At 33.7% G+C, this 72,089-nt stretch overlaps 1 pseudogene; it reads left to right on the top strand.

Annotated features, from left to right (window-relative positions):
* The first annotated feature begins 52,981 nt into the window (after nucleotides 1-52,981).
* On the top strand, nucleotides 52,982-53,281 carry LOC109679378 (transmembrane protein 14A pseudogene; annotated as a pseudogene).
* Nucleotides 53,282-72,089: the final 18,808 nt, after the last annotated feature.

Here is a 72,089-nt window from a genome sequence, read left to right as displayed (position 1 = left end):
AACTACTTTGTTGGATTATGAAAGAACTGAAGGCTAAGAATCAAGAAATTTGAGTTCTATTCCCAAATCCACCTGTGACATTTTAAAATGTCTTTTATATTACAGTCTCTTGATTTCTAGATGAGAAGACTGGTTCAAAGAGAGAAAGGGACATAAATTCCTCAGGGAAGTCTTGCCTAGGCCTTGAATTCTAAGTCAGATTCCTTCCAAATAATTATCCTACCTTTGTTTATAAATAATATAAATCCAGTAATTACACTAATGAAAGTCTGAGTCCCTCTTGTCCAATCAAAGAGAATTTTGTTCACCTTATATTATGGATACTTGAATGTATAAATCATATGATATTGTAAGTACCTGTTAGGTCTATAGCAGTACAGTAAGTACTTTATGTAAATTAACTGAACACACAAAAATGAAGATATTAACTTAATCTCTACAAGAGGCTAGTAATATCTGGAAATAATGATGACTTTGAAAAATGAGAAACTCAAACTGAGTAATTTGAAATAGGTCATTAACAACCAGCCAATTTGTAGAACTATACAAATATTAGTCATCTGATTTCAAAACCAAGTCTTTCCACAGTACCAAAACAATAACTAGCATATTTTGCAGCATGCCAAATAACATTATTGGCAACTTTACATAATATGCATCATTAGTTTTACAAAATGACTCTGAAGTGAAGTGCTATTTTATTTCCATCAGGAAACCCAAACTTGAGATTTCTAAGTATATTTGTCAAGGTCATACAAACTAGAAATAGCTAAGAATGATCTATATGATAAGGTTTTAAATTCTTTCCTATGTTTTCTATCCTATAGATGCACCTTGCCAAAACAATTTTTAGATCACTTTATTGTTTTTACAACTACAATCTTCTCATGTTTTGTTCAACTTACAGATTTCTTCATAAAAAAAAGAAAGGTATTTTTCTTAATCATACACCAATGTTACTAGATATGAAAACATAACAGTATCATAAGTGATTCAAAAGATTTTGGAATAAATAAGGTCAAAAAATAAATGACAGTTGTTGAACAAATTGTAATGAAGTTCAGTTTGGCTGTGACAGAACTGTGGGAGATACTGAAAGTCAATTGTTTCCCAAGAGTATAGCAAACCTTAGCTTTCTGAAAACCTAAGGTGGCTCTCATCCCCTTTTCTTTATCAAGTAAATTCCAAACTCCCCAGAATGCATTTAAATTCTAAGTCTAAGTACTTTCCCATGCTTATCTTTTTTTCAGCTTTCCTTACACAATATTTTCAAGTTCTTAACTGATAAAGATTCCAGAAACATGACAATTCTAGTGTCTCTGTTTCTGATCATGTCTTTTCTACCCAGACTGTCTTGCCTTTCTCTCACTGCACCAGGCAGCCAGCTCCTCCTGTTCATCCTTGAAGCACTGATTCAAATATAAATCATATCCTTTAAGAATAAGGTGGCCAAATATATGCAATATGTGAGACATACTTATACTAAAAAAATTATCTGCAATTTATCTGAAATTCAATGTTAACAGAATATCCTGATTTTTATTTGTTTTTGTTCTTTTGGATTATTTTTTGCTTAGTCTGGCAACCTTATCCATTAGGAGTTCTTTGCCTCACAAACATTTTTACGGTCCCAAAGTTCTGAGTATATGTAAATTGAACAGGTAGAATTTCAGTATTTAGCTAACAGGTATAGCCTTCCATCATGCTCTGTGAGTTAGCAAGGAAAGGATTTGGGTTCAATTTGTGTTCCGCTTTTAGACAGTGTTGTTAATTTACCTATGAAACATATGAGTGGGATGGGAGGTAAAACACTGATGATTCCTAATTTTAAAAGTGCCATGTATTTCATTTTGTTACACACCATTTTTCATGTGTCATAGTTTAACAGTCATATAACCATATTCCTGCTGTGATTTGGCAGAAAAATGCCATCAAATATTTCCAGGTCTTAAGTTTGATGAGTCAGTTTTACTATAATATGTGTGCACTTGTGTGTAACTACCTAATGATTGTGTATGCATGATTAAAGTATGTATAATTACATACTTTGGGCACCAGAAAATTAATAAAAAAGAAAAATGGAACAGGAAGGGAAGAGAAATACTGCTTATTGAGAAATAACCACATGCCAGAGACAGGACTAATATTTTTATATGTTGTTTGTTCTCATATTAAAGCTGTCAGGGCCATATGATAATCTCTGTTTTGTAGATCAAGAAAACAAACTTGCGAGAGTATGAGTAATTTGTTCAAGCTCACACATACAGGAATCATTCAAGTAGAGTTTAAATCTAAATCTTCCTCCACCTGGCTCTAAAGATGCTTATTAATTTAGTTGGGTGAAGGGCTCATTGTAAACTTAAAGTCGTTAAGCTGCTTTATACCAGCTCTTCTAAAATTAAATGAGAAAACCATTAGATATCAGCAGCTATATTCCCAGCACCCAGAGTAAGCAATTGTAAACATATATTTGCATGTTGCTGTTTTCTGTGTTTTTGTTGCTATAACTGTAGACTTTAAGGAGAAAAGATATATCTACTTTTTAAAATGAAAGATACATGTCAGAGAAAATTCAAGTAATATAGAAAATTCCTACTATTAAACATTAGATATTGTTAACTCTCAGCATCTTTCTTTGCATATATGAAAGTGGGGAGGAGGAAGGAAAAAAGAAAAAAATGGAAGGAATTATGGAGAAGAAAAACAGGAAAGATATAAATACTTATACAAAAATGAAATTGCATCAAAATATATTTTTATTAAAATTATTAAATTGAATATTACTTGACTTTATATATTTAAAACAAATGGAAGAAAATCTAATAAGATGAACAAAATTAAATTATTTCTTCAACATAGGTGATATTATTTGCTAAAAGATTGTAAGCTAAAATAAAAAATATGGATAAACGGTGAACATTACACTTATTTTTGGTGATATATCTTAATTTCAACCCACGTGGTAATTATTTTGAAATATCAAGTTGGAAGGACTCTATGACCTACTTTTCAACTTGTGTGGAGTGTGTGTGTGTGCGGGCATGTACATGTGTGATGGTGTGTACATGCATGTTTGCAATCCTGGAAAATATAAAAATGTAGTATGCATTTTACTTTTTTTTAATGGTAATGGGTTCAGAACCCAGGGCCACCCACTCACTAGACAGGTGCTCTACCACTTGAGACACATCCCCAGCCCTTTTTGCTTTGATTTATTTTTTGGGTAAGGTTATGCATTTTTTCCCTGGGCTGACATGGAGAGCCGTCCTTCTGTCTATGTCTCTCACCTAGCTGGGATGACAGGCATGAACAACCACACCTGACTGAGTTAGGCAGGGTTTAATGTTTCTGAATGTTACTTTCTTTATTTCAAAACTCTAGATATTTTCTGTTGCTGTGCAACTCTTTGTATTCTAGAAGTGACATAGCTGAGCCAAAGGTTGAAACTAGTCTGATTTCTCTTCCATGTTTTGTGTGTGCCTAAATGCTTAAAGAAAACCTTTACTTTCAATGTGACAATTTATCCAGGTTATATATTAGTTGTATAATTTTGGTAGCCTAAAACATTACATATTCCTTTGATCTGTGCACTCAATTTATGTCTCTTTTCAGTAATGTCTCTTATACTTCATGATTAATTTTATTTTTCTGTTTGAGATGCAGGGTATTTTCCTTCAGGGACAACAATTAACTTATGCTGAGTCACCAATCTCCAAAATCTTTTAACTTTTCACTAAATGTTTCACTTTGTTGTTTTCATCTGTACTCACTACGATTATCCCAGTGTCAGTAATTTAGACTTAGAATATTCTTGTTTTTTCAAATTTTTCTATATTAGTTGCATAATGAAAACATTTGGTTCCAAAAATATTTTCTTCAATCTGTAGTTTTCTTTTTTGTCTTCTTGGATTGTTATAATACCTTCTGTTCAAAACTTATTGAATTTAATTTCTTTTAAGTTATTTGAGGAGAAGAGATTTTAAGGAATTGTGAGTGAGGTTTGATTCTATATTATATTTTTGACTCTTGTTTTTATTGTATTTTTCAATTTATTCATGTTTTATTTTAAGGTGTTCCATATGTTTTCTTTTTACTATAATTGTTTGGGGATGACTCTCTTTAGACATTTTATTATTTGATAGATCAGAAAGAGAGACATATGAATCATTGTATTTCGAAATCTTTTATTTTTTTTTTTGGAATGGGGATGTGTCTCAAGGAGTAGATCTCCTGTTTATCAATCGGGAGGCCCGAAGTTTGAATCCTAGTACTGACAGAAACAAAAACAAAAATCAAAACTTTTTTTTTTGAGAAGTCTACAGAGTCTGCATTTTGTGTTCTGTCAATTTTCAGATACGTAAGTTAATGAATGGAATGACAGGAGCAGGTGTTTTGGGAAGGCACAGAGGGGGGGAAATGCAGATTCTGTTAAAATGGTGTTTTCTTTCCTGTTTGGAAGAGTTTCCATGATGGGAAGGTATTCCTTACACTCTTTGTCCATGTCACTATTTGAGGGTGAAATCTTACCAACTCCCAAATTTCAATGATTTCCCTCTTCAACGCGTTTACTTTCCTAATTTTATGCTTTTGGCCTTAGGATTTGTGTGACTTTTGAGCTGAAACAGGTAAAGTAAGGAGAGAAGCGTGTCTATTAATTAGTGAGAATTCCCAGGATACTGGTAACTGACCACTTTGCCTTGTGGGGATATCTGCACTGTCCACATCTTCCAAATTCTTTCCTTTCTTTCCGCAGGCACCAGGTGTTGAGGATTATTGTATGAGGTTATGTCTGTTTCTTTCTTTCTTTTTTTTTTTTCCCCTTGTTTTCTGTTGGTAAATTTTCCTCCAAGCATTTGTTATCATTTTTAATTGTTTTCTTTTCTGGCACTAGAGATTGAATTATTGAACTCAAAGGCCTGTTACTTGTTAGGTAAGCACTAGAATCATGCCTCATGCCCCAGTTCTTTTATGCTAGTTTGTTTTTCAGATAGGGTCTTGCTTTTGCCTGGCACCAGCCTCAGACAGTAATTCTCCACCTCCATCGCTACAGTAACTGGGATTTACAGATATGCACCATCACATCTTGTCTTGTTTTTTTTTTAGAGAACATCCTCCTTGCTAGTTTTTGTTCGGGTTAGACTTGAATGGTGATCCTTCTATCTTACCCTTCCCAAGTAGCTGAGATTACAGGCATGTACCAATAGGTCCTACCCAATCAATCATTTTTAGTTGTATAAAATATTGGTTATTTAAATATTAGAATTTAAAATATACTGTTATATCTCCACATTTTAGATGGCAATTCACGTGAACCAACTTTTCACCCCACATTCAGTTGTAAAGTCCATGTCATCAGCTTCTTAATTGCATTCTGTAACTAATGTATATGATTCTGTTGTCCTCAGGAAGTCATGAGATCCTTGGAGGTGGAATGTATGCTTCTCTTCCTTTTTTTTTTTTAACTCCTCCCATCTAGTCCAGTGCTCAATATGCATAAAATAAAGGAATAGATGAATGAATTTACATGGAAACTGATCTGTGTTCAACATAAAGACACACTTCCTAATACTTGACTCTATGAAAATAATGCAAAGATTTTTCAAAGATTTACACACTGGTGACAATACTCAAACTAGAAACTGGAGAATTTTTGAAAGGCTGGGTGGGAAGAAGTGTATTCTATGTAGTCAAAAATGGTCATAAAAGGGTGCCAAAAAAGTTGCCAGAGACATTTTCAGCTATAACTCTTTAGGGAAAGAAAGAAAATTCTTTCAAATATTCTGGAAACTTCTATTTCTAAAGTGGAAGATATATTTGTAAGAACTATTCACTGGTAAGATTCTCACACACACTCTTTTTTTCCTGGGCTTTTTTTCAGTGACTTTTAATTCACAAATAAGAAGGACAATAACATACTACTAATTCAGCAGTAACAACAGCAATAAGAAAATAAATATTCCAGCCTTAAATAAACCTTTTTCCATTTCTGTTTTGAATGTGAAATGCTGGCATTGTCTGTTAACTGTTTTGAAGGCAAAGTGAGAGTTCATTCAGATGCATTTTTAAGCATATGATTATTAACTTTGCAAACTTGGAAGAATCCCTGGTGGTTGCTTCAGTGGTTGTGTCCTCTACCTGACTTTCAGTCTTTGCCTGCAATCATGGGAGTGCAGACCATTTTAAAGTAAAATCAGTTTGGCAGAAAGGTTTGTTTCCCCTTCTTTTGTTGCCTTGATATACTACTAGTTTCAAATGCCTAATTTAAACTTGAAAGAATATTCCTCATGTCCTTGCTTTCCATTTCTCCCTATCCAATAGTGCAGCAGGTTCTGAGGTAATAATCTATTCATAGGTTTAGAGGAACAGTGAATAACTTCAGTGAGATAAACTTAGACTAGTTCAGGAGATTTAAAAATAATCCTGAAAATTCTGACAACATGGATATATTCCTCAAGACTTTTTTTTGTGTGTGTGACTAAACAACAAAAATAAAAATGTTTAAAAATAATAGTTATTATTTTTGAGTGTTCCATTTCTAAAAATGAGTATAGTACATACCCAAAGAACAATTTGATACCATATGGCCATTGCTATCTATTTTTCTGTGCAGGAATAGTAAGGCTCAGGGTTGGCACTTAATCACATCTGTAAAAAGTAGAGCTACAATTTGAACTGAGTTTAATTCATCATTATGAAACAACATCCTTGTACTTAAGTTGAGCTTAATATAAAATTTAGAATTTGAGAAAATGTCTGCCATTAAAGTACAGGCAAGAACAAGGTAAAAGTCCAGAAGAATATTTTACATCAGGAGTATAATATTTTCATAAAGCAGGCTTAATAAATGTTCAAAGAAAGGAAAATAAATAAAAATAGTGCAGGGGGGGCAGAGCTGGAGATCAGTGAGTTTTAATATAAAATAAAATGATCACGTAGTACTTTTTGGGAAGATAACGACTGAGTAGAGGAGTGAAGGTGGTGAGATCTTGCAGGTGTATGGAGGAAGAACTTTGGAGACAGAAATAGCAGTCCCTGCAGACTCTAAGAGAGAAGCACGCTTGGAAAACTTATGAAGCAATAAAGAGTGAGCACAAATGCAGTTGTGTGGTTAACTGGGCATATCAGGAAGGAGCAGGAGAGCAGTCAGAGATAAGATTAAGTAACAATTTAAACTGAAAAACAGACTCAGTCTTGGGTGCTAAGTATTGATGGAACCTATCTAAATTTAGGTGCAACCTCAGCTAAGGACCTATGTATTAAATCTTGTAGTGAAACACAAATCTGATTAAAAAAAAAGAGGGGGGAGGAATTAAAGTATGATACATTTGATGCATTGTAAGAACCTATGTAAATGCTACAATGTACCCTCACCCAGGACAACAATTATAATACCATAAATAAATAAATACTTCAAATCTGAAAAAAAAGTAAAAAAAAAAAACCATTAAGGGGAAGGATTTGACCTGAGAGACACTCATTTTCAATCCTAATTTAATTCACACTTTCAGTTTGTACAAAAGGATGCTAGACACATAGAAGTTTAAAGCTGCAGTTAGCAGATAGCCAAGTTTTCTAAAATGTCATTTTCTGTTCTCATACAAAATACAATGTGACTTCTCAAAGTTTTAGGCAAAGACTTTGAGTGTAAGCTAAGGGAAACTCAATTTCCAAGGAGAGTTTGGGGTTACTTAGAAGCCTTGAGATATCATTGCATAATCTCAAAGAGTAAGTTGCTTTGAAAACTCAGTTTGATAAATCCAGAGACGCATCCCTAAATCCCCACGATAGAGGACGGATTGCACCACCAGTTGAACTTCCATCAATGTTACTTGGTGAAATGACTTTTGGATCAAGTTAATCCCTTCCTTTTTCTGTCCAGTTCTGTCAGGGCTATCATTTTAGATTATAAGGACCCTTCTGCCCCAGAATGCATTTATCTCTCCCATCTTATAGACCATTAAGCCTTAGGAATACACCAAGGGTCTCTGTTGGTGCTTATGTCATACAGTGCTTAAATTACTCTGTGAACTGAATAGTATACCATACAATTCAATACCCTATTGTTCTAAGGACTAGTATGTTTTTATGTGTTTTTTATCCTTTCAATCCCAAAGAATAAGATATAACATAAACTATGAAAAACTTCTATACAGCCCTGCTACACAGTAAAACTCATTTCTAATAAACCTTTATTATTGACTTATCGTCTTCTATAATCGTAGTAAGGGTGTTGGTGCACTGTAGATCTTGCTAAGTCCCACTTTCTATTGTGTTTCCTGTGCCACATAGTGTGTGTAACACAATGTCTTACAAATAAGTTGAGGTCTAGCTAAACAGATGGATGGGTAGGTGAATGGATAGGTTAGCAGGCACATAAATGAATTAATGAATAAACAAGCTGAATTGCTTTTCAGAGTTGGGCACTTTTTCCAATATTTATGGAAGTCTAATATTTTATCCTGTTAATGATAATACCTAAAAATACCTCCAACTCTGAAATTTATCATGCTTAGCTCATAAATCACAATGGCCACATAAGACATCAAAGAATTATTTCTTCTTTATATTTAATAATTAGATATATTTGTGATTAAAAACTAGAAATTATATGAACATGGGTTCTTCCGAGTCAATAGAAGTTGAATGGGATTAATTTCCTGTTTTTTGCAGGTGCTGAGGTTTGAACTCAAGACCTTGTATTCACTAAGCATGTGCTCTACCACTTGAGTCACACCCTCTACCCATTTTGGCTTGTAGTAATTTTTGGGTAGGGCTTGTGTTTTTGCCAGGCATCAGGCTTCAGACCATGATCCTCCTACCTACAGCTTCCCACGTAGCTGGAACCATAGAATGCAGCACCACTCTTGGCTCATTTTTGAGATGGGATCTCTAACTTTTTGCCTAGGCTAGTCTCAAATGGCAATCTTACTGATCTTCACTTCCACAGTATCTGACAGACATTAGTCACTGCATCTAGTCTAAATTCCTTTTGCGGACACAATAATATTCAAGACACTGCTATGCTTTTACTAGTGTTTATAGCCAAATTTCATTTAGCAAAAGTTTTTTTAGACATATCTATTTTTGGTAAGTAAAGCATCAGGGAGTTTTAAAGTCAATGAGACAGTAAAATAGTAAATTTGAATGAATGAAAACATAAAATGGTGAAGTTTGCTGAAGTGATTTGTCCTTTGTAAGGACCATACACCCTTCTAAAGAGCTTTGACTAAAAAACTTAAAAGTTTTGGTGTTTTCTTTATCTTATTTGTTAAAGTTAAATATTTATCCAATGATGCCCAAATCTATTTCTTGTTTTACAAAGTAGTGTATTGATTAGCCAAAGTCTAAACAAAACTTCTACATGATTCATTGATCAAAAATAAGATATGAGAACTTATTAACTCTATTGTCAGAAACATTCATTCATCCATAATCTCCTTCTTTTAAATTTATCTTCCATCATTATGAAAACAAAAGAGCTTGTCCATTTTTACATCCCAGCAAGCATTAGTCTTTCACCATTGTATTTTCCAAAAAGCATTTTGGAGAAAATATGTATTTTAAAATATGTTATTTGTTGAGTGAAATATATTAAATATAGATTATCATAGTTTTAAATATTGGACAACATGTAGCCACTTAATGGCTACGTGATTTTCTAAATTCTTAGCACAATATAATCATAACACAAAATACTAAGTTAAGTAGAGAATTGTTAGGAAGATGCTCTTTGGATATTTCTCATGGTGAAGGAACACATTTCAAATTTTATCACTAAAAATTTGAACAGATTGATGATTCAACTTGTCTCATATTTATTCACAGCTTCCATGTATAGAATCTGAGTACAACTTGGGTAAACAGTTCAATATTTACATGCATGGGTTCCAATCTATATTTATAAGATATGATCTTTGCTAGGGTTATTAAGAAAGTTACTATCCAAACAAGAATACTTATGAGAGTGAATGATGGTACTATTAATAACTATATTGGAACAAACAAATCCTGTACACAGGGACTTAGTATCACCCTAAATTTAGTAGACTACATGACAGGTGTAACTGTAACTACTCTCTCTTGTACGTAAGCCCTATTTCTCAAGGAAAATTATTTTTAGCTTTATTATACCAGGATGTCTTCAACATAATTTCTTTCTCTCCACTTCTAATTCCATGCATTTCAGTTTCTACTTCTATGATGAAGTTTCCTGGACCCCTAGCTCTAACTTTTTAATCTTTCTGAGAAAGATATACTTTTCCCATCATCACTGACTAAAGTTGTTTACTTTTGTTTCATTCATATGCATGTGCATTTTGTCTTCCCAAACATGTCACAAGTTTTCTGAAAACAGAGAGGAGTTTCTTACAGTATTTTATCTCCACAAATATCATGAATTTCTGAATGCAAGGAGAAATCTCTTTCAGTATTTTATCTCCTACATAACAACACCATAGGGATCACCCATGACTACGGTAACTCTGTGGTCTCCGTGACACTGTTTGATGAGTCAACAGAACCTTATACACTTTTCTCTCTAACATCTTCCCCATCTTTCTCATTGTCTTAGGCCACATTGACCCACTTTCTGTTTTTTATTCAACATGCCATGCTCATTGAATATGCAATACCCACTCAACTGGATTCTTGGACAAATTTGCAGGGTGAGTTCTCTCCTTTATTTCCTGCTGCAAAGTTGCTTCTTGAGTACAGAATCTCCTGGCTCTGTATATTATGGCTATGTCCTACTCCATGAACCTTACTCCATCGTTTCCCTTGCTCTGTTGTTCAACTTTGTATCTCTAATTTCTTTTCTAATGACAAATAATCACAAAGGTGTCAACCCTCCCAATAAGTATTTATCTATGATTGATACCTATAAATGTGCTAAGTGTGTTAGAATAATAATTTATCGTGAACAAATTTACATATCCTATGAAAGAATATGTCAGAGGAGGGTAAACATGTTCACATAAAAAAGGTAGTGAGGGTGAAGGAATTATACATGGAACAGTTTGGGAAGAATACAAATCATATTTTTATAGTGGAAGCTCTACTCTGTATTAGGGCTCGATCTATCTTTTGACTTCATTCCCTGTGATATTTCTACTTGCTACAACATGTTTAATGATTACCAAGGTTCACATAAATTCTGAGAAATTTTCCATTTCCAGAAATCCTTCAACATCTCTTTCCCATGGGGAGTTGAATTGCAGAAATATTTGCTCTGAAATTCTTCCTCAGATGAAAAACCCAAAATGAGCAAGTATTGACATTGAACACTGAGTTTTAAAAATTGGATATTAGTCTGGGAATGAATGAGTATAGAAGCAACCTATTCCAGCTGTCTTAGACATAGTGCATCTCATGCCTTCTGAGAAAATTTAGCTTCTGTTGCTTTAAAATAACCATTTATAGTCCAATGAAAATGACATTTTTTAAACAAAGTATTTTAATGGAATTTCATTTCTGTGCTGTCAGTAGAGAAAAAATTTAACTGCATCCTTTAAGATCCTTTTTTAGAGACATAATGGTGCATATAAAATTTCTTTGGCCACCATAACACCTATTTTTTTGGAAGCAGCATTCCTGGCATTTTGAAAGTTGTTCTTTCTCATCTTTGGCTATAAGATTATAATATAAACTGTGGCCCTTTCATATTATCCAGGGAGTGGGATGGGACCCAAATTCAGAACATCATTATAGCTCAACCCCAGACCAATAAGAGTGTTTTCTGTGGATTTGTCATATTAAACTCTAAGAAGCAACCATTTCTTCTTTGGCCACAGAAGCCTGGAATCTAAACTTAATTTAACCATTAGGTGTAGAAGAACAGTAAAAAGCAAAGAACAGCAAACAATGAAAAAAAAAAGTAAAATAATAACAATCAAAGTGCAAAAATTTTAACTGGATTTGAATGCTGAATTCCAATTGCCCAACATAAATTGTGAATCTAACTCCCTTTTCTTTACTTTAATAAAGCAAGTAAAGTTTGCTTTACTGATCATTGTGTTTGATTTTTTTTCCTATTGCTAATTTTTTAGATACTAAACAAACTCTAATTTTTGCTTCAAACTTTTACATGGGCCTCTTCTCCTTTGATACCTCCACTGAAATTCCAGCCAAATTACCCACTGCCTCTTCTTTACCATGTGTTTTATTTCTTTCTCAGGTTTCTATACTTATATATTTTATTGGCAGCACATTATTTTCCATGTGAGTGTCTATTATATTGAATATCCTCAGAAGCCTAAGACTCTTTTTGTAACCTCTATCTCTAGAACTTAGCAATTTAATATAAAATAATGGGTTTGTAGGACTGGGTTCATGGCTCAAGTTGTAGACAGCTTGCTTAGCATGTGTGAGACCCTGAGTTCAATTCTCAGTACAGCACTACTCACCTCCAGATTGGCTTTGCAGAAAGTATTTAAAATAGTAACCTTGAGAAAGGTTTGTCTTACTAAGAAATGAGGATACTCCACCAGATGTCACTCCTGATGTTTGACAGAAGTAATAATTACAAGGTTAATGAATAAACTTCAATGAAATAATGGAATGGACACTGGAAATCAAAGCTTTTTGTTTTATTTAAACAAGATTTTGGTAAATTCCAATCTTTTTCTTTAGAATCACAGTTAAATTCTCTTTGCATAGAAATCTTCCCTCAGTAATATTCTTATTTTTCTTTGCTTGTTTTGGTTATTTTATTACAATTTTATTTTATTATAATCTCTTCATTAAGTGATACCTAAGATTATTTTGAATTTGGAAAAAAATATGCACATAGCGTTATATAAAATTAAAAAATGCTTCATATTTGATTATTCTTAATTTTACTTTGCTAAATGCTATATTGTTTAATATTTCTAACTTAATGTTTAATAAAGTTATATTTGCTTATACCTTATATTGCTTTTTTAGTTTTGGTAAATATAGACATAAGAACATTAAGAAAACCTTCCATGGAAGAGGCCATTCTATCAGATGATTTAATTTCAGATTTAGTACCATAAATGCTCATGTAAAAGTCCACATATACTACACATTGACTTAAATTTCCATAATTTCATCATCCTTATGGGTTTCAGAGAGGCATTTAAAATGTATTAATGTGAAAATTAAATTTAAGTTGAAAATTATGCAGGTAAAATAGAAAATATATATTTCTGTTGTTAAACTTATATCAGTAGTAGAATTTTAAATAGATTATATTTTGAAAAACATCTTATACAGTGTGTTTATCTCAGTGCTTATAGTATATACCTAAAGTATATAATATAAGAATCAATGTTAGTAAATCTGAGCTAAATTTTAAGCAAAAAAGATCTCTAGATTCACACATATTCATCCCTAATGAAATTACTTTTGCTTGAACTTATGTATTTTTCTTTACCAAGAGTTCAGCCTTGTGTCTATTTTAATTATTGAGGAAAATACAATGAAATGTCCAAATATTTGATCTACATACTAAGGAATGTTTATTACATATGAGAACTCAAAAATTTTCCCTTGTTTTATATTCCCATATTACATAATCTAGGTCATTATGAGAGTTGAGCATCGAAAGACTTAGTTAACATAAGTGCTGTGATGTTGGCACCAAAATGGATGCTAAATACACTTTGTTTGCTCTCCATCATGAAGACAAGCTTCATAGTCTGTGACTGAGCATTCCTAAGCTGTCTATTTTCTCATCCTACATTCTCACTTCTCACCACTCATTTACAACTTCACACTATATAGTCTAAACATATTGAACCCATTTCAGTTCCCTAAATATGTCTCTTTAAATTGCATGCATGTGTGCATATGCTTCATCTACCTAACATATTTTTCTTACCTTCCAGAACTGTTACACATCATTTTTTCAAGATGAGCAAGTTTCCGTTAGGAGGACAAGAGCATGACTTATTAGGTCTTGGATCAATCACCCTACATTTACCCCTCTATCTCTCACTGATCAGCTGCCTGCCATGGGCAAATTGTACAATCTTTCTCTGAAACTCGATTTCTTCATGTGTAAAATGGTGATACTATCTGAGAGAGTAGTTGTGTAAATGAAAAGTTGTTTTGACACAGTTTCAGGTACTTAAGGGATGTTAGTTAAAGACTGCCAAAACTTAAATAAATAAAGTCGAGTTTGTATAATTCTTCTGTACTTATCATAAGTCCTCCTATGGCTTGAGTTTTGATTTTTTGACTTTTCAATGAGAAAAAAGTTACACACATGCAGTACAGACTGTACTTCAACTTTTGAATCTTGACTTTTTCCTGTGCTAACAATATGTGGTACAATTGTCTCTTAACGTTTCTGGGCAGTTGTAGGGAGATGCAGTTCCCATTCAGCATGAGGGAAAATGGCAGACACTCTGCAGTGAGCTGTGTTGCTATGGTAGGGATTTCAGTTGAGCTAGGTTCATTAAATGTATTTTTAACTTCTATATATTCAATTTGTGGGGTTTTAGGACACAGCCCATTGTAAATTGAGGAGAATTTATACTATTATTCCTTTAGTTATATGATACCAAGATGGGAAAAAGATGATCATTTCAGTGAAAAGCAGCATTCTTTTGTTTGTTTGTTAGTATTATCTTCAACAGAGAAAGCACTGGAATTCTGCTCTTATTTCTAATAGTCACCAGAATTACTTCAAACATGATTACATCATAGAGTAAGGGTAACACATCATCAGTTCCATGACAACTATAAAATACAATGTTCATGTCCTCCACTCTTCTCGACCCTACAAATGGATAATTCTTAAAGTCTGGGGTAAAGCTGCAACACAACAATTATAATTTATAGTCAGATTAGGAACTATTCTTAGTTGTTATGGGACTACCATGATGATCTCCTCCTCCTCCTTTCTTTCTTCCTCTTACCTTTCTAGTTTCTCATTTTACATTCCATTGTGTACTGCTATATGAAAATCTAACTAAACTCACCCCAACCTTGCCCCACTGCTTTGTACTCACTCATGTATTCCTTCCACAAATTGTCACTGAGCACCTTTTGTATATCAGGCACTGGGCTACCTTCTGCATGTTCATTGCTCAGTGTTTAGCCTAAAGTCAGCTCTGGAGGTAACAGGCCTTCAAACTGCCTGGTTTTGACCTCAGATGAAGCTCTGCTAGCTGTTATGCAGCATTTTGGTAGTCTCTAACCTCACCCCCTCCTGCTTCAACATCTCCACTAGGAGAATAGCATTATCCCTATCTCTCTGGAGTCTTCCTGACCATTAGCAAAATCTTACTGCCTCCTGATAAGCAATATTAATAATCAAGGAGACAATGTTTAAAATACTAAACAAGTAAAAAATTAAGTGATGGGAGATTACAAAATATGATAAGTTCTAAAAAGGGCAAAAAACTGAGTGCTTTAGGGAAAGCCAAGAAACAAGATTCAGTAAAGTGATCCAAAAGAAAGCTAATCATGAAGGTGACAGTTAAGCTGGTGTGTGGAAGAGAAGAAAGCAAATGGTTTAAGAAGAGCAGGGGCAAAGGATTTCTGGGAGGAAGATAAGCATACTGGAAGGCTTGCAATAGGGAATTATGTGGCATGTGCTAGAAAGGGCAGTGCACAACTGCTACCCACATTGAGAACCCAGTGGGCTGCTTCAAGGGGGTCATGATCTAAGGCTGGAAAGGTTCTAAAGCACACATATCACCCAAGGGCATTCTCTGTCCCCAGGTACAATAGTGGTCTCCAGTAGTGCTGGCAGTGTTCATGCGAAGCACATCAGATTGCCTATGTAAAATAAGACGAGAATGACCAATATCCATCCATCTCCATGATAATCTGTGGAGCAGTTACTCATCAAGAGCTGCTCTTTCATATCACTCTCAATGTAATTTTACCTGATAGTTCACAGCATGCCAGGAACACAAAGCTCATTGCATTTGAAATGCCTCTTTACATTTGAAAGGTGTTAGCATTTAATTTTACTAAATGAGTTCTTTTAGACTCGCTTTTTAGGTACATGTTGCCGATGGATGAGGCAGACTCCAGAGTCATGTTGTGATTTGTAGTCCTTCTCTGCAACTTAATTTATCTGGTATGTTTTATATACTTAAAATAATTTTTCTTTTTAAAAAAATGTTTAAATTTCTTCTTCTCTTTTTTTTTTTGAGACAAGGTCTTATTATGTAAGGCTTGCCTGAAACCTCCTTGTACTCAATCTTCCTAGTGCTCAGATTACAGGTATGTATTACCATGCCTGATTCTAAATGCAAATGTTGAAATAAAATACTAAATAAAAACTTTATCTCATGTTGGTATCCGCTTATTAGCTCACAGTGGTGTTTGTCAGCAGATTGGGTCAGTGTAATTAGAGTCTCAGCTTAGGGTTATACAAAGCCTGAAACAAAGTCTTACCTAGGCTCTCTCATCTTGGGGTCAAGATAGTCTCCCAGTCTCACATGATGGTAGCTGATTTTGTGGCTGATGTAGGACTGAGGTCTCTTGCTTCCTAGTCAGGTGTTCTTTCCGATCCTAGACACCACTCACATCTTTTTTATGCAGCCTCCTCCATCTTCAAAGCCAGCAAAAGAGTCTTCCTCATGTTGAACCACTCTCACTCTTCAAATGTTTTCTAATATGAGTTTAGTTTATTATTTAAGGATTCACTATGTAAAGTCATGCCCACCTGGATTATCTCTCACTCTAAAATTCTATACATTTTATAGCATAACCTGATCACTGCTCCATCATATTCAAAGTGCTTGCCTTCATTGGAGGGCAGTGGCAGAGATCTTTGAAGTGTACCTACCACATCCATGTCAAGACTTTAAGCCATACATTCCTCCACTATAACTCAGGGATCCTCATGCTGTTTTGTTGTTTGGATTGTTGTAATGAATACATGTCATAACCAATGTGAAGTGTGTGCTGTGGTCACTGGCATAGGAATGGTGTTAAGAGATTTCAAAGTTGTTACTTATATTACTATTACTGCTATAACCATCAACAGCACCTAACACCTCTTCTACTGTACACCTTAAATATAAATCTTGTGTGATCTGTGGTAGCTGGCATAGCATCTACATTCATATTTCCCCTTTTTTCAAACATGAAAATAATTATTTGCTCAAGAAACCAAGGATCCCAGAGTTCCAAGCAGACTCCTGGAAGATCTTCTTCCTTATTCCTCCTTAACAAGATGACTCCTTGCTTCAGCACAGTAGGACTTTTATCTTTACCCATGTCACTGATATACACACACACATAAACACACATAATCTGCATTCTTCAAAGAAAGGGACATAATCACTTCATATGTGTTTTATAATTGCACAAGACTGCTTATATCCTGGTTCAACCAGGATTTTAAGCTTCCAGAAGTCTCCATTACTTTACGCAATGACATAGGCATATGAATGATGACTATCATTAGTTTGTTAGAATTAAACTTCCATGTAGTAACTTCCAGATTAATCACAGTAAGTGTTAATAGTTCAAATTTAGCAACATTTATTATGCCACTTATGGAAATTGTTGTTAAAAATTTCTAACCTAGTAGCACTGATGAGGTGGGCACAAAGAGTATAAAAACCAAAAAATTCTAACCTGATACTCCACAAATAGTAAATGTGTTATTTAAAAAATTTAGAATAAAAGATTACTATTCTTGATTGCTCAACCCTTCCTTCCTTCCTTCCTTTTTTCTTTCTCTTTATTTTGTGAGGTGCTAGGGATCAAACTCAGGGTCTCTTAAATGCTCTACCACTGTGTTACATCCCCAAACCAAGTCTTCTTTTTTTCTAGATGCCTACAGTATGATACTGTTATTGTTTTTTAAATAGCTATTCAATCTTTTGTATCATTTAATTTTGGCTTCTATTCTCTTCAAGTTATTCCAGAGTAGTTTCTGGTTGAAATTCAAATCATTTTTATTGCCTGCCTTGAAGAATGCTGTATAGTGGTGGATTTTGATGGATGTGATGTTTAGAAGTATCTCAGTTAGTTTTCCCTTCCCTGACCATTCATGCTGACTAAGGAAGGAATAGCATTGAGCTGATTACCTTGACTCCTGACATCTACTGTATTTTTTCCACCAAAGTCACCTTACCCCAGATGTGCCCATACAGAGAAAAAACAAAGTGATACAGTTGGAATCACCAGCATCCATAAATGATTTTCTCAAAATGAAAAGCTGAATAAGGGGGAATTCTATCTGCTATCTTAACACCCTAAAGAGCTCAAAATAGATTTTGGTGACATTTCATGTTTTACTCACTGGTGTGCCTCTCTAAGGTTGAGCTATTTTTATTATGTTTAAAGATATTGCTTCTTTTACTTTTTATTTTTTTGCATGACATATGTTAGTTTCCAGGATTTTAAGTGCATTCCACTTAAAACTATGCTAATTTAAAAGGTGATTTTTTTATTGCTTGATACTAATATTTGATTTATACTAATATTTATTATTTGATACTAACATTTGTTATGATGCTAACATGTTGCATATGTGCCTAAACAGAAATAGAGTTTGTTTTTTCACTGAAGGAGTACTCATTGGACACTTAGATTTTTTTCCAAGTACAAAATTAGGCATTCAGAATACAAATGTTTAGCAAGGAGTTTTGTTAAAAGAACAGAGCTAGGAGACAGACTTTGCAGGATTATCAGCCACTTCTCTTTTTGCCTCATTTTGTTTATTTGTATAATGTGAATAATAATAGTACCTATCTCATAATACTATGATGAAGAATAAATAAATTAATATTTATAAAATGCTTAAAAACACTGCCCAGAAAATAATTTCCATGTAAGTTTAAAAAGGATTAAAAAATTAAGACATTTACCTTCATGATGTTCATCATTAGGGGAGAAAGGATCACTAATGATTATAACCTCATGATGTATATTAATAAGAATTAAACTTTCATAGAAACTTATGTAATGCAACACCTAAAGCAGTTGGTTCTAGGAGGACAATAAGGAAATCCTAAAGGAAAGATGATGCGTGATTTGCATCTCGAGTATAGATTATAGGATAATGAAGAAAGGAAGCCAGAGAATTTCAGGCTCTCTGCAGAAAAGCTAGAGCAATGCAATTGTGTAGGAGAGTCATGGGCAATGGAGCCTTACCAGATGTTAGAAGTGATGTGCTTTGGTTGGTTTTGTTTTCTTCCTCCAAGAGAAGCAAAGAGTCACTAAACATTTACACCAGAAGTAATTGAAATGACCAAGATCACACATACTGTATTAGAAATCTTATACTAGTAGTTATGAAGGAAAAAGGGAAGAAGAATTGTTGGGATCCTGAAGCCGCAGGCTTGGATCTGATAAGTCAACAATAATGGAGCAAAGATGAGAAAACAGACAAAATATTTGACTGATGAGATTCAAGGAGAAGAGTAAAGGAAGGACCTTTGAGTCACTGCATGAGGGAAGGCAAGGGAATTGACTCACTAACCACTAGTCATTCTGGGGTGGTCCAGCCATTCACATTACATGAAAGAAAGAAAACACGCATTATTTTTTGCCAATATTAATGTCAAATATTGCATGGGCAGAACTTCATGAAGGAGAGGATTATAACATTATACACCAAAGGCAATTGCCTTTATAATTAGAGAATTAGAAGAGCAGATTTAGAAAGCTTTTTCACTTCTCCCAGATTTGGTGGATCAGAGAAATCTCAAATCAATGAGATTTTGGCACCAAGTAAAATACGGACTCTGCAAATAGATAGACCTGGACTTAAAAGAGTCACTAGAACTACCAACATGGGAAAGGCATGGGTTTTTTTTGTTTTTTTTTTCTGTTTTCTCACCTATTAAAAAATGACTAAATGATATCTGCTTTGTATAATTATGGTGGAAGTAAAGCTTCTGTACTACCATTTATATTAATTACCTGGATCCTACCACATGTTAAGACATCAAGGATCCTACAAAGGTAGCAGCTACTTTCGTTTATCAGTCTTTTCAATATTGATTGAAAAGGATTTGAGTTAGCTCTGAATGAGAATACCATTCATGCCATGTGCCAGTGGCTCACATCTGTAATCCTAGCTTCTCAGGAGACAGAGATCAGGAAGATAGTGGGTTGAAGCCAGCCAGGGATAATAGTTCTCTAGATCTTATCTCCAAAACACCCAACATAAGAAAGGGCTGGTGAGTGACTCAAGTGGTAGAGTGCCTGCCTAGCAAGCAAAAGACCCTGAGTTCAAACTTTAGTACCACCAAAAAAAAAAAAAAAAAAGAGAAAGAGAGAAGTATACCATTTATTAAATAATGGAATATTTAGCTATATATTAGAAGTCAAGACTACAGAATATGAAAATAAGATTTTTATCACAGGAAATAGACCAAAATTTAAACATAGATGTGGCATTAGATTCCCAAGCTGAGATAATATTTGAATGATGGTTCTCAACAAGCAGCTGGATTAATGTGACAGAACCAGGATAATGCTAGATCTCTTGCTTGCTATGGCAGTGCGCTTTCTATTATACCCAGAAATGTAAGGAATAAAATACTACATGAAGGGATGCTCAGCGGCTAATTCAGAGCTTCATACTCTTTTGGAGGAATGTTGATGTGAGTGTTTCTCAATCCATATGTTACACTTTGATTCTGGCGTGTGAAGATGGGGAATCACCTTTGCTGTTCTATTTTCCTCTAAGTAGCCTTGCATTTTGTAGTTTGCCATTATGCTGCATCTTATTAATGAAGAATTATTATGGCAAAGAAACCTTTTGAGGCAGTTTAAGCTGGAAAACTGCTTAAAGGGGAGGAAAGGATGTTTTCAAGCTGTAATCAGGGACTCCTAAACATTAGGACACATATCATCTTGCTCCCAGTCTCCCACTTGAGCCACAATCATAATACATTTCTTTTTGGAGTGTCTGAGGGTGTGTGTGTGTGGGGAGGGGAAGAAATACACAGTACTCAGCAGAAAATAACTATGTTGAATTTTCAGTGAAGCAGACATTTACACAGATATGAAACTTGGAAATGAAAAAAAAGGTGAATCTCTAGAGACAAGAAGCTATGTAGGATCTGAAGGTAAATCATGGAATATGGGGTATTCTTGTAGGAAAAAAATTGTTAAGTAATTAACAAAGAGAAAAAAATGATCACCAAACTTGCCTGTGATGAAGTAGAAAAAACAAAATTGACCCATGCCTTCTTACAGCAGAGCAAATAAGACAGATGTTTTCTTTTTTAGACATATTATTTATGAAATGTCAGCTTTTACTTTCCATCATAATGTACATATTTTTTTTCTCTTCACTTGAAGTCTCAATAAGAATTAGGAAAATAAAATGTGAATTAAGGAAGGAAGAAAGGACTCTGATATAATTCAAGGCAGAGATTTTTAGTGACCTTTCAATGCTGGTTAATCTAAAAGTCACAATTTAGTGAATTAAGCTTTATTCAGTCTAGAAATGTTGGGGTTAAAACAAACAAAATCACACACACAAAATTATATATTAAGAAATACCTTAGAAAAAAGTAATTTATATCAGTTCCCTGTTCTGTGGATTCTGAATTTAAAGACCATGATTGATAATTGTGCTATTATTTATCTGTTACTGTGGAGTAAATTACCTCAACACTTACCAGTATAAAACAACAGACATTTATTATTTCACAGTTTCTGTAGTGCAGTATTTCAGGAGTGTCTAGAGGATGACTCTCAGGAGATTGACGTCATGACCTCAGCAAGTTTTTGTCATCTGAAAGCTTGATTGGGATAGGAAGATCTGTTTCCAAGATGGCTTACTCTAATAGATTTTGATCAGAGAACCTGATCCCATGCCATACAGACTTCTCTACATGATTCCTGTGAGTGCCCTAAGATAAAATGGAGGATCTGTAGTTAATTTTATTTTGAAGTTTTAGCAAGGATTTATTTTAGTATAACAGGGTAAATTGTAGACAAGGTGGGATAAGGGGAAAAGAGGAAAAAGAGAGAGAAGCATTTCCTGTTCCCCATGCAAAACCTGGAGCAAAGACTGTACTTAAATTTTAATATCAATTTAATCACACATAAACTTTTAGTATAATTATATCCCCGATTCTTCAATGAATAAACTAAAAAATAAAAGTTTGCATTGCTTAGCTAAAATTCAAACATAATATTTCCTATATTTTCATTTGATAAATATAGCAACTCTGTCTCATGGCATGACAGCTGGCTTCTCTCACCCCAAGTGGTCCAAAAGGAAGAAAAAGTTGGTACCTGTTATGGTTTTTATAACATTTTTTTGGAAGATACACACCATCATTTACACCACACTTAATTTATTAAAAACATGACAGAAAGTCTGGAATATCCTCAAGGAACGGACAATTAATCTGTACTTTTTTGTGAAGAATCTTCTCAAATAATTTGTTCAGATTTGAGAATACAAATATAAGAACACTGAATGCATGTGTATGTTCTAAAGAAATTTTTTACCGTTTAACATTGACCTTAATTCTCTAGATTCATAAACACACAAACACATACACATCTACACGCACACATGCACACATATGAATTGAATTTCACTGTATGGACTTGTATTGGTCATACCAGTGGCCTCCCTATCTGCAGATTCCACATGGGAACCAAATGAGTGTTGAAAATATTTGGAAAAAAATTGCACTTGTAGTGATTTTTTTCTTGCCATTATTTCTTAAACAATATACTTGAATAACTATTTACATAGCATTGACATTGTAAATATTACAAATCATCTAGACATGAGTTAAATTACATGGGATGGTGTGTACAGGTCATATGAAAATAGCATATCATTTTGAATATGGGAATTAGGCATCCCTGGGTTTTGTATTCAGAGGGTCAGGGTCGGGGGTTCTGAGGCCAATTACCCACAGAAACCGAACGGTGGCTATAATCTGTGATAACCCCTGGTGATTACATCATAAATGTAGGTATTTTCTCACTTATGTTTTAATTAATTAGCTATTCAAACTCATATAATGAATATCATGAATTCACCACCTAAACTAAACATAGTTTTACCATATAATCCAGCAACTGCACTCCTTAAAACCAAATCTCTGACTTTGACATTCAGCTTTCATCTAACCCAATCATTCTTCCATCTCATCCATCTGCCTCTCCCTAGGGATTGTTATCATCCTCAGTCCCAATCACCATATGCTTTATTCTTTTCTTTTTGCATAGTTTTATTCATAAGAATGATACGTATGTTTTCATTACTTATTTATATGTAATTTATGGCTATTTGGTCAAATGCATATGCTATATCCTTTCAGTTGTTTTAATTTCCTAAAAATATATCAATATGACATTTATATTTTCACATACTTTCAAATGACTGCTGTATTACCTTTTTTAATGTCACTACAGTAGTTTATTTATGCCCTTATTCTCCCACTGATGGCCATTAAGATTGCTCCCAAAGGTGTGCATGAATAATGATGTTGTGATCCATAAGAGCAAGAATTAATAACATGGATTTCATTAAAATTAAAATTCTGCCAAGTAAATGAAAACATAAGCCACAAACTGAGTGAAAAATATTTGAAAAAGACATTCTGGATGAATTGAATATCTTTCAAAATATCTAAAAAATATTAAAACAATAAAAACAAATAATCAAATTAAAAATTAGGGCAAAGACCTTCACAAACAACTCACCAAAGAAGATGAACAGGCAGCAAACTGGCATATGAAGAGTTGCTTCACGCCATATATCATCAGGGATGTGCCAACTGAAATAGCAAAGATATCTCTACATACTCATTAGAATGGCCAGAACCCAAAACCCCGAAGGCACCAACTGCTAATGAAGATGTGGACCAATATGAATTCTCATTCTTCACTGGTGGGAATGCAAAATGGTACATCATTTTGGAAAACATGCCGGCAGTTTAAAATAAAAGTAAGCGTATTTTGTCCACATAATCCAATAATTGTACTCTTTAGTATTTGTCCAAAGGAGTTTAAAACATATACCCCCATAAAACCTGCACAGAGATGTTTATGATAGTTTTATTTATAGTGGCCCAAACTTAGAAGAAACCAAGTGTTCGTTCAGAAGGTGAATGAATAAATAAACTGTGATGTATTTAGACAATGAAATATTATTCAACACCATACAGAAAGTAGCTCTCAAGCCATGAAAAGACACAGAGGAAATTTAAATGCGTATTGCTAAGTGAAAGAAACTGATTTGAAAAGACTACATGATTCCAACTATATTCCATTCTGGAAAAGCCAACACAGAGGAGATAATTTTTAAGTTTAGATCAGCTGCTACCAGAAGTTAGAACAAATGGACATTGAATAGGCAGAGCACAGATGTGTAGGGTAGCTAAGCTACTCTGTATAGTAGGTAATAGTGAATATATTCTACTCTTCACTTACCCAAACCCATGTACATTATCAAGACTAAACCTTAATGTAAAGTATGGACCTTGATTAATAATAATGGATCAATGTATGTTCATCAATTATAGCAAAAAATAACACATTGGAGTAGGAAGTAGATAATGAGGAAAGTTGTGCATGCATGCTGGGAGAGGTTGTATTGAAACAATGGTATTTTATATTTAACTTTTCTGGGAACCTAAAACTGCAATAAAAGAATAAAGAGTAGCAATAATTTTTTTTTTGAAAAATGTGCCTTACTATGTCTTTTAACAGGTGAGCTTGGTAAAACTGCATTCATTATACTTTTCATCAGACTAGGACCACTTTTGTCATTTTAATGATTTCACTTTGTGCAACTTTTTGTATTTTTTGGTTTATAGTCTTTTAAATTTAACTGACTTTTAGAAATTTGCATCATATATTTATATCCCTCGGTCAAAACGTTTTTCTAAATCTAATCATATTAGTATTATACAGGATCTTAAGAATTCTGTGTAGTTTTTGAGATGACTTATCTTTCTTGTCAATCTCAAGTATTTTACTAAATTAGAATTTTTATTAAGACATTTGATCACTTTTAATTTATATAATTACTGTAACATTGCTTGGATTTTTGATCTCTCAACTTATGTATTTTCTGCAAAATTTTGTTCAATATGGATCTTCATGTAGTAAAGCATTTGAGAATGGGCATGTCCAAGAATTACTTTGAACAATTGATAGAAAATTAATTCTAAGTTATTTATTTTAATTATTTAAAAATAACACTTTTAAGAATGTATATTGGGGACTGTCTAAGGGGATTTAGTAGGAGGGGAGAGGAGAAAGGAAGGGAGAGGAGAAAGGAAGGGATACTGAGGGATGAAGAGTATGGAAGCACAGTGCATTTATACATAAGAATACAACATAATGAATACCATCAAGCACCATTTTGAAAAGGTAGGGGAGGAGAGAGTGGGGAATAGAAATGTAATGGCCGGTGTGAAGTTGTTCACAGTACACTGTTTCCATGTATGGGATATCACAATGAAACCTCACTGTATTATTAATGGATGGTAATTAAAAAATAAAGTTAATAATTTTTTTAAAAAAGAAAATAACACTGCTTTGTTTCATGAAAAATAAATAGTCTGATGAGAGAAATAGTCTGATGCCAGTCTTGTTCCTTGTATATTATCTGCTTTTTCTCCCTGTGAACTCTTCAAATGCTCCTGGTTGTGTTTTTTGTTATTCTTTGTGGAGTAAACATTGAGAATTTACTCCATAGTGGTTAAATGGTCTCCCCTCCAAATCTTTCTCTTTTATAAATAGCTGGGACTTCTGGTAAGAAGTATTTTATTTATTTATTTATTTTTAAATTCTGAATACTATATCTCCATTACTACTTTCAACATTTAATATTCTCTAACTCACCTCCTGTTCTTTGTTATACATCACTAGATACATATACATATGACTCTCTTTAAATGCATGCTATACATCTATCTTTGAATATGTAATATAACGTATAAACACATGAAAATATTATTTTCTTTTCTAGGCAGTGTTCATAGTCTGAACTTCTAATGTTCTACTTGTTGCATTTATTTGCATATTAGCCTAATTGTTCCTTTTCAATTTTGGCTGATACTATTTGTTCATATGTATGGGGTGCCGTGTAATAATTTGATACAGGTATACAAAATACAATGATCAAATCTTGATAAGTAGCATTTCCATCTCCTCAGACAGTTCTTTTTTTGTATGTTGGAAACATTCAAATTCCTGTCTTCTTGTTCTTTATAAAATATATAGAGAATTGTGGAAGCCACAGTCACCCTACTGTGTATAAGATAGGGTGTTTACCCTACCTAACTATATTTTGATTCTTTTTATCAAACCTCCAACAATTCCCTTTTGTTCTCTAATTAGTGACTTCTATTCTACTCTCTACCTGTATGAGATCCACTTTTTAGCTTCTAAATATTAATGAGAAGACAGTATATTTGTCTTTCCATACCTGTCTACCTGGCTTATTTGACTTAACATAACCTCCAGTGCCATTTTTGTTGCTGCAAATAACATTTCATTCCTTTTTATGAAGAAATACTCTTCCATTTTGTTGGTGGACATAATGCTGGTACTAGTCTGCATTCTGTCCACCAAGGTATGAGTCCCCTTTCTCCACATCCCTACCAGCATTTACGGCTTATTGATACCACCATTCTGACAGGGTGATGTGATATTTGACACATTTGGTGAAAATCAGTTTATTATAGATGGATTGATTTATTTCTGGGTTGTCTCTTCTGTTTCTTTAGTGTTGGTTTTTATGCCAGTACCATGCTACTTTGATTATTGTAGCTTTATTAAATGTATTCAGATTAGCTGTTTTGATTACTCCTACTTGGTTCTTTTAGTTGAAGATTGCTTTGGCAATTTGGGACCTTTTGTGGTTTTTATGAATTTCAAAAGTTTTTTTCATATTTCTGTGAATATGACCCTTCATATTCTGATGCAGATTGTATTGATTATGTAAATCCCTTTGGGTAGTATGGATATTATAATAATATTGTTTCTTTTAATCTCTGAACATGGAATGCCTTTCCATTTTTCTTTTTATACTCCCCAGTTTCTTCCATTAGTGTTGGGTAATTTTTATTGTAGAGAACATCTACTTCCTTGGTTAAATTTATTCTTATTTATTTTATAGCTATTGTATCTGAGATCACTGTTTATTTCTTTCAGGAGGTACATTTTTGGCATATGAAATGCTGTTGATTTTTATAATACAATTTTTGTATCCTGCTGAATATTATAACAGTTTTAATATTTCTTAATTTGTGGTATCTAAGTTTATCCCCTACAAAAACCATTTTATGCAAACAGAAATAATTTGACTTCCTTATTTCCAATTTGGTTAGCTGTATTTTTTTTTTCTCTTGCCTAAATGCTCTGCTGAAGTCTTCCAATACATGGTTGAAATAGAGTGGTAAATGTGGCCATACTCGTCTTGTTTCAGACCACAGAGGAAACATTTTTAGTTTTCCCTCATTCAGTGTAATGTAGGCTATGGGTTTCTCATACTATCCTTTATTGTCTTCTAGTATATACTTTCTATATTTAACTTGTTCAGAATTTTTATCATGGAATGGTATTGAATTTTTTTAAATGAACTTTTTTTGTAACTGTTGAGATGGTCATATGGATTTAGTCCCTCATTCTGTTAACATACTACTCTTATTGATTTGGATATGTTAAATGAGTCTTATGGTCCTGGAATAAATCCTCCCTTAGCAAGTGTAAAATTTCTTTTATGTCCTAAACAATTTGCTTTGATAAAATTTTGTGGAGAATGCTTCCATTTATGTTTATCAGACTATGGTCTGTAGCTTTTTTCTCTCTCTTTTCTCTTTATTTGCTTTTGGTATCAAGGCAACTAATGGCAGCCTTGTGGAATGGGTTTGGAAGAATTCCTTTCCTTTCAAATTTTTGGGATAGTTTGAGAAGATTTGATGTTAAATGTTTATGTTTTGTATGTCTTTAATGGTTCAATATTGGTAGGTTACATGTGTGCAGAAACGTACCCATTTCTTTTAGGTTTCTCAATTTCTTGGCATTCAGATCTTCATGATATTCCATAATGATCCTTTTTGTTTCTGTGGTATCAATTGTCATGACTCCTTTTTCATCTCTGATTTTATTTATGTTTTTCCTTCTTTTCCTCTGTCTTCTTTTTCTTTCTACTATTTGATCTGGTCCACTGGTATAGCTGTCAATTATAGTTTTTATTTCATTTATTGAGGTTTTTTAGCACCAAACCCTCTTTTTTTTTAATGATCTCTGACTTTTTGCTGTATTTGTCATTCAGATTATGAATTATTGTCTTAATTTTGATGAATTATCTATATGTTTTCTCTTGTATCTTGATAAGTTTTTCTAAAAGTCACTATTTTGAATTATTTTTCAGGCAGTTTCTCTATTTACTTTCTTTGAGTTGTGCTGTTTGTTGCAAGCATGTTATTTATTCTTTTGGAGGCATAAGATTGTCTTTCTTTTTATCCTTTTTTTCCTACATAGATACTTGTACATCCAGTAAATTGGTGGCCTCTAACAGTTATCTAGGGTGGACTACATTGTAAAATATTTTTTCGTGGAGATGGATAATAGGATATTGGTTGGACAGGCTATATTGACCTTGGCTCCAGGTGGATGCAGTAGTATAACAGTTAGCTTCCTTTGCATTATTTCTCAGCAATGCCTGTGGGTACCTCAGTGGCCTGGGCTGCAGAGGTTTATAGGATTGTTCCACCCACTGGGATGTAGTGCTGTTAGATAGGGCAAGTTGACCAGTGGCTCTGTATGTGAAAAATGCAGCTCAAGTGCAAGGTACCTATCAGTTTCTGTTGGTCATGTGAGGGCAAGGTTGCTCTGGAAAGTGTACATGGAAAAGATACAGCTAACATACAGCAGAGATGGGCTGTTCATAAGTTTTTTGAAGGTTATGTGGTATTAGGGCTATTCTAGAAGGCCCTGGTGAGTAATATATACACCTGCAAATGGCAGCCATCAGCCTCCGTGGTTTGGGGTTGGTGTAGCCTCAAAATAGCACTATCTCAGAGCAGCTTAAAAGGTGAGAAAAACAACACGGATTGGGTTCCTTCTTATGAGTAACATAGTAGTGCATTCTCCCTTGGTTACTCTATGAACTAAAATCATGTTCTGCAGGATTCCTTAGTAGTAAAAACACATACCATGAGCCTCCTATTTTTTATGCTTTCTTCACCATGGAAAGACTTCCTTGGCTCCAAACTGATTATAACTGGGGTGGCAGTGTGATAGGCACAAAGTTCTTCATTTATTCTTTACAAAGCCATCTCCAGTTTTCATTTCTGGTACCACCTCTGTCTTATTCATAGTTCTATCTGTCAAATATATATTTGAACATCAGTTTTGTATTATCTATTTGGATTCTATCTTGTTTTATTTTCTGGGAGGGCAGTGCAGCTTGAACTCTAGTAATCCACCTTGTTGAGAGTTTATATATATATATATATATATATATATATATATATATATATATAAAATGATATTTAGAAAGAATCCAGGATCTTGCACATGCTAGGCAAACACTATACCACTGAACCATCTCTTCAGATCTCCTGCTGTAATTTTAATATCTAACACTTTTGCTTAGCTTTCCTACATTGTCTTTTAACATATTAATAATAAATTTTCCAATTTCTGATTATTTATATATATACTAGATCAATTTAAATGTATTTATATCATTATTTTTTACGTATCTGTGTCTGATGGTATCTATAATCCTATATGTTGTTTTTTTCCCTTGAAATAGTTATGTTTCTTAAATGCTCTATTATTCTGCTCTGTGAGTTTATTTTCCCCTTGATTATCAGCTACTTATACAGATAACAAACAATAGGCAACATTTCTTATGTATTATTCCTCATGGTACCTTGGTTAGAGCTTTTAGCCATCAGCTATAAGTGGGTAGGTACTGTTTGTCCTTTAACATTTTTCTTATACTGTTCTCCCACATCAGTGCCTCACCATCTCTTAACCCAGTCAAAAGAGACTACCCCTCCCACACAAAGTACTTCAAAACAGCTCCATCCAAGCCTTTTTCTCAGGCATTCCCCTCTTTCTTGATGTTTTTTCTTAATAAATCCTTTATGTTTGATGTGGGAGGAAATGGAGCAGTTTTACTAGTTCAGTAAATTACTACAGAATGTACTGGCAGTGATTTTCAGTCCTTACTGGACAGTAACTTGTATCTGTAAGTACAATATATAAACACTTTTAAAGAACTTTGGCATCACCTTTTGTTCAGAATGAGTAATCTACAATGCAATTAAGAATTTAGCTCTTTGAGATACTTAGCTGGTGTCAACATTCTTCTCTAAGGGCATGACATTTAAGTAGAGACCACAATGAATTGAAAGAGTAAATCAAAGTTCGGTGAAGAAAGTATTCTACATGAAAGAATCTGAAAGTTCAAAGCCCTGAGGTAAGATGAACTTGATGTGTTGGAAGTAAAACAGGAAGGACAGTATACAGATAATATAGATGAAATGGAGACAGAGGCAGATTGAAAGGAAGGAAGATAGACATCAGCCAGAATTTGCAAGTCAGGGATTGGAAGACGTTTTCTTTATATTACCAGAAAGCAAACTTAGGCTTTGAAGAACAAATGCTCTCTGTTTTAACTGCTCTGTTCTCTTGTAAGGGCATAAAAGTAGTGATAAACAATATTTTAAAATATCTGTGATCTATGTTCCCATAAAACTTCATTTACAAAACCCAATGTATACATGAAACAAAAGAAGAAATTAGGTATTTAGGACTACATCAGAATTAAAACTTCTTACTGGGTTCAGTGGCTAGAACCTGTAATTCTAGTTACTCGGGAGGTGGATATCAGGAAGATCATTTTTTGAAGCCAGCTTGGGCAAAAAGTTCAGAAGACTCCATCTCAACAAATGGCTGGGTGTGCTGCCACACATCTGACATCCAACCTGTATGGGGAAGCAAAAATTAGAGGTCCAGGCTGTCCTGGGCATATGTCAAAAGTATTCAAAGCAATAAGGGCTGATGGAGTGACTCAAGTGGTAGACCATGTGCCTGGAAAGCACATTTCAACTCCCAGCACCACCAAAACAAACAAACAAAAATTAGAAACATCTATTCATAAAAGGGCATAAAGTGTAAAGGTGACCAATGAAATGGGAAAATATATGCATATCATAAGTGTGAAAAGTGTTAATATCTAGAATACTTAAAGAACTTTTAGAAAAACCAATCCCCAAATTTGTAGGTAAACACAAAATATCCCAAAGAGCAAGAAGGACAAAGCAGATACATTAAACTCCCTGACTTTAAACTATTCTATAAGGCTGCAGTAATCAAACAATACGGTACTAGGCATAAAAACAAAAACACAGACCAAGAGAAAATAATAGAGAACCTAGAAAAAAAACTACTATTATACCACCAAATAATTTTTGACAGGGGCTAGTAAACATGTGAAAAGATTCTCAACTTTACTGACCATCAGGAAAATGTAAATCAAAACCACAGAGGCGCCATCTCACACCTCCCAGTTTTGCTACTGTAAAAATGGTAACAAAGGGAAGTGAAGGGAAAAGAAGAGAAGGAAAAGAGAGAGATGAAGTGTTTGCTAGGATTTGGAGAAATTTTGTCTTGTTGGGAATGCAGAAGTGATGAAACTGCTACAGAAAACTGCATGAAAGATCCTCAGAAATTAAAAATAGCATTACTATATGATCCAGCAATTCCACTTTTAGTCATACTAAAAAAAATAGGATCTTAAAAAGATATTGATGTATTCACGTTCATAGAAACACTATTTATCATAACCCAATGGTGAAACCACATAAAGATTAGTGCATGAATGGATAAATAATGGTGGTACACACATACAATAGAATATCACTCAGCCTTAAAAAGGAAGGATACATGGTATCACAAGCTGCAAAATGCATGACCTTATGCAAAATGAAGCAAGATAGTCGCAAAAGACACAGTATATAATTACAATTCTATGGGTGTCTAGAATAGAATATGAATTTGACATAGAGACAGAAAATAAAATGATATTTTCTATTAGACAGGGAGCCAAGGGAATTAGGTAGGTTTTAAATTATAATTATTAACACATATTGATTGTACAAATTAATGGGATTTGCTGTGATACTCCCATGCATGTATATATTTGTGTTGGTCTATCCCCCACTTCTGCTCTTCTCCCTCTTTACTGCTGCCCCCTCTTCCTTATGTAATGTAAACAAGCCAGATACAGAAAGACATGTATTATCTTTCCATTTGTTTTAAAACGAAAGACCTAAGAGTTGAAGGGGCACTATAAAGGGGTTGGGAAGGAGGCAGGAGTTTTGTTTAATGGATTTAGAATTTCAGTTTTGTACATGAAAAGAATTTGAGATTGGGTTCATCACAATAAGAATATATTTAACACTATGTACAATGAGCTTAAAATGGGTATGATGGTAAGCTTTATGTTGTGTTCATTTTACAATAATTGAAAAAACCCCAAACATACAGAAAATGGGCTGAATTTGACCTAGGGATCATAATTTTGTCATTCCTGGTATTGGACTATGTGGGACCTTAATAGTGAATTTGAATTTTATTATAAGTATAAAAGATTACTAGAGGGTTTCAGGACTGGAATTATAAGACTTAAGTGCCACTTGTAAAAGATTGCTCTGATTATTACAAGAAGAATAGAGTAGAATCAAGAATACAGAAGAATGGAAAAATATTAACTAGTCAGAAGGCTATTGCAAGAATCCAGAGGAGAGAGGTCAGTTTAGTAGTTGTGACATGTAAAATGTTACCAAAGTAAAGGAATATTTTGAAGATAATACTTAATAGCACATGCTTATTGATAAAATATGAAGAATAAAAGATAGAATCAATGATTATTTTCTGGATTCTGGCCCAGAATCCAGACAATTAAGAAGACAATTAATTATGAAGCTGTTTATCAAATTCAGAAAAATCTGCACATTCTAAACAGATTAGAAAGAAAGTCAAAAGAAAGGTATCCTAGACAGGGTTGGCAAATGTGATTTTGAATTCAGTGAAAAGGGAAAGCTTAAGATTGTAGATATATGTGTAAAATTTCTAATAATAATCTGAAATCATGTTACATGAAACCATAAGTTAGTAATTAATATTGTTAATCATTGACTTGTTTTTTTTTTAAACTCTATCTATGCACATGTAAGTGGTGTGTGAGTAAAACAGGAATTTAAGAATAAATGACTAGGGCTGGGGCTTGGCTCAAGTGGTAGAGCACCTGCCTAACAACTCAGTGCAAGGTCTGAGTTCAAAGGCCAGTACCACCAAAAAACGTGACTAGACTGTGCATTCATTTAAATTAACAGCTTAAGAAATTCCTGATTGCGCAGTTAAAAAGAGGAGGCAGACAAATTGCGGAGAAGAAATAATCTCTTAGTGATGCATGGATAAAACATAGAAAAAAAGTTAAAGGAAAAACATATGCCAAAATCATACTTTGTTTAACTATTTGTTGTATTCTAGAAGCATACAGAAAATATTTAAAGCATGATTATATATAAGAAGTATTAGGAAGCTGGAATATAGGGGATGATTTAGAAAACTGTTTCAAATACCCAAATGCAGTGAGAGACAGGAGCTCAACATTCAGTTTCCTTATATAACTTTCATCTCCCTTCAAACATTTTACCTCTTTCAAAGAAGGCTAGAAGGAACAAAGGAATGATGATATTTAGCTTTTTTTCAGTGGAAAAATGGATAAGCCCACAAGTACATCCATTGTGCACATTCATTTAAAAAAACAGTAAAATAATAAAAAATATGGCCTATTAAATTACTTGCTCCAGGAAAACACCATGACAAGTTCTTTCCTTGTTGGTGATATCTGATAGGAACCACAGTTCTTGCTCATGAAGATTTTAATGCATGCATAATGCCTCTTCGTCCAAAAAAATCTGACAGTGGAATGATCATTAATTGCAATAATATTCCCAAATGAAAATGAAAATGAATGTCAGAAACAATGAAGGAAGAGGGCTTCACAGTCGACAAGTTCAATTTTAGTGAGGGGAAAAACTGCATTTTAATAAATCCATCATATTATATATTTCAAGATACCATTGGGAGGACTTTTGTGCAAAATTAAAGATCTGAGGACCTATTTAAGTACTTTTTAGAAAAAAAAGCAGTAAAATAAATATATAATTATATAATCTGTTTTCTTCTCTAATATAAAAAATGATCATGAAAATTGTGGGCTCAATACTTATCTAACATGCTCAAGGATCTAGGTTCCATCCCTAGCACTGGAAAAAAACAGAAAAAAAAGAAACTGGAACTTCCCAGAATGCTACTTTTGATTCAATGTCAAACTGACACCTTTCCACTTCCCATGTCTCCCTACACACCAGCAAGAGCCTTTTATGAACAGACTGCTTACAGCTTTCAAAATTTATCTTTCAATGCTGTCACTTAGATTTTATTCTTAGACTGCTAAGAATGAACAGAAGCATTAGAGAATAAAGAGATGAAAATAACAAATTATAATAGATGAGAGTACTCAACTGCACTGGAATAACAAACACTGGGGTCAAGTGATTGACAAAAAGTCAAAATCACAGCATATTTTTCTATAAGATAATATCAATAACACTAAAGCAGTAATAATAATAGTAATAATAATAAAAGAAGAGTGAGGTAGAGAGAACCAAGTGCTGGGTAGAACAGGTTTTGTCGTTCTTATGTTCCACCCTTGGAAACTTTTAGCATCAATAATATCACCCCTATATTTATTATTAAACTCACTTTAACTTACTGTTGATTTAAGCTTATAACTCTATAGTTGATACATCTTAATTCAAGAAAAAAAATATTGCAAATATGCTAATATACAGGACATAGCATACCAATACTTACATAAGCAGCATCTAGAAAAATCATGTATTTTGCTGTTATATGCACTACTTTTTAGAAAACACTTAGATAAGCTAATTTCATTTTTTGAATTATTCATTATGTAATTAATACTTACTATGTAAAAAACTTTTTAGTAAGCCTTGGAAAGTATAGATTAATTGGCAATTATCTTAATTCTTGTAGCACTCAATGTCAAGTAGGGAAGAAAACTCACATTTTGAGAATAGAGTGAATCACTCCCACGATTACTTCATCACAGAGAGGTCTGTGATGCTCTGCATGTATGAAGCAAGTTGGAAGCAAATCTTACAAAATATGTAGACTACTTGGCTTCTCAGGCATCTCTGAAATAACTTAACATTCACATGATATTCAAAAACTTGAAAGGGCAATTTAAGAAAAAAGGCTTCTTCCCAGAACATATTATAAATCTATTAGATATTACGAAATAAAAGGTCACTGAGTCAAGTGAGCCAGGCCGTTCCTATCCAAGAACAATATTTGTAGCTATGAACATAATGAACTCTTTTGCTTCAAGAATTAATTTCCCCAATGTATAGTTGGTTGAATAATTGGTTCATTGAATACAGATGAGGTTTCTTATTTCTCAAAAGTAATATTGGCCACTGCTCATTTGAAGGCACCTGCCTTTTTGTGGGATGGCACATGCCATGTTCCTATTAAGCAAATTGAGCTTGTGATAGTTGTTGGCTAGTGGCAAAGATGTGGGAGACATTCTGTCACTCAGCATCAATTTAGAATTTAATACCAAATGTTCCTGTCATCGGAAACTCTGTACCTGAGTCCTAACATAGTCACTGCTTCAGTTTCAATGTCATTGTCAAGTTATTCTAGTTTAAGACAAAGGTGATTCTCATATTTAAAGTCTGATGCATACTGCAGCTCAAATTTAGAAATACCCTTTCCATATTCTGAAAAATTGTCTTGGAAAAGTATTCTCTTCAAATTTATACTTCAGGTACCAGAATCAGCTTTGTGTTTTGGTTCTACTAACCTTTGAAACCACGGATTTATATTCATTTCTATCATCCTTGCAATGACAAAGTTAAGTGTGTGCTTTCTTGAAGAAAATTTGTAGCATAAGCCTAGATTGTTGTATCTCTAGCAGAAGGGAGAATTTTTTGTCTTATTTGCCATCTTCATCTTGCCACTACTGAAAGAGTTGTCCCCAAAGCAAAATAATAGCCCTGTTGCTTCTCGTTCAGAGTTCTCCCCAGATTACTCATGGTACAGCAATTAGGAGGAGGTCATCTGCCTCCATGTAGTTCACTATCCATCTCTTTTTGAAGGAAAGACAAATTCCTGGTCAAAGAAGTCAGGAATACATGACTACACTCTTTTCAGTAAGGCAAAAGTCTAAAGAGTTAGAGAAACATATTTAAAATTATTGTAGCTCTTTGTCTAAGAATCCTATTTGATGGGTTGAGAACTCAGTTAATAGGAGGAAAAAGGAGAGAAGGAAAAGAAGGAGGGTGTATAGAAGGAGGAGGAGGAATAGGAGACAGAGGAGGAAGAGAGCAACCCTGAACATTAGAATCCTTTCAATCCATAATTTTTTTTGTATGTTACAATCTTTTGGGTCATAAGAAATAATTCACCATAAAAGCCTGTTTTATAAATGGAAACAATCAGCTTTCATATCATATGAACTCTCTGGTTTAAATTTTTTAACCTTTTTAAAATTTAATTAAGGTGGTTAATTTATATGCTTTAAATATTCTAATTTCAAAAGGATTAAAATAAAATTTTTCATATTGCCACTGATGAATGCTCAATAAAGTGTGTGATATTTAGTAGGTGCTTGAAAATGATCTTTATTATCAACATTCTCATCATCTATGGAGTATAGAGATGATATAGTCACGACTAGAACAGTCATTTATGTTGAAATCCTGTTGCTCCCAAACAGGAAGGTAAGAGACGTTGTTGTATTGATGATTTTGTCCTCCAATAGGCAGCCATTCAATAAAACTCAGGATTAGCGAAAACTTCTCATACGGATTCTTGAATTTAGAAGACATAACTTGACATCTCTGTAGAAACTGGCTCCCACCTGATTTAAGATGCCCCCAGAGAAAAATTAAGCAAAAGATCTCTGCTGGATTGGTATTTTGGGCTCTTGAGTAGGTATTTATAACTTGAAAAGGTTAGTGGTTGTTTATACTACACAGTTAAACTAACTGTTTAATCTTGGTTGTATTTAACTATCACACCACCCTTATATATTCATTAGTAATAATTGCCTCCCACAATGAGTATCACTTCATTTTGGAAAACATATCTTGTTTACCTTTCTACTAGCTTGCTTTCTTAAATACCATTAATCCTGGTCTCGCTTCTCAAGAAAAAACAAACCAAATCTTCAAACTAGAAGTAAATCTTAAACTAATCAATGTCAGAAGTTTCCAATCTGCAAAAAGAAACATATTGTTGCCCCACCACCCTCCCAAGAAAGTCTCCTGCCTAATGATGAAAGTGAACTTGCTTTGTTTGAAGTAAGATGAGTACCCTTTACTGGATTAAATAATCTGTTATTTTCATTTGTCCAATACAAATTTCTTCTTAAAAAATCACTAATATTTCCTTTTAAGACTTATCGAACTCCACTTTACTTAGCCCCAGTGAGATTTTCAATCTTGTTGCCTCTTCCTTCCCTCTCATTTTAACAACCTAGGTTGGCTTATTGCATTATACCACACCAATTTACCAAAACAAGCCCATCTTCACTGAGATTTAATACGGATACTAGGGAAAAGGTAACCATTCTTTTTAGGGATCCAAAGCTATCATCAAGCTTAGCATAACCTAATATGGATGAGGTTAACTTAAAATAAAATTACCAAACAGCCAGGAATCCCAGTGGCATGTTCTACACTTGGATCAGATGTGACCCAAACCAAGAAACTATCCCAATAGTGTTGTAATATTGGCATATTGGCAATTAATTCACCTTGTTTATCTTGCAGTAGTTTCTAAAAGAGCTCTAACATCCTCTCCTTTGCATCCTTTTCTTCTTCATACTGTAGCAGAGACATAGATCCTCTTTCATCCTAAAGTAATACTTTCCTATAGTGATATGCATCCAATAAAAATTAGTAATAAAAATTTTAAAACAATCCACGTTACATTTTCTAGAAAAGGAAGCTTTTTGTTTTACTTAAATACTTATTGTTCAGTAATCAAAATTTCATACAATTAACTGACAATGGTGGGAATGACTACATTATACAAATGTTGGGGGACATCACTACTGTTCATTTCTCAAGATTACAAACTATAAATCGTTTTAAAATTTACTTTGAGTACAATTTCTTACCTATTTCAAATTAGATATCAGAGTGGAATATTACTAGACACATACGCACACTCTGAGAGAGTATCTCACAAAACAAAGTGTTTCCCGCCTTTATTCTCTGCAGTTTGTAAAGATACTTTTTTTTTTTTTTTGATGAGACTAAATTTTGAACTTAGGGCTTACAAAGCAGATGCTCTACTGCCTGTGCCACACCTCCAGCCAATTTTTGAAGGTGCAGTCTCACAAACTATTTGCCTGGACTGGCCTGAAATCATGATCCTCCTGATCTCAGCTAGGATTACAGGAATGAGTTACTGGCAACCAGCTAAGATAGTTACTTTTTATTAAAAAAAAAAAAAAAAAAGCACAAAAAAGCCCTCAGAAATTCTGCCCTTGAATAGATGCCTATAAGCAACTTATATGTGTTGGTAGAAAGTAGTTTGGAATTTTCATTTTTCTCTGGGCACAGAGTGTCAAAAGCATCTTAGTTAATTTATCATCCAGCATGTTGATCTAATGCTTACTACCTACTGTGGTGGGTACTGAATGATACAAAGCAAACAGGTTTCTGCCCTTAAGAAAATTAATGTAGTATTCCATATCCAATACTGATCTTTTGCATTTAGTTATTGAAACTACAGTTCTTATAAAGCTCAAAGTATATATAGAGAGATGAACATTAGTCATAAACTTACAATGCTATAAAGCTCATTTGTTTAAAAGTTTTAAAGATTCACTATATGCACTATATTAGATGTTGGAGATCTAGTGATTTGCAAAAAATTCCTGCTGTTATTGTCAAATATGGAGCAATCAAACTCATAAACAATTTTAACTGTAGATAGAACAACCTCTAATAAATCAAGTACCTGACTAAGTATGTAATTCAAGGAAGATGAATCAGCAATTAAATTGAAGAATGAATCCAAGCTATCCAGGCAAAGAATGGCCCAAAAGGGAAGGGTGACTAAGAATAGGGATGAGGTCCATTGAGGTAGTATCTTTATTGTAGAAGGGAGTCATGGTCAAATTTTCACCTCCGATTGTTTCCTTTGGTTGCTGAATGGAAAATGGTTCAACATAGAAAGTATTCATATGTTTCTTTAAACACAGATAAAGAGATTTGCCCTGGTATGAACAGGGAAAGGCTTACAGGAATGATTTTACCAACAATTGATATACCCAACCATGTTTAGTCTTGCACTATTTATATCACTACATTTTCAAGGTTATTCTTGGGATGTGCATAGGAGATCAAAAATACCATCATATCAATATTATAAACAAAAGGAATATTTTCTTGATAAAAGTGTTTAACAAATTCTGCCTTACCGTTAGCAATTGCTCAAGTGCAGAATTATGATTCCTAAAATAAAATTTTGAATGCCAGCAAGTACACACTATTAATACTATATAACTTTTTTTTTTTTTTTTGGCCTTTTGAGACAGTCTCATTATGTAACTCTGCTGGCCTTGAACTTGCTATGCAGCCCAGGCTGGCCTCAAATTAGTAATTATCCTGCCTCAGCCTCTTGAGTGTCAGAAATACAGGTGTGAGTCACCACACTTGACTCAGTACTATATATCATTAAACTGCCGTTATCACAGTTCTTTCAGGAAGATCCCACTTGATCCTCTCAACAACCTTTGAAGCAGACATTTAAAAAAGCACTTATTGAGTAAACTGAAACATCAGAAAGATTAAGTGATTAGACAGTCAGACAGATAATGAAGTGGAAAAGTCAGGATTCAAAATCAGGCAAAATGACTTTGAGTTTGTTTTATTATTTGTTCTTCACCTTTAAACAGCATCTTCAGGCAAGAGGACCTGGGTGATTTTGGACAACCTCATAACTTTAGTGCGGAGACCCCTTAGTCTTGGAACTGGCAGATTTGTTCTCTTCTTCTATTAGACCATAGTCCAAACATGTTCCATTGGAACCTCAGTACAGAAGCGTCCAAGTTTGATCTCCATCTTCATATTTATTGGAGGGGAAGACACTGGAGCTGAACTGTGTGTCATAGATCTGACATTGTTCAATCCATATTTCAGTTGGGACAGAAAGAACAACCCACACCTTTGGGAGAAATTGTGTCCCAAATATCAATTAGAGGTCTTGTTAGTGAATGTGGATTACAGCAAGCTGAAGAAAGAAGGTTCAGATGCTAAATGAATTATTTCATTCAAACGCTCTTAGGAAGTAGGTCTTTCAGAAGCCATCTGCAAAATTTTCCTTTTAACTAGGAAATATTTCTCTTCAAAATGCATGAAACCATGTTGACTTGTTAGAGTTTGCTATAGCAATTAATAAATCTTGAACCATCATACATATCACTATTTAACGATGAAAATCTGTTCTGAGCTTTATAATAAAGAAATAAACTTAGAATTTAAAGGAAAAATTAGCAGCTTCATTTTGTAGAAATATCCAATCTCAGCTCCTATATATATGTTTCTATTTTTTTTTTCCCTAAGTGTTTGATCCTTGGTCTCTTAAATGGGAAAAGATTCCAGGATGACTTCTCTATCTCTCAAAAGAAAGAATGCACAGGAATGGAATCTCCATGAATGAAACTGTGGCAAGAGTCCCAATTTCTCCACAGGCACACAACTTCAATGTAGTGTGTGGGTAAAATGAGCAACACTCTCCTTCTATCTATATTCCTGGCTACATCTGTGACACTGTCCCTGGTACGTATGTTCCTTTATTTAACAATGAGAAATTATATTGAAAGCCAGATTGTAGGGAATTACATATTTATATTACTAAAACTTTATGATGATCTTATCAACAATATTGAAATTGAACTTGTATATTTTATTATGTCTTTGCTCAAGGGAAGACAATTTGACTTTCTTGATGTTGCCTTCTCTTTCCTTTTAAAGCTATAGCTAAAAACTAATTTATTTAGATCTGTCTGTGATTAGTTGAATGATTCTGCTTTTTGTTGTAATTAATTTTCAGATGCTTTGATAGTACCTGTACTATATTTAATGCACTTTTGAGGTGCCAGAGTAAAATTATTGCTTTTTGAAATAGGCACATATTCACTTCATTAAATAGAATACTGATTAATTTCTCTATGTATGTTTTCATGAGTATTATGGTGGTGGAGATTTGAAGTCAATTATGTGATTTAATCCAATATATTTTAGGAAAAGAGAACCCAATTTATTTAGTAAAATATAGTAGTCTTTGGTCTTAGGGCCAAGGACCCACAAATAGTCTTTGTAAAGCTTCTGAAATTATGTATGCAGGCACAGACATAATGTACCCATAAAAATATAGTGTTGATATTTGGAAATTTACTTTAAAATGTAGATATTTGAGAATTTAGACTTAAACTTTTTCAGTGCCTAATCCTCTTTAGTACCCTACATATATATTAAATTGCCTGTAATGATTTTAAACATACAAACTTACAAAATCAATTTCTAAATCAGAAATCCTAAGATTTGTATTTTGAACAAGATTCAGTTCCAAAGTACTGGCATACAATATACAACAGGACTTGTGGTAGACATATTAAAAAGTTAAAACTTTTATGAGGTTACATTTTCATGAGTATTTTCAAAAGCAGATGCTGGTAGCTAAGGTGAAATGTATATGCTGTTTTTTAATTACAGTTTTGGTCATGCTTAAACATTTTAGAAGCTATTATATTTTTAGAACTACAATGGAAACTTTTTTCTATTTATGTTTTATTATATTCCTTTTTAGTCAATATATTCTTGACTTTTCGATTTATTTTCCATAATCAGTTTGCATTCTAGATGAAATACATTGACATAGGGTTTCAACCCTATTGTTTTGCTTTACTCTTGAATCTCCTGTTATTGAAGATCAGCCCTTGAAATTCGTGGTCACTCATTTTTTTCACGTGAGGGAATAAGATGATAACAATTCATTAGTCACTGAATTTTATTAAATACTATACTGCATACTTTTGACATTCATTATAATAATCACACAAACTGTTCTTCTTAATATTTCACTGAAGAATCTTCCTTGTTATAATTTTATACTGAACTATTCTGTCTTTAAAATATTTTAAAGTTATTATGTTTTCTGGCTGAAAGTATCCTGACAGAAATGCAGGAGGAAAAGAACAATGCAATTTAAATGTCACATTTAAATTTACAATAAGTTCTATGTTCAGGCAGTTGGAGTCTCAGTGAGGTTTTCCTGTTGGTTATCAGCAGTCTGTTAGTTCACCTTGTAACTTCCTAGAAGGCTTTCTTGGGCTTAGGAAGTTCATCCCTTAAAAATATATGCAATGATAGATAGCCTTATTAGAAGTCTTAGTAGCATTTAGTTAAGGAGACAGAGGGCATCTTATACACATTTTTCTTTGAAATTGTTGTATTTTTTGTCCTATATTTTGTTCTGTACCTTAGGGAAAGGACAGAAGCGTCTATAGGTTAGAAGCTCTGACTATCTTTATCTTAGATAAATTACAAATGCTAACGAGGGAATGAAATGCCTACAACTGCTCAGCAATATCTCTTTCCCTGCTCCTTCCCAGCCAGGAAGCTTATATTTCCTTCCCAGCTTGTAGTTGATCATGGTCATTTGATCTTCGGTCAAAAAATTGTGAACGTCTCAGTTTGTGCAAATAGAAGCATGGAATGACGGTGTTCATGTTCCCATTTTGCTTTTTTAAAATATACACTTAAAATTTTTTATATTTATTTTGGCTCCACTTTAAAAAATGACACATAATATTTGTACAAATTTAGGGGGTAGACTGTGATAATTTGATTTATGTATACAACATGTAATAATAAAATCATATTAACATTTCCATCTCCTCAAACATTTATCTTCTTTTTAAGTTCCATTTTTATTGCCATATATTGATTGCACAAAATATTTCCTTTATGACACTTTCATAGATATATATATAGTACACTTTGATCATATTCACTCTGCATTTTTCATTCCCTCTTCTTCCCAAGGGTCTCTCCTCCTGGTTTCTGTGTATTGGGAAACACTGGACTCTTCTAGTTATATTTTTAAATATGTCATAAATTGATGTAGTCTGTAGCTTTCTGTGCTATACAACACCAGTACTAATCTCTTCTAGCTAACTGCATTCAGAAGCCTGTTACCTAACTTTCCATTTCCCTTCCTGCTTAAACTTTGAGTCTTCTTTTATGAGATTGGAATTTTTTAGCTTCCATAAATGAGTTACTACATGCAGTACTTATCTTTCTTCCACCTTTCTCTTTCAACTGCTGTTGTAAATGGAAGAATGAGAGTTGATTTAAGGTGCAATGTTAAGCCATTACTTAGAGGTCAGTTGCCCCACAGAGTCCTCCAACCCAAGACAGACTCTCTGACCAGGAAACAAACCTAGTATCTTATAATTGATATTTACCTTCACAGCAGAATAATCCCCAAATGATGCTTTTCCTTAGCTATATAACAAAGACTTAAAAATGCCTACAATTTTAATTACAAAAAAAAACTCTTTACAGACTGTAAATGAATATATAAACACCCTCCCTCTTTTTTTAATGGTTTTACTAACATTTCGTCTTTGCTATTTCTAACAGTGTATTAGTGTCTTCCTTATTAACTGTGAAGACTTCAGAATATGTAGAAGACCAGAATATATATTTTGAATACAAAATAACATATCAAAGTTTGAAATAAGAAAGTATCTTTCCCATACACACTGCCCTTTCACTTAAGAACAATAATGGCAAAGTTACATCATAAAATATTGGCAGTGAAACTTTGAAATCATGCTCATCTGATTCCAAAATTTACATCCTTTTTACTAAAATAAAAACCTTTTTCCTAACTAATGAAATCTAGCTCCCAAAGTTGTCATGAGGATTAAATGGGATATCATGTTCAAAGCAACCAATCCAGAGCCTGACACTAAGAAATACTCAATAAATGTTAATTTATCTTCAGAAATACTCAAGGTGCTACTTAAATTTTAATCAGGGGCCCTCACATATTAAAATTGTCAAACGACCGTCATTATTGTCCTCAGTGATTAGTGTCTTTTCTGCAGTAGATTGTAGTGCTCTTTCCAGACCTTTAAAATGAAATTGCAACTTAATCCTGCATCCTTTTGTCTCTGTCTGCTAAAATCTGTGCCTATGCGTACATCTGCATTAAGAAAATGCCAAAATTTTCACAGAACTTTATTTACACGAGACATCTATTTTCTAGTTGGAGTGATACCTTTTGCCATTATGCTGATAACCCATAGAGTGACCTAGCCCAAATTCCATTTCAATAGACCAGATTTTCTCTCAGTAATCTTTGGAAAACACACACACACACACACACACACACACAAGCGTGGATTATGTTATGTATATATATAATATTAATATATATTGGATAAATTAATATATATCATTTTTATATCAGATAACATATACATGCCAGAGTATATTTATGTAATCTGAGTTTTCCAACTAACAATTTAAATGTACACACTCCTTTACTGTTTTTGCTATTGATTTTATCTTTAGGATGTATTTTGCAATGTTTCCTAAAGATGGCATTTTATATATTTTTGTTACTAATTTCACAGTTTGTTTTAGAGATTTGATAAGAACACATGTATTTAAGGAGAATAACCAAAAGGGTGTGGTGATTGTCATGCCATCAGAAAGCACAGGCAGAATGTAAATGTGTTACCTTTGCTCTTTTGCTTGTGATGTTGACACAGATTTCCACTGTTAAGCCATATGGAATACCAAAATTGTAAGAATGCAACATATTAAAGACAATGTTTACTTGTTTTACTTTTCTAGCACTTACTGAATATTTATCACTGAGTTTCTACTTGCAGATTAGGAAATACATTTACAAACACTTAGAATTTGGAATTTAAAATGTCTTTAAACATCATTTGAATAATGCCCATTCACTTTGCACAAATGAACTTAAGATTCAGAAAGAGACTGCGTGAAAAGAATATGCATGCTTATAGGAGACTAAGTCATACAACAAATTGGAAGGTGGAGTGAGGACAGGTATATTTAGTCTCTGAGCAGAAATAAAAGTTAACCTTTTCCTGAACACTTCACATGAATTCTGGACCACAGCAGGACCAAGTGTTGCTTCTTCTTAGCTATGTGAAGCACTTTGACTATATCTGGGATGAAGTAATGCAAAAAATGTAAAGTGTAAAAAGAAAAACAACTACAAAGAAGCAAATAAACAATAACAAAAAGAAAGCAGCTATTTTGCTTTGGAAATTTATTTAAGCTATACCATCTTTCATGTCCTGTCATATGTTTCTCACTGGGTTATTCTGAAATTAAATGTGAATTCATCACAGAGGGCTAAATATTTTTTAAATGGAATCATCATCCTGATGGGCACAAAGGAATTTAAGTATTCTTAGTTTTACTTTGGAATATGGAATTGTGAATTATAAAGATAAATTTCTATTTTAAGAGTGAAGACTCTGATGTTAAGTTGCCCAGAATTTCATCCCAGCTGCTTGATTTACAAGCTGTAAATTGACCTGGGACATTGTACTGAATCTCCCTGTCAAGGAAATTTCACCTATAAAATAGGATAATAATATTTCAGAATTCATAAACTGGTTACGAAAATTAAAGTAGTTCATACATGAGCAATAATTAGGACAGCCAGGCAGACTGGCATGAAGTATGAATAAAGTACAATAAATGTCATTAACTCACTATTCTTTCATTGTTTGTGTTTTCAAGACTGCTAGAAAACTCAAGCCATTATAAATTCCACATGCCTCCATTTACAAAGATATATAAGAAAACTGCTTTGCATTTAGTTGATGGTGATAGTTTGGTTTGTTGCTCATTGAGCCATCCTGTGTGATGGTGACAGCTCTCCACTTAGTTTCCACGTTATGTTCATGACTCAGACTACAAATTTTGGGTGCTGGCTGGTGTGTGCTGATGGTTTCTAGCAGTTTAGCTTCACATATTTTAACTTTTGTGAAGCAGGCCTCATATCCGCTTTTTAATTTAATCTCCAGGAATTACTTGGCTCCCACGTTCCAAGTACCTTGAACAGGACATTCTGAGTGATAAGAACACAAGCATGAAAGATGATTTTACACTGTAACTTCTAATCCCTCTCATATAGTTCCTAAAAAATTTGAATGCAGCTTTCAAATCAACTGAAGATTTAGCTAATCTCAATTCTATGTACTTAATTTTACATAGTAATTTATCATTGAGCAGAAGTCCATTTAATTATGTCAGTCTAATATTTTGATAAATCCCTTTGGTGGACTGTTAACAGTGTTGGCAAACTAATAATTAAGCACAGAATTGATTAATAAGATTTGACTACTAACAATTCGATTTGACTATTTTAGCTTGACACTTATTGAAGGCTTGTATGCTCTTGAACTAATAATTTGAATGTTACATGCTAATTCATTTGTAACTTTCATTCCCTTTCATTTACTTGTATGAACTGCATTTGTAGCCATTGGGTAATCTATGGTATGTATTCAAGAAGTTCCTTGGAACCCAATCTGTCCTCAAATCTTTGCTTTCTTGCTACAGATTATTAAGCAGTTCCACATAATGGACTCAAAGAATAGCTTGGGATTCAAACTAAAACACATTTAGATAGACAGCAGAATCTTTTCTCAGCAGACTAACTTCTGCATTAAATACCCAAATTAATGCACATCCCACTCATGCCAATGAACCACTGTTTTCTAGACTCTAAACTGTAATTCTGACTCATACAGCATAGTAAAATTTAAATAAAATATTAAGTACATTGCATAATTGTATCACTGCATATCCTATCTCTTTAATGCATGGAAGTAAAAAAATTCTTTAACCTATTTATACTTTAATTATTACCAATATTCATCAGGTAATACTCAAATTGTGCTTAAAAGACAGGTCTAACACTACCTCAACTTTAGAATGAATTTACTTATTTATTCATTCCATCATTTGTTCAGTCATTCATTAGAGTTTTTGTTGGACTCTGCTAGCATTTGTTGGCATTTATTAATTATCTCTTTTCTATTCATTCCCCGTTTCTTCCTTCCTAGACACACTTTATATTTTCTACTCAAGCAATTTTGTATGGTTTTATTTCTAGATGTAGGTCCTGATTAACTTACACCAATCATAAGTACCCTAACTCTGTCCACAATGATAGACTCAGGCTGAACCTAAAGGCCACAGCTCACAAAGGTGATATAAGAACCATAATACCATAATATGCAACTCATAAAGCAGAAATTCCTGATGATATATGAGCAGAGAGTGATATAAATACAGAAAACAATTGGGAGTACCATATTGACAATTATTAATAAATATTAGCTATGCCTGCCGACACAATGATGTTATATAATAAACAATCCTAAAACTCAATAGCATAATATTGCCCAGGCATTCAGTTAAATAGCTTTCCTAGAAATCCAAATGACCAAAAAACACATGAAAAAATGCTGACCATCCCTGGCCATAAGGGAAATGCAAATCAAAATCACACTGAGATTCTACCTCACTCCTGTCAGAATAGCTAGCATCAAAAATATCACCAATAACAAATGTTGGTGAGTCTGTGGGAAAAAAAGGAACCCTCATATACTGCTGGTAGGAATGTAAGCTGGTACAAACACTTTGGAAAATAGTATGGAAGCTTACAAAGCTAAACATAGACCTGTCATATGATCCAGCAATACCACTCCTAGGGATATACCTGAAGGAATGCGACTCAGTATATTCCAAAGGCACCTGCACATCCATGTTTATTGCAGCACTATTCACAATAGCCAAACTATGGAAACAGCCAAGATGCCCCGGTACTGACAAATGGATTAAGAAAATGTGGAATTTTATTCAGCCACAAAGAAGAATAAAATGGATGGAACTGGAGAACATCATCTTAAGCAAAGTTAGCCAGGCTCATATGTGATTATAGACCTAAAACAAATACAGTAATATCACTGGACATGAGTCACACACTAAGGGAATGCACACTGGAGGAATAGGGAAAGGGACAGAAACTAAAACTTGAATGTGGCTGATGTGCTCACTGTAGGCAAATAAATATAGTAATCTTAAACTGGCAGAGGCCGCTATAGGAAGGTGACCAGAAAATAGTGAAAAGGTCAGGTCGAGATGAACCAGTGTGGGTTGTAATACACATGTGCATGGAAGCAAGGCTAGAAATCTCTCTGTATAGCTATCTTTATCTCAAACTAACAAAAATGCTATGTCTTTCTTTTTGTCTCTTATGTTTTCTCTTCAACAAAATTGGAGTACAAGAGGGCAGAACAGGTTCTGCCAGGAAGTGAGGGGTGGGGGTGGAGAGGAGGAGGGGCAGGGAGGTGAGCAGTGGGGGGGAAAGGTGACCCAAACAATGTATCCCATATGAATAACTATAAAAAACATTTAAAAATGGAAAAAAATTAATAGCTTTCTTATTTTTTACTGTGTTTGCTCCTTAATAAAGGATTTAGTTCTTAACTAATTTGGTTCTAAGCAGGAGGATCTCAGGGTCAATGCTAGTCTGGGCTACACATAGAAAGTTCAAGGTATGCCTGGGCTGCACAGCAAGAACCTGTCTCAAGAAAAAAGAAAAGATGGCCTTGAGTGGAATGTTTGGAGTAACTCACATCTCATATATGTGTCTCTCATATACCTCCTTGGACCTCTGGGTTGGCCTGGGTGTTTCTTTTTAAAGATGGTAGGGAAAGCATGAGCACATACAATGACCCTTATAATATTCCTTTGGTATGATGCCTGATAAGATTCCTTAGGCCCAAAGCAGATGGTATGGCTGAACTCACAGTCATAGAGAAAGAGCACTATAAAGGTAGATGGCAAAAGAGATAGAACATGAAGTGTTGGTGAGATAGGACCATTGCTATAATCTACTATATAGCTTAATTTCATAGAGGCTTCATTAGAAAAATAAGCATATACTATACCTAAGTTGATGTCAATTCATTGTGTTATACTTCTCAATATTGTATTTCTCAATACAATTTATTGTCTAATTTCTGTGTTCTACTTTGTGGTTACTATTTTGTGCTTTTTAATATCCCAGGTGTATTAATCCTTGAGGCCACCTGAGTACACAGATTGTGCAGAGAATATTTGTCTTGCTCAGAATACTCATTCTTTTGAAGGAAAATCAAGGCAAAATAAAGGAAGTAAAAGAATATACAGCAGAATTATAAGAAGTTTGAATTGAGGAATAATATAATTTTAGATCCTAGTATCAACATAACATTTTATAAGTTTAGGAATATCCTTAAATATTGCAGGCCCCAATCTCTTTTTAATGTACTATGACAACCAACATGATCTTAGTTTGAGGGAGCATTGATAGAGCACATCTGATAATATATTTTGAATTCTAAGACTGGCATATGACTTAATGCATGATTAAAAGTATAAACACATTTCCTCTCAACTCACTGTCATGGTACAGACAGAAACGTATAGGTTAATTTTTCTACTGGGTGTGCCAACCACAGGCCTAAAAATAATTTAGCTCAATGTAAGAAGCTGTTCTACTTTTCTTCCTCTTTATAAACTATCACCAGGGTGCAATTATGAACAGTGCTTTCATTTTATGTATCTAACAATGCAAATGTGCTGTGATTTCTACTTGTATCTTTTATTACGTGATACCAATGTGCTTGTCTTTCTGACATTCACTAAGAAAGGTGTGTAGAGGCAGGCTCATGAAGGGCTAGTCTGGCTGTCTTTTCTGTTCAGGAATTGTGACTTGCCATCTGCTTTCATATGTTTTCTGTTGCCTGTTAGGAATCTGCATACCTGCAGCTGCAAGTTCCACAGAGCTTCTAATAGGAACTTTGCACTAAGAGTTCTCCGTTGTGGATGAAGTGTTCCCTGTCTGCCAAGGTCACCCTTTCTGCTCCAGGTGCTAATTTGTGCTGCTCTTGATTCACTTATATTATTGATAGTGGAGTCCTTGGTATGTGCTATATTGAAATATTACTAATGTATGAACTGTAACATTAAATTTCTAATCTAATCAATCAAGTGGCATATATATGCAGTAGATGCTTGTCTAGTAAAAAGATTAATTGCCATGTGCAATGAAAACTAACTCTATATGGTGAAATATTGCATGTCTCCCACAGAAAGATGGAAGCCTGAACACTGTGTTAAGCTAATGACTACTTCTGCCATTCAACCATATGGATTGCCTTTAAGACAAACCGGAATGAAGATTAAAGGCATGTAAAATCAACTCTATTAAAGCAGTTAGGGCTTTTCTCCAGATTCTACAGGAAAATTATGCAATCTGTTGCAAAACCAGGCACTTGTCTCCCAGATGGTGCCCAGAATCTATCTAAGCAAACACTTCTCTCTTGCTCTGTGTAACAAACCTGGCATATTTTTGATTTTTCTGTGCTTGATTATGCATCTGAAGACATTTACACGAGAAGGACCTTGTAGAGTTGTTGTGGATTTGCATTGTAAAATTCCACAGTGTTGTGATAATATGCACTTCTGAGAGCAAACCTGAAGTTATAAAGTAAAGGATGATGCCATTTTCTGAGATGTGTTATGTCCTTCATTTGTTGACTGGCATTTTCCTTTTCTTTCTTTTTGTAGCTAAGTATTCTGCATGATGCTGATCAAAAAATAAGGCCATGAGTTTGGCAGATTGCTGATAGTCCCTTGTTAATTAATGTGGACATGAGTTTTTTGGGGACCTACTGTGAAATAAATTATAACTAATAAGGTATATGCATTTAATTATTATTGAGGGAATTCTGTTCTGAAATATATTCCTACTTGAAAGGATGCCTGGAAGATTATTTTCTTTCTGTATGTATAATAAAAATGTTTGCTTCATATGTATGGAATAGTAATTGTTGCCATATGCTATTGGGTATAAAGGTAAGTACTCAGTATTCAACATATCTTTCCACCAGTTTTTCCTGGACCTCCTTACCTTCTTCATGAGCAGAACTCATTTCTGGCCCTCTTTGTCTGAACAGACTCCTTGCATCTTCAAGCTCATTTCAGATACCACAAAGACTCGGAATTGAGTCAGGTGGATGATATTTGCTCTTTAGGTACAGGGACATACCTATCTCATAGACTTATCACAGTGCCTGTTCACAAATATCTCATCTACAAGGAAGGCAAATACACTACATTTAAATCATTTATCTTTTACTTTATAGCCTTTCCCCAGTTAAAATTTGGCCCAAGAGAGGCACTCATAAATTTCTGTTTTTCTGTTTGCTTGATTGATTGACTATAGAACAATAACTAAGGAATAAGTAAATGATGAATTAACTGGTTTAGATAAGTCACAAGGGAAAAATTAATACATATACATATACACATATATGCTATGTAAAGCATATATAGTATATGAAATGCATGCAATAAGTAAGTATATTTCCTACATAAAGCACATATGGTATATATACTATACAAAGTATATATACTGCATAAGGTGTGATCTCTCATATATCTATATCTATATCTGTCTATCTATCTATCTATCTATATGTTTCTTTTGTGGGCACAAATAATCAGAAGTACATTTATATGTATCAGAAGTACATATACTCCAATATCTGCTATGAGGGAAATTTAAATAATCTAAGTCTATAAGGTATACTATGTAAAGTATAATATCTGTGTATATATATCTATCATTCCTTCTATATATACATTTTTTATTTCTGTTCTAATGTAAAATTTGTACCTCTAATCCTCATAAAAGAAAAATAAGCTAGATAAACTGAAAATCAATGGTTTTTCTTAGATGCATCAGAGAACTGAGGCCACAAAACAAATCATACCCCTCCTCCCCAAGCCCTGGAGACCCAGGCTGGCACAGAGAAATTTTGTCAGTTTAATTAGAGCCAGGAGCTGAGAAGAACACCTAAATATATTGTTAGAGGCTGACTGTGAACTAGTTTGAATGTTAAAATTCCCAAGAATGACAATGGAAGTCACCATGATTTCATAAGATTTGCCTGCAGGAGTCTCACCAAATTCTCATGGTAAAGACTGAAAAAAAAATCCTTTCAAGTTTGATCAGGGTAAGGATGGAACAATTCTGAAATATTCTAAGAACTTTTCCTAAAACAGAGGATTACCATCAAGAGAAGAGGTGTCACCAGTGTTTTAGGTACTTGTGTGAAGCACAATTACACTTGCTCCCTGTGGTCAGGGGTAAAGCTGAAAAATACTTCCACAAACATAGGACCAGGAAAAGACTGAGACTTATATATAGGATCATAGAATACATTCCTCTCTTCACAACTTAACACCATAATAGGAATCTTATATGATGAAATAGGGTTATAGCTTAAATCACTGCAAAGTTAGTAATCTATTTAAGAAAGAGTTTCTAGGGAAACTCACATGTAACAAGGAAGACAAAAACGAAAGCACAGAATTAAATTTCAGCTTCTGACATTTAAGCTACAGAAAATAGTAAGTACCACTAATTCCTAATGAGATAAGCATAAATTCTCACACTGAAGTCATACTTATCTTGATTGTTTCAACCCACACATCATCTTTAGCTACCAACTACAACAACAAATTATAAGGTATGCTAAAAGGCAAGAAAACACCATGAAGAAAAGCAGAAGTGAGCTTGGAGGCCGCTGCTGCAGTCAGGTACTATGCTTGTCCGCCCGGGTCCCCATTTCTCTCTTAGCACAGGGAGGGCTGGGGCTGCAGGGAATTATGGGAAAGAAGTGGAAGGTCTAAGGACCACCAGCCAGGTAGTGGCCAGTACCACCTCTCCAGCCTATGGCCAACTCACTTTCTACTGAATCTCAGAGAATCAAGGAATTGCACCATCATCAATGGGCCTGGTTGGTTTTGGTCATGAGGCCCTTTTGACATTTGAAAGCATTTTGGGATACAAGCGGAGAGCTGGTGTTCCATCTTTGATTGCTGGTCTCTTTTTTGGATTTTTGGCTGGCTATGAAGCTTACCGTGTATCCAATAACAAACGAGATGTTAAACTGTCGTTGTTTACAGCCTTCTTCCTGGCCACCATAATGGGTGTGAGATTTAAGAGGTCCCAGAAAATAATGCCTGCTGGGCTGGTTGTAGGTTTAAGCTTCATGACTGCCCTGAGACTTGTTTTACTGCTGCTGTGATCATCCAGAAAACTGAAAACTAAATTTGTCATTTTACTGTAATTGGCAGGGCATATTCTTTGTACTTAAAAGATAAACTTTAAATATTGAGTGTTAAATGTCTCATTTTATGTTACAAACAAACGTAACACTGTCACCTCTAATATGAACACAGTTTGAGTTTTTTTTTTTTTTAAAGCAAAAACTTTTAACTGTTTCTAATTGTCAAAGCCTTCTTTCCATTAAAAATGTTTAGTGAATCATGATACGCTCTTTCATTTGCTGGGACTATTCTTATGTGTGTGGCATTTTGGAGGGACGGTTCCAAATACTCATGACTCAAGCAAGTTTAAACTAAACTATAACTTACCAGATAAGGTAATTTTAAGTGGACTTCAGCTATTAGTCACCTGGGTTTTTATTAGAAATTTTATTTGTATTGTTGTCAGTGTTATTTTTTTTCAAAAGAATTTCGTTCTAAGAGCCTTCTGTGTCCTAACAGAATGTATTCAATATACAAATAAAAGATTTTTGTTTAAAAAAAAAGAAAGAAAAACAGAAGTGATGAACCAATTGGGGTTATAATACATGGAACTATCACAAGGAAATGCCCTTTGTAGCTACTTTTATCTCAAACAAGCAAAAATGTCTTATTTTTTCTTTTTTCTTCTATAAAATTGGAGAACAGGAGGGTGGAACAGATCCTGCCCAGGGGGTGAGGGAGGGGTTTGCCACCAGTGAGGGGGGTGTGGCAGGGAAAGAGGGTAGGAGTGTGATTATGATACAAAAATGTGTACAAATGTATCCAAATGCAAAAATGATACCTCTTGAAACCATTCCAGATATCAGGGGAAGGTGGGATAAAGGGGAATGGTAGAAGGGTGAATTCAAGTATAATATATTTGATACATTGTAAGCACTTTTGCAAGTACCACAATGCACCCCCACCCAACACAACAATAAAAAAATCTGAAGATATAAATTAAACATTAGAATTTTTGAGTCATCAGACTAGGGATTTAAAATAATTGTGATTAATAAGCTAAGAAAGGTAATGAAGGCAACAGAAAGTATGCAGGAAAAGACGATAATGTTAGAAAAAGACTGAAATATTAAGAAAACAGAAAAGGAAATGCTAAACACAATAATTCTCAAACTAAAACACAAAATGAAAAGAAAAAAGAAAGAGGGAACATTCAAGAATGACAGAATATGGGGCAATTTAGAAACAGTGAAGGCATGCATAATTGGAATGCCAAAATGTAAGGAATGAATATAAAGAAATGATTGAAGTAATATTGGTGGAAACATTTCCAAAAATAATGATAGAAACCAAGCCACAAATCTAAGAAGTTCACAGAACCCCAATCAGTATTAACAAAAAGTCTACACCTAGATATATCATATTAAGAAGTCAGAAACTCGGAGGCAACATGAAAATATTTAAATTACATAGCAACAATGACAAGAATTACGTCTGACTTTTCATCCAAATATGGGACACTGTGGCTCACTGTTGTAATTCTAGATACTGGGAGGCAGAGGTAGAAGGATCATGGTTCAAGTCCAGATTAAGAAAAAAGCTAAGGAGAACCTGTCCTGAAGAACAAGCGAGGTATGATGATGCATACTATAATCCCAGCTATGCAGATGTAGGAGATGTAGGCCCTGGGCACGAGACCTTATCTGAAAAATCACTAAAAGCACAAAAAGTTGGAGTTATAGCTCAAGTGGTAGAGCTCTTGCCTGGTTAGTGCAAGCCCTGAATTCAAAACCCTAGAACCTCTGAAAGCAAGCCAAATGAACAAACCAAACAACAACGACAACAAACTTACAAGTGAGAGGAGTGTGGAATAAAAGTATTTAAAACATTTCAAAAACTCTCAAATTTTTGAATCCAGTGAAATTATTCTTCAAAAGTGAAGGAGAAATAAAGCCTTTCCCAGAAAAACAAGAAATCTGTCACCAGTAGAACTTTCTTGCTAGAAATAATAAAAGAAAGTCTTCAGAGAGAGGGAATTTCTTACAAATAAGAAACTCATTTCTAAATTAAAAAGGGAAAATGTGGTAGAAGGAATAAAGGTAAAAGCTTTATGTTTCTTATTCCCACCTGATCTGGCAGAAACCAACTTGCTCCAAGTAGTAATAGTATCAATGTGTTGGACAATATTAGCAAAGTGATTCGGTAACAGAATGGCAGAAATATAATAAGGGGTGAAAAGTAATACTGGGGGATACTGTGTATCAGCTTTGAAGGGGTATAGTGTTATTTGAAAGTGGCTTGCCTTTGTTGTAAGTGTACCTTGCAAACACTGTGGCAAATGCTGCATTTTGAAAAGAAGTATAATTCATAAGCTAAGAGAAGAAAAATGTAGTTTTGTAAAATGCTTGCTTAAAAGCAATGATAGCCAAAAAGGAGAAATATTAAAGAAAATAAGAAAAGATCCAGGAAAAAGATCAACAAAGAAACTTCAGAGCTACTTTACACACTAGACCAAATGGACGTATTAGACATTTTCAGAGTATTTCACCCAACAACCAGGCAATACACATTCTTTTCTGCAGTTTATGGGACTTTCTCCAAAGAAAATAAGCAAACAGTTCTACTTTTTGCTTAAATTTGCATAGTCATATATGTTGATTAAAAGATAGTTACTGTTAGTTAATATAAAACAACAACCAATTATGTATTATTTGCAAGGTCCATTTAAATATCAAGAGTCAGTTTGTATTGGCTTTCTGTCTTTTACAACATATCTAAGATAATTAACTTAAAAAGAGAGAAGGTTGAGTTGATTTATAGTTTTGGATGTTTTAGTTTAAGATTAGGTGGACCCATTGCTCTGGGTATCTGGTGAGTGTGCCAGAGAGCAATGGTTAACTTCATGAGCCAGAAAACAAAAAGGAATGAGGAAAGGGCTGGAGGGGGTGTCTCACAATTTTCTTTGGTGGCATACCTAAGGGACTCCCACTAAGCCCTACATTGTAAAGATTCCACCACTTCCCCAAAGTACCACTTAGAGACCAAGTACTTAACACATGAGCCTTTGGAGGAATTCTACAACCAAATTATAGCACGGATTAAAAGGAAAGGGATGAATTCTCATTCATTTATGATTATAATATAAAATGGTATAGCCAATCTTACTATAGCAGCTTCTTAGAAACTGAACATACATATGATGTAATTATACTACAGTGCTCTTTGGTGATTACCTGTATCCAGATGAAATTTCTGCATTTGAATATTTCTAACAGCTTTGTTTATAATAGTCAAAACTGGAAGTAACCAAGATGCCCTTCAAAAGGTGTATGGATAAACATACTGTGGCACATTCATAGAATGTATTCTCAGTATTGAGAAGAAATGATCTACAAATCCAAAGATAGACATAGTAGAAGCTTAAGTATATATTGCTGAGTTAAAAGCCCATTGAAAATGACTACTTAATGGTATCATTCCAAATCTTTGACATTTTGGAAAAGCAAAGACATAGAGACAGTAACATGATCAGTGATTGCCAAGGATTTGAGGGGAGGTGGGGAGAAATTGTTATGGTAGATGGATGTAATGATGCATTTTTCAAAATCCCTAGAAATGTACAACATAAAAAATGGATTATAAAAAGAATAAAGTACAGCTATTGGCCCACTAGTTAAAATGAGTCTTATACACTAAAGCAAGATGTCAATCTGAGAGAAAATTAGGTGACAGTGAATGGTAGAGATGGGGTGAGTATGTAGAACTGTTTGTATTACCTGCTCAATTATATTGTAAATCTAACTTGTGTTAAAAATAGTTTATTAATTATTAAAATAGTACATATAAGATGTTGAGATTATGGTTGTATAGCAGCTCCAAATAATGAAAGGTTTTTAGTCACAATTTTGTTCATTCACAGCTCTTTATCCTCCCTCAAACAAATGGATTCTTTACAAAATTGCCACATCAGCAATTAAAATGAGAACCTCATGTTTTTACCCCACTTTTCATAGGGGATTGCACTGAAAAAAGGAATATATTAATGCTTAAAAATTATGGTAATGTGTTTTTCTTTTTTGCTAGCATATAATTGTTGTACAGGGGACATTATGACATTTACATACATGCTCACAACATATATTAATGCAATTCATACCCTCTCTCTTTTTCTTTTATTACCCTCCTCTTTTTTAGAACAATTTCAGAAGTTTCCTTGTTCTATCTTCCTACAGGAGTAGAAGATGTTTCCACAATATTTGCTTTTCTTTACCCTTTTCTTATGCTCTCCCCCTCCCACTGGAAGATCTGTTTTACCTTCTTGTCCATTTTTTTAAAAAGACATTTTTGTTTATAATAGTTATACAGGGGGTTTCACTGTGACACTTCCATATATACCTGTATAATACCAGGAATTGTTTTCTAAAGACACTGAAAGACAATCTTTGCCTTCAATATGGGTTTTAACATCATTGAACTAATAGTTTTCCATATTGGCTTTATTCATTTAATATATATTTAGCATTTAGAAATAATACTCTTTAGTGACTTGAGTAATGCAATGACATGCAACTACAGTTTTTGGTCAAGATGAATAACATATATAATAAACAGGTAGGTGTGATGTATTTTATTCCATGTGTCATATATGAGTTAATTATTTCACCATGCTAATCTCATAAGTAATTTGAAATACTTTTTCTTAATTGAGACCACATTTATTACATTATGGGGGAAGAAGACAGAATTTCTGTGTTTTCTAAAAAGTAAAATGAGAGACATCAGTGTAAACTATTTGGCTTGGACAAGGCAACTGGCCAAGAAAAGTTACATTTCAGACTCCTCTGGATGATTCTGTCATTATCTCATGCCTCTAGGGGAATAGACATGGGACAAGGTTGAGAAGAATTGGTATTAACCAAGGGCCTTATATGTATTATCATAGTAAATGTGTCCATACCTTGCAAGGAAAAAATGATGTAAATGTGAATGCCTATAAGAATTGGAAGGGGAATTGAAGACAAAGGCTCTTAAAGTGTCCAGTGAAGAAGAGCAGATTTTAGTATATGAGCAACATCTAAGTGATCAGAAATTTTATTGTGGAATTCACGTGATAGGTGGTTCACTTTAGGCCACAGACTATAAGAATACTATACTTATGACTTTTCTGATGCAGTAAGTAGAATCACTTGGCCTGGTGGCAGGACCTCCCATTTGGAGTCTACTGCTGTTTAATTAGAATGGGTAATAGTTGAGAGATAATGATTTAATTAGAAGGCTAACAGTAGAGAGGAAGAAAGGGATTTATCTATAAGACATCTGAGGTAAAATCAAATGGATTTAGTTACTGATTGAGTCCCTAATTCCTATTTCCAAAACTAACACTGTCTTTCACTTGGCTATATTTGCTGATTTTGCATGCAGTTAACTAAGTGGAATTCCTAGGTGATTTTGTGTTTGGAATGACATTGAACAAAGGTGTGCTTATTTCAACCAGACATACTTGAGGAGCATTATTCTTCCCCTAACATTGGACATATATTTCCAGTAACCATTGGAATTGAAACATATTTGGTTTTTGAAAATCCATCAAATAGAATAATTTAAGATTGAGGAACTTAAGAATTAATGGTGGAAATAGGGTTAGGAATCCAAGTTCTGTGAGAGCCTACTAAATCACTTTTAAATATTTTATGGTTATTTAATAATAGTGTGTTGCTATAATTCTTTTTGATTTAGCAGAGATGGCATCTAATGTTTTTTAGTGGTATTGGGGTTTTAACTCATACTGGCTAGGCAGACACTCTACTGCTTGAGCCACTCTGCCAGCCCACAGTTTTATACAATTTAATGCAAAAGACCTATTACCCTTAATCTAAATTCTGTTTACTATACCTACGGAATTCAAGCCCTTGTAATTTCATTCTAGATGAATTTTTTGTTGCTATATATTTTATATCATCTGTAGCCTTATTTAAGAAATGGCTTCAAGTATAACTCCCACTATTAATATTTTGTGGAGGTATCATAAATAACTATGTTCCTTTATTTCTCTTTTGCGTTGATAATGTAGATGTCTCTTCAAAGGGAAAAGTTACTACATGTGAAAGCTTTCATGGATGCAATCCAAAGCCCAAATTCTTAGATTCGAATCTAGTAAGATCAACCATTTTACCCCAATCTAAGAATTTATCAGACCTAGGACTTTGTGATTTTTGAGTCTCTAGGTTCACATTGAGACTTTACTGTGGTATATATCAAGTATCCATATTTGCTTCAAAGAACTTAATTCTTGAATTAAATTTTAAGTCTTTTACCACATATTAAACACATAAAAATCTCTTGAATCTTCTTCAAGAAGGGCTCATTCTTTAAGTCAAATAGTATTTTATGTATTCTCATTGTACTTCAAAATTTAAAATGTATTAAATAAATTTTCTGTAAATATTCATTGGATTTTACCTGTAAAAGGCCATATAGTAACTATTTCAGTCCTTGGAGACATGTTTTTTGTCATAACTATCTAACTGTGCCTTTGTAGACAGAAGACAGCAATAAATACAATAAAACTTTACAAAAACAGTGGCCTTATAGGATTTGGCCTTAATTTGCAGACCTAATAGATTGGTATCCACAGGAAATAATGCAGTGTTTAACCTGTACAATATAGATGCTAAAATTTAATGTTATATATAAATGTTTATATATAAATAAAAAGGGTAATGAACATTACCCTTTTTATTCATCTTTTAGTTGATGTAATATCGATGTCTCAGTTTTTTCTTAATACTATGTATGGGATAGTTGTACTGCTAAAACCACCAAAAATGACTTGGTTTATAGAACAAAAACTTCCTCTTGAATATCTTCATGGACAAAAGGAAAAGGAATCAAATAGTTGCAAATCAATTAGATAAATCAACTAAACATAAAAAGTTGAAGAAAAAGCATGATTCTTGTGATACATTTAATTCATAAAATATGAATGCATTATAATAAAGTCCAAAACATTTTTGTCATCAGGGCAAAGAAGACTAGTCAATTTTAAAATGTTTATTGTGAAAAATACTTTTAAGTGACCTACTTTCTGGGAATCAGGTATTTCTGATTTTCTCCTGAGAGAACTTTCTCAAATAATGTATAAGAATGATAAGGAACAATAATGGAATTTCCAGAGAATTAAAGCCACAGCTCCCAAAGATATTTTCCTTTCAATGCTTTCATTTTGTAGAACATTATAAGACTAAATCATAATTTTTGTATCTTTCAACAGTTAAATAACAAAGGATAAATTAACATCAGTTACATTATATTTTGTGGAAGCCATTCTGTTGTTTACAGATGGTGCCTCTAGAGTTACTCATGGATAGAGGAATACTGCTGATGGAAGGTCTTGTTTAAGCAAGATCAAAATATAATTTTGAATATAATTAGAACATAAGACAATATAATAAAGAGTCTGACTCCATCATTTCATATTTGAGCATTGATACGTTCTAAACTTCATCCCTTTCTCTTGCTCTTGTTCCTCATCTGGGCAAGATAATAAGAAGCCTTGTGCTCTCTTTTAGTTCTAGAAAGATATTTCATCCATACAAACCCTGGCTTCCCCAATGGACCTCTCACTCCAGTCTCACCCCCTAGCCACAACACAAAACCCAAGCCAATCTACTTTTCTTCCTCTCACCAGCCGTTTTGGACCAGCTTGAGAGAGGCCTGTGCAGCAGATAGGTTCTTTGTCAGTTGCATTGATCTCCTATAGGGATATCCAGTTAGACATGTCTAGAAGAGAACTGGAGCTCAAAATATCCAGCAGAGAGCTGGGGATGGGTCTCAGGAGTCATCTCCACAGTGGGAGCAGAAATTATATTCCAGATAAAGTCCTTGTTGTAAGAGTAGGAAGAGATAAAGGGCTGGTAGGGAATTTTACAATCGTAATTATATGCCAGGAAAGATACTCAAGTAATTAAAAGAGTGTTAAAATAATTCAATAGCAAAAACATAGTTTCCTCAGGAGTACAACTCTTCAACACCAATACGGACTATCAATAACAGATTGCATCCTGTCAAAAAAAATCAATTGTTTAAACACACTAAAAGGAGTTAGAAGGGCTATTGATGTACAATGTCATGGATTAGAGTTATATTTTATTTATTAAATTAATTCAATTAAGATGCAATAAATTCTGAATATTACTGATAGGATTTGTAAACTGTCAGGGTGCTCAACCATTCTGGTCAAAGAGGCTAAGGGAAGGAAGGAGATTATAATTTCATGGGTCAATGACATAACAAGTACCATTAACTTAATTAGTTATTATTAAAGTAAATCTTCAACCCAGAAAAAATACTGATTCTTTGGGGGCATGGTGCTTCTCAATTCCATCTGAGATGTTTTCATAATTTAAGGAAGTCATAAGTCTTTAGGTTAAGAATACATGCATATATCTCTTCCTAGTGTACTTGAACTTAAAAAAAATTGTCCTTAGAATATTGCTCTAAAAAAGACATAAATAAATCACATAGAGACAGATGTAAAAAATTAAGTCATTTAAGAGGAGTTTAAACACATTCCACTTACCCATACATACTAAATAAAAGACAAGTGAGTTGGCTTAATGTTCACATTTAACTTGTATATCTTTGAAGGGAAGAAATATTTCCTTCCTGGGGGGCACAGACAGATGCTAAGTGGTTCAACTTATCATGGAAAATGACAATATGGTGATTCTTACCTGGATTAAAATCTTAAAATCTTCAAATACTTAATAATGAGTGGTAGAAAATTAATAAATGAGTGAAGAAAGAAGCAGAATAAATAAGAGTTTTCTAACTTGAGAAGGGTTTATCATATCTTCTGTGACATATACAAATTGAACACCTGTCATGTATTCTATAATTCTGAAACATACAGTTCTTAGAAATGCAATCTAAGACTGTTAAAAATTCTTCAAGGAGCCAAACATGTTTAATTTACACCAGGAAAGGTATTGTGATTCAGGATGAGTTCCATCAATATTTCCTTGCTTAGGAGTAGAGATTATCTAGCTGTTGCTGTGTACTTTGGAAAACAGTAAAGATTGAAGGGTATGTGCCAAGAATAATAGGCCATGGTTTTCTTTTTGCTAAAATTCTACAAATGATGAGGAATACTTGTTACATAGATAAACAGTTGTACTTCCCATTATTATGATGAGGTCAATTAAAATCCATCATGAACCTTCAGAAACTTGAGGTTCATGTGCCTCAATAAACATGACCCAACCAATTATTAATCCAGAATTATACAAATGAAAGCACTGTAGACACATAAGAATCTGCGAATGAAAGTGATGTATATTTCTGACATTTACAAAGATAAGAAAACTGAATAATTATTATTAAAACCTATTTTCCTCTTTTTTTCATCCCTCCTTTGATGCTTTTCCCCTCCTTTAATTCTGCAGCGTAAATGGAGGTATAGGAGACGTCACCATTTATTGTACATATGTCATCAAAAAGACATTGCAACAATTTCTGCAGATGCCATATATAAAATGCAAAGCCTTGAAGCAAAAATGTAAGAATTCAGTGAAATCTATGAGGTATTTATATTTTTAACATTATAGAAATTGTTGCATATTGTAAAATGAATTTTTCTAGGTTAATATATTGCATATTGTATTTCTATAGCAAGACACATTAATCCCCTGGTTGTTGAAGTACAATTGTTCAGGAGACACAGTTTTTATTGCCCAAACAATTACAGAGAGACTATTTACTGAAAGCCATGTTCATGAATAATATGGCAGGAAATTGTGTACAATCATTAGACTGCTTACCAATACATTTTGTATCTTAAATATTTAAACCAATTTACTTTATTTGCTATTTCTTTAAATTTTACCCAATATATGTAAAATCCAATTGTTCTCTATTTTTAAAAATTTTAATATTTCATCTGCTCTTTACTTCTTAAAAGAGGGAAAGACACTTTCCATATTGATTATACTATGGATTTTCAAGAAAAAATAGTGACCAAAACTATTTCTTTATAGTTTTAGCTTTATGAAATTTTCTTGTTTTAAGTATACTGCTAAAATTATAATGGCTTATAAATATCTGGCAATGATCTGATTTTCTGACTTAAAATGGCCACCCCATGTAGATAATATTGACTCTAAGGAATAATTATTTAGTAAAATTGCCTATTTTTATTTTCATAGGAGTAATTGTCTTATACCCTTCCTATATAAAGTTTCACTTTTTATAGTTAATTTGCTTCATTTTCTTAGGTACTGTTAAGAAACAGGTAATCTGCACACCCATGTTAATTGCAGCACTATTCACAATAGCCAAGTTATGGAAACAGCCAAGATGCCTCACTACTGACGAATGGATCAAGAAAATGTGGTATCTATACACAATGGAATTTTATGCAGCCATGAAGAACGAAATGTTATCATTCACTGGTAAATGGATGGAATTGGAGAAAATCATTCTGAGTGAGGTTAGCCTGGCCCAAAAGACCAAAAATCATATGTTCTCCCTCATATGCGGACATTAGATCAAGGGCAAACACAACAAGGGGATTGAACTTTGATCACAAGATAAAAGCGAGAGCCCACAAGAGAGATATGAGAATGGGTAAGACACCTAAAAAATTAGCTAGCATTTGTTGCCCTCAACACAGAGAAACTAAAGCAGATCCCTTAAAAGCAACTGAGGCCAATAGGAGAAGGGGACCAGGAACTAGAGAAAAGGTTAGATCAAAAAGAATTAACCTAGAAGGTAACACACATGCACAGGAAATTAATGTGAGTCAACTCCCTGTATAGCTATCCTTATCTCAACTAGCAAAAACCCTTGTTCCTTCCTATTATTGCTTATACTCTCTCTTCAACAAAATTAGAGATAAGGGCAAAATAGTTTCTGCCGGGTATAGAGGGGGTGGGGGGGAGAGGGAGTTTTCTTGCTAATCTGCCACATGAAACTATAATTCAGACAGAAGAGCCATTAAAATAAGTTGTCTTTCTTTACTTGCTTAGAAACCAGGAAGAATCAAAGGGACAGAAAACTCATATGACAGTGCGTTTGCTATCTAAACATTATTATGATGGATATGTTATCATTAAAAAAACACACCTGTTAATAATGATTGTAAGTTACTTTATATCATTCATATATTCAGTTCATTCCACACATCCTGAAAAATATTACCCTGTTATGATTTGGGTCTGCAATGTTCCCTGAAAGCTTGTGTGTTAAAGGATTGATCCTTAATTCAGTGTTCAAAGGAGAGGTTTGGGAAATGATTGGGTTGAAGACTTTGATCTGATATATTCAATGGATTATTTCATTGATGGACTCATAATTTGATGGCATTATTGGAAAGTGGTGAAAGCTAGGAAAAGGATCTTGGAAAGAGGAAGTATTTCAGAGCATGATCTGAGACGTGTATCTTGTTCCTGGCCCCTTAGTGACCCTCTGTCTCTCAGCTTCCAGCTCTGTTCCACCATGTGCTCTCTTCTATGATATTCTGCCTCACCTTTGGCCAAAAACCACTGGAGCCGCCGACTGTGGTCTTAGGTCTCTGAAGCCATGAGCCAAAATAGACCCTACTTTCTCTAAGTTGATTTTCTGTGATCTTTTGTTACAGCAATGGAAAAGCTGTCTAGCACACACTTCTTTTATGTAATTAGAGGAACACTATGAAATATTATAATGAAATATTATAATTAATGTTGTCTTCCAAAGATATTGGTTTTTGGAGAAAATTTGGATTTATCAGTAATATCTTCTTACTATTTTTTTTAATTTTATAATTATGCAACTATGGTAGATTATTGGCATCTGCAGGTCTCTGGTTATAGGGAGAATGCCCCTCAGGAAAAATCAGGAATGCATAGAGTTCACTCCTGTACTACAGATGATTGGCTCGTTTTTCCCGTTAGCCATCCAACTTCTAATACTGACAAGCTGCCTTTCAAAAAACCTAAAAACTTCACTCTATCATTTAAATTAAGCATATTTACTTTTGTCTTGTTTTTTGGGCATCATTTACTTTTTCTGCATATTTTCACAAAATTAAAGAAACAGCAGATTATACAGAATTTGAACACAACTGAGGGTGTCTCTGAATTAACTGAGCTGTGTAATACACATACAGAAAATAAACTTAAATTGCCTTTGAAATTTCTTTCTTTTTTTTATGGTACCGAGGTTTGAACTCAGAATCTACATGCTTGTTAGGCAGTCACTCTACCACTCGATTCACACCCCCAGACATTTTTGTTTTAGCTATTTTTTGGAAACAGTCTCATGCTTTCAACTAGGCCAGACTGGACTGAAATCCTTCCAGTTCTGTCATCTGGATAGCTGGGATGACAGGGATGCCCCACCATGCCTAGTTTATTTATTGAGATGGGGTCTTGCTAACTTTTTGCCTGAGCTGGCTTTGAACAGCCATCTTTCTTATCTCCACCTCTCGAGTAGTGGGGATTACAGGCATGGGCCACTGCAAGCAGATTTTGATTTTATTTATTCATTATTTTTGACAGCACTTGCTTAAAATCATGTACAGTAATTTTGTTAAGAAGGCCAGCATACTGTATAAATAAATGTTTTGGAGCATAAGCCCTCAAATTTTTCAATTAGCTTGTAATTTTATCATTGGTTTCATATTGAGGAAAAATAAATAGAGGTAACATGAACCAAGAAGATGCTGATATTGTCCTCTTAGGGTAAGCCATATATAAAGGAATGGTGTCATGACACCATGAGCAAGGGACTGAACACTTGTGTGTGTGTGTGTGTGTGTGTGTGTATACACATATAAATATACATGTATAGTATTTATGTATTATACCTATGATATATGTAGATAAAATTTCAAGATCTAAAGGTATTTGCAGAATTTTTCTTATTACAGACAGTAGCAAAGAAGTTTAGGAGAGTTCCCATTCTAGTGTCATTCTGGGAAAGCATGCAGAATGCTTCTGATTGTACCTCACTACCTTCAGTCAGATGGTTAAATGCAACTACAAAAAAAGATGGGAAGTGTAGTGTTTTGGATGACCAAATTTATTCAAATTTAAATTGGAATTACATTGCAGAGAAGAGTAGGGCATTGAAATTTGGGGAGAAAAATCAGAAGTTATCATAATATATATATATGTGTGTGTGTGTATACACATGAGAAGTATGAAGAATGACATATTTATCATTCTTACTTACTCCATCAGTATATATATTATAAAACATATACACCCATAATTCATAAACTATGGAATACAATTTTATGAATAAAATAGAGCTTCCAGTACTTTCTCCAGGACTCTTAACAGATAACTTTCTTACCCTTTCTGATCCTAACCAATAGAGTCAGCAAATCATATTTGGGGAAATAGTATTATAAAAAATCTGGATTGAAGTTAATTACTCCTACATAAAAATGCTCATTTAGAGTAGTCGTTATATAACAGATTGGGATTTTCTGCATTATATTCTTTGGTTGATTTAGTTTATAACATTTCAAAAGTAATCACTTAGCTGCAGCATCCCTGAGTTTCAGTTGTATTTAGCTAAAGATGCAGAAAATTTCAATTCGGGGATGCCTTTTATCGTCAATTATATCCACAACCGGGGAGAAGCTGCATCAGAAAGTTGCCATCTGTTGGTTGTTTCAGTATTTAAGAGTTTTATATTTTTTGCTCTGATTATTTAATAAATAGTCTATTTGATTAATAGTAACATTTGGATGAGATATAGGTGAGCATGCTGTTAAATGTGATTTGATTTCACTCTGTCTTCAGACAGTTGTCACTGGACCATTAGAAGCTTTAATAAATGTACAGGATTAGTGTACACAGAAATGACTAAGACATTTTATCTGTATAACCTGCATTTCAGGACAAGATTGAAAATATTGTTATTCAAAGCATATTTTAGAAGTACTACGCATTGTTTAAAACAAAACCTACGTGAGAATGAGTAGAGATTTAGAATTCAATTAATGTAATCGGAGATAATATGGATTCTCCTGAACGAATACCCTGGGACTAGTGTATAATTTCACCACGTTTAATTTTTGCAGTGAATATTTTTAAGAATTCTTATATTGATAGCATACGGAGACCTCTTTAACATCTTCATAGACTTCTCTTCTTTTTCCTTTTTTTGTGCTGAAGATTGAACCCAGGGTCTCATGCATGGTAAGCATTTACTATGAAACTGAGATACACTCCAATCCCATAGCTTAGTCTTTTCCTCTGAACTCGGCAACATCATGAAGGTACAGACCGTATGATGCAATTTGCGCTTTTATATATTTGGTGAAATGGATGACATATTTATCATTCTTACTTAAAGAAATGACTGCAGTTTATGGCATCAGATTTTGATAGGAAAGTTGAAGAGTTGGGAAAACTTTAATATTTGTATCTAATAAACTGTAATACATTATTCCCCATACCACTGAACATTTTTTGAAGTAATTATTTTCAAAGATGTTAATATTTCATAAAGTTGATGTAAAATAATTTATATAGTTTATAAGATAATTTCCATATTTGAATTCATTCTATAGTTATTATAAAAATTCTTATATATAATTTTATGTGCCTATGTAATATTAAAATCAGTGAGTGAAATCACCAGATCACAAGGCATGACCATTGAAAAATTTTTCCTCTTGTTTTGAATTTTAAATGGATTCAATAATAATATTTTCACACATGTACATAATGTACATTTATCATATTCACCTCCCATTCCTTTTTTTTATTATTTGTAAAATGATGGAGCAAATTGATAGGTCCAAAAGGAAATGTGTAGATTTTTGTTCCATTTTAGTTACTTCTACAGTCACCTTCAAGTAAGCTTTGAAAAGTTATTTAGTTTTTGATCACCCTGTGCCTCTGAATAAATTATTTTCTATTATATAGCTGTTATATTTAGAAGCTCTACTTTTAGTTTTGTCTACTTTTAGGCACTCCAAGGCATCCATGATTTGCAGCTATATCTAAGAAAACATTATTCATTTAAATCCCAGGTTCATTACTCAGAGATTCAAACTCCTGTTCTTTTAGTTTTTGACTTTTCTAAATAATTCCACTATTTCTCTGTCAGCAGTCACTTAACAGACTATTTTTTACTCTCTGTGACATCATTCTCCATAATCACTCTTGCTTCAGCTCCCTTGACTTTCTTGAGGTGTTGTTAATAGATATGTGAATGGCTCTTCAGTTCTTGTACAAGTGGTGTGAATTACTATTTTACCTGGAAGAAAGGGGTTTTGAAGGACTTATTTGTTCTCTTCTTAATGATACCAATCACTCGTGTTTTGTTTTCTTATACTCCTACAGATATACATAGCAGTACTGTCATGTATCAAAAAGTATTATAGTACTCAAAAGTAATTTTTGTAGAATTTATCTGTATTGTTTCAAAATTGTGTTTATTTTCAAATAGAGAAAGCCAGATGAATTGAATTATATGGCTAAATATATATGTTTTATATATGATGACAATATGAGGAGTAGGAGGCTTAATAGTTTAAGTCTGTCAGACAAAAAATATGCATACTTTTCTTGGATTTTTCTTTAGTCCAAAAATAACTGCTGGAGTTCCAGGAATCATATATGAGTTCTGGATGCAAAACAAAGAAAAGGAAGAAGAAAATAAAGAGGAGCAGAAAGATATCTGTTAGTGGACTTATCTCCCTTTAAAAGTGAGTCTTTCCATAGTTTCCATTCTTCAACTTCTTCTTATAACCCATAAGTCAACCTTATGTACAAGACAGCCTGAGAAATATAGTTATAAGAGTTACGTTAACAATATTTTTCAGAAAAAAATGATTACTTTGTAAGAAACTTTCTTCATTAATCAGGTACTTTTATTTTCATATCAGTTAACCATTATTTGCCTTATTATCTAGAAAATACATTGCTTAAGCATGCAAAAATGCAACACTATGTAATCAGAGAAGATTGTTGTATTTCTTGAGTTCATATCAATTGTTTGTCATTATGCTATGCAATGTGAAAAGATGCATAATCTATACTCATCTATAGACGTATATTCCAATTTTTAACAGATACAGGGAATATTTCTATTCCTAAAGAAAATGTTTATTAATCAGTTGTGTTTTAGCTGAATTTTGTTACCATAATTGCAATTTAGAGTAATTTAAATAGATGGGTCTATTGAAAGCATAATAGTAAAGCTCAAATAATTGCAGAAAGAGTTATAAAACTTTTCTGGATAACTTATAGACTGGCACAATACACACCAGTTGTCACTAGATTTCTGATTTTTTTAATTTCTGTCTTATTTCTGTTTCTCTCTGTCTGTTGGTTCACCTCTCTTCTGCAACAATAGATCCATTTTATCTACCTGAAACCCTGTTATTGAATTATATGCTTCATTTCCCTGACCCAGTAGATGAGTTTCTTTCTCATGTTGTCCATTATCAAAATCCTTTTAAAAAGTCTAATGGATCATGCTTATGTCTCATTTCCTCTGCTGATCCAAACATTGTAATCAAGATACAAGGTACCACAATTGGTCTAGGGTAAGAATATGTGCTGTTATGATTTGGGTCTGAATTTCCCCTGAAGACCATAATGCTTAAGGCTTGACTCATGGGCAGTGGTGCAACATTTAGGAAGTGGAGCTTAATGAGAGGAAGTGAGGTCATTGGGGCATGCCATTGAAGGAGTTATTGGGATTCTGGCCTCTCCTCTTTCACTTCATGGAAACTACAAAGTGAGCAACTTTTCTTTACCATGGTCTTCCCACCATGATGTCGGGTCTCACCGCTAGTCTAAATTAGCAGAACCAGGTGACAATGGACTGAAATCTGTGAAACTATGAACCAATATTCTGGTGATTTTTTTAGTCATTTTGTCACAGTGATGGAAAGCTGTCTAACACATGTACCAAGCCTTGCAGTCAGATGATTATGATCCATTGGCAATGCAGTTATGGCTTATGGGCAGTGTAGGGCAGAGTGACTTCATTTTATCACTATTATATTCTTCCTGATTTCTAATATTACTCAATTTATTAAGAATTTGCTTCCCCTATTTCAAAAAAATCCCTGTAAATTGTCAGGTGATTCCAACTATCTCATACATTGGCACGATGATAAAAATTAGCTTCTTTTTTTAGTTTGACTATTTCTAAATTAAGAGAGTAATGAGAGAGGCAAAGAATGAATTACAATGCTTATGATAGCTCCAGTTCTCTATTCATAATGTAACTCATGCATACTTCATAAGTGTGTTTAAAGACATAGAATTTGGGGGCAGCTCATGTTTTTATAGCCTGTCTAAAATAATTAACCTAATATTTGTAATTTGGGAAAATAAAAACAAAATATAAATAGCTTGTAAGCTTCAATCTTACCCGAGATGATTTAACGTCATCGAATCAAGAGGACACAAAGACCAATAGAGAAGGTATACTTTTCCAGATGTTAAATATTTGTGGAATGATTACAGGAGAAGCACATTCTGCTCTGAATTAATCATATCAACCAGATTGCTAAAGCTAAAGGAAAAAGAAAAATGGAATGCCTAAGCAACCCAGGGAATTTTCCAAGGAGAGGATTGAGAAGGATGTTTGCAGGTACAGATTGCTACACAGGATAAACCTAGTTTTTTGTTTCTATTTACATATTAATTGTAATTCAACTATGGCATAATTAGAGAGACTCAATACAAGGTTGTATAAGAACACCAATTGCATAAACAATAAGCATTGGGCTTTTGAGGATTGTTACAAAGTTTACATAAAATGCTGTCACAGTTCTTGTCTCTTGATTTTATTCATGCATGGTTTCCATTTTAATGATTGATTTACTATTTCTCATAAATTGAAATGAAGCTACTTTTTGGCAGTAATACTCTTTCATTCCATTATAAATTCTAATGGAAAGAAATTTCTTTAGGGTTTTAGACATTGCAGTTAAGGGTTTTTTTCAAACAAGGGAGCAGATGAAACAAAATCTCCATTGCAGGAGGTGGGAAGTTATTTGTTTTCTGCATGAAAATTAGAATAGTATCATGTTAAAATGATATATTGCATTCTTTAGGGGCTGTAAATATAAATTTAGAATATCCAGGATTTCAAATCTTGAAGCAACTATACAATGGTATTATAACAAAAATAATACAGAAATGTAAGTCATAAGTTTTGAAGAAATACCAAGTTATTTATTGACCCTTACAAATGAATGTTTTTTATTTCTAAAAAAGTCACTATACTTGGAAAATGCAAGTTGATTTTTAATCACAGAAATTTTGCAGATATTTGAAGAACTAAATAATATAGCTTAATTAAACATGTAAAAGAAATTGAAATCTCAATGAGATTTCAAATTGAATAATATGAGCTGAAGGAGAAGCATGATTCTAAATGATTACTTTCTAGTTGATTAGAAGTAAGTCCATAAGACATCAGAAGCTATTGGCTGAGGAAGAGGAGAGTGGAAGAAATCTTTTTGCTTAGTTTCAATCACTTTTCTTTCTTTCCTATCTTCTTTTTCTTTCTTTTTTTTTTTTTTTTTTTTTTTTTTTTGTGGTACTGGGGCTTGAAATCAGGGCCTATACCTTGAGCCATTCCACCAATCTGTTTTTGTGAGGGTTTTTTCAAGATAGGGTCTTGTAAACTATTTGACTGGGCCGGCTTTGAACTGGGATTCTCCTGACCTCTGCCTCCTGAGTAGCTAGGATTACAGGTGTGAGCCACCAGCACCCAATTTATTTTTCTCGTTTACATTTCATCTTTGTCTTGTTATTTTTGTCTTTTACCTTTTTTATCTATTCTCTTTCCCTCAAATCTGTTAATCAGTGTATTTATTGTGTA

This window comes from Castor canadensis, chromosome 15 (assembly GCF_047511655.1).
Source record: "Castor canadensis chromosome 15, mCasCan1.hap1v2, whole genome shotgun sequence".
Classification (NCBI taxonomy): Eukaryota; Metazoa; Chordata; class Mammalia; order Rodentia; family Castoridae; genus Castor; species Castor canadensis.
This window is presented reverse-complemented; position numbering and strand designations above follow the sequence as displayed.